The following is a 72,089-nucleotide window of genomic DNA, read 5'->3' as shown; positions in this document are numbered from 1 at the left end:
CAAGGGCCCCTCTGTCCAGCTGCTACCCCTACACAGCTTCAGGTCAACTGGTGACCCGTGCTCTGCTGAGACCCTCCCATTCCCCACAGGGGACAGCCACCCTTCCTGTGTCTGTCAGCAGGAAATGAGTTCCCACAAACTTGGGAAGTTCTAAACTTACTACAATTCCTATTTTCCTAGATTCTGTTTGCCCCAGCTTATTTTTCAAGATCCAAGTTTGTGTTGATTTTTATAATCAAAGAACACTTGGTGAAGACAAGACATGAAAAACCTTGATGAGTTGGATGTCAGGGGCAGATGGATGTTGTTCACCACAGAACCTTTGGGAGCCACAGCCCAGCCGAGATTACTGTGTTGTTAAAATGTAAGTGGCATTCTAACTTCCTACTCCATATTCGGTGGAAGTTCAAGTCCTTCTCACCACTTCTGGAAATTTCCAGAAACTTGTATTCTCGTAGTCACAATTGGTTTCTCTTGACCTGACTCGTTTCTTGCCCTCCGAGATGTTTTCTCTCTTCTGAGCCTCCTGTCCTCCCGGGCCCAGGGAGCTCCACCCCCTTTCCTTACTTTTCTCTTGAACTCCTCCAACAAGCCAGGTCTGGTATTTAGGCAGAGATGCCTACAGACTGCCTAAAGTGGAGGATTCAACATTCTGCAAAATCCTCTGGCTGCCCTGCCGCAGAGAACTTTTCAATGTCCACTTTTCTGGAAGGACTCCAGCCTCCTGGATGGGTCCAGGCTCAGGCGCTTCCCGCTCACCCCCTCACTTCCATTCTTCCTCCCCTCTCCCCTTTTCCACTTCAGATTCCTCTGCATTTCTGAAATAGACGAGTATAGTGTCCACATTTGCTGTATTCTTCCAACTCCTGCCCTCGAATCTCATTTAGAGATTGCTCCCTAAATAAAAAGTTTATTTCCTAGGAGGAACTCCGGAGCCAATAACAGATAGGTGGATAGAGTTTTGGGGAGGGGGAGAGGGTTGGCCCCAAAACCTAAGGAGACTAATTTCCAATTTCTGTGTGTGTGTGTGTGTGTGTATAGGGGACATGGGAACACTAACTTTAATTATGGCAACAGAAAGCCCTCCGGAGTGGAACTACAGAGAGCTCCTTGGCCGACATGGACATCTCCGGCATGCCCTCTCCATGGGTGGCCTCTGTGCCTCTGTGCCTCTAACCACTGCCCAAGGGTCTTCCTATCTGTGCACACAGTATGCACGTGGAACTAGCAACAGGAAGGGCGGCAACCTTCACTGGGAAGGCTTTTGCAGGTAGTGAGGGAACAGGTGAGAAGCAGGTGTCTCCTCTTAAAATCCCAAAAGGTCACACTTGTGTGCCTCACGTGGCAGGTGAAGCAGCTGCCACCAGAGCTTTCAAGTAGACAAGAGGACCTGAACAGTCTTCCTTAAGGTTCATTACCCAAGTGTGACCCCTCCCCACTGTGATTTGAACATTAGGCTTCTCATCTAATGCAGCATTTAAACCCCCCAAATTGTGAGTTGGTGGTAATAGAAGGGTAGAAGCTGAGCCAATCGTGGCGTCTAGCAGGTGGACTTAATGGGCGGTCCTTCGGTCCTTGGGGCGTGGCCTAAGGAGGTAGGGCTCCCAAAAGGGTTGCTTAGAAAAGCTGACTTGGGCCTCTGCTTTCTGGCTCACCCTGTGGACTTCTTTCCTCCACACATTATACGGCTGCACCGGGCGGGGGCCACCCAGCCTTGGACTAGGAACCTCCAAAACCGTGAGTCAATATAAATTTGCTTCTTTTGTAAGTGGCTTGCATTCGCTATCTTGTGATTGTGGCAAAAAGCTAACTAATACGCCGTGTCCTGGGGGGCAGCATAGAAAGAGCGAGCAAGAGGCGAGGCTGGCAGAGAAACTGGGAAGCACAGAGAATGAAGCCAAAACGGCTGGGCTGAAATCTGCACCCCCTCATCTGCGCCTTGGGTTTGTGCTTGTGCTCAGGTGTTTGTGTTTTTCCAGGGAAACAATAGGCTCATTAGAGCGCAGCTGAAGAAGTTACTTAATAGGTTCGTAAGTCACCCCGTTCCTACAAGCCAACAGCCATGCAGGGCTGCAGATGAGTGAGAATCACTGATGAAGCTTTAAATTGATACACTCGCTGAAGCGTGGGCCATCAATACTGACCTTGTTTACGGCTTCCCAAGCAGGCAAGTGGAGTCTCTGGAACCTTCGCGTAACAATCTGTGCATTTAAACTGATTTCAAAGAACTGCGTTTAATTTAACCACATAGCTCCATTAAATTGTTTCTGGGTTTCCACGGATTAAACTCTTATTAGAATAGAGGTTTAAAACTTTTCTCTTAGTCATCCACTTTGAGCAGAAGAGTCTAAGCCTCAGTTTTTCTAGAAAGAAAACATCCTTGAGGACTTGTGGAGATGGTGGCTGGGACAGACGCGAAGCCCTCTGATGATCGAAGCTGGCATTAATCCACCACGTGCTGGGTCCTAGGGCCTCTGATAATGCATTTTAAGAGGCATCATTTTATTTAATTCCCATCCTGACCTTGGGAGAACCAGGCAAGGAAATTAAAACTTAAAGAAGTAAAGTGAATTACCCAAGATCTCAGAGCTAATTAAGATTTAAGTCCAGGACCTGAGGCTTTTGCTACTTCCCTATATTGGCTCCAATGTAATTCCACAAATATGTAAGTCCAGAAATGTTTTTTAAATTAGGACTACATAAAAAGAAATAAAAGTTGACCCCAAGAATTCGTTCCCTTGTTGCCTATCACATCAACGGAATTCCACTTAGCTTTATCTACATAACCAAATCTCCCTCACCCACATCGCCTGGGCAGGGCTTTGGTGCTCCTGTCTCCCTCCAGTCCAGTTCCCAGCTGTGGCCAGAGATCTTATTCTAACACCCTAAGGATTCCACTTCTTCATCTTATTTATTTTTTATTTATACAAAGTGAACAAACTCCATGGATTTCATATACACAGATCTAAGAACGTAATGATACTTACCACCCTACCCCTTTTCCTTTCTTAATTTTTTCTTTTACTTTTCACAGTGACATCCTTTCAGCTTATTTTATAATCACAAGCTTAACCCTCCACTAAATAATGAATTCAACAAATAGTAAGTCCACTTTTCCTCGAGCAGCTTAGCACCATCCATGTAGCCTCTTTCTGTCGCCGTCACACACAGCCTGTCATGACCCAGCTCCTACCTCTGTTGTAGATTCATTTTTTTGACTCTCATCCCGCACATACACTTCAAGTGATGATTTGTTTCCGAGACTCATGTACAGACAGCTTGGGCAACTTCCCCACCAGCATTGTGTGGAAGCCCTGCTCACGTTGAACACAATCTTGTGAGTTTACTGGGAGACCCTCGAATCACAGGTTGGGGGCGGTGGAAGAGGCCTTAGTGTTGATCTATTAAATGTTTTCATCATCTTTCAATTAAATACGCAAGTCCAAAGTCACTAAGTCCCCTGCATAAAATCACATCACTGGGTAGCTGGTATCTTAATCTGTTCATACAAACCCTGTCCTTAGATCAAGAGTTTCTGTTCTAATGATTTCTAAATTTATTAAGTAGAGGTTTCATCTATCTGCCTTATATATTTTTGACAGGCAGAGTTAGACAGTGAGAGAGAGAGAAAGGTCTTCCTTCCGTTGGTTTACCCCCCAAATGGCCACTATAGCCGATCCGAAGCCAGGAGCCAGGTGCTTCCTCTGGTCTCCCAAGCAGGTGCAGGGCCCAAGGACTTGGGCCATCCTCCACTGCACTCCCGGGCCATAGCAGAGAGCTGGCCTGGAAGAGGGGCAACCGGGACAGAATCTGGCGCCCCGACCGGGACTAGAACCCGGTGTGCTGGTGCCACAGGCGGAGGATTAGCCAAGTGAGCTGCAGCACTGGCTCTGCCTTATATTTTGAACCTCAAAATTCTTAGTATAAATCACTGCAATTAAACTCGTACCTTTCAGGGCTAATGTACCTACTGTATTTAGAAGTTTTGGAGCAAGCACTGACTTAGCAGTTAAGATGCCACTTGGGATGCCTGCATCCCAGATCTGAATTCCTGGGTTCTAGTCCCAGCTCTGCTCATGAGTCCAGTTCCTTGCTAATGTGCACCCTAGGAGTCTGCAGGTGATAGCTCAAGTAATGGAGTCCCCACCACCCATGGGGGAGACTTGGATCACATTCCAGGTTCCTGTCTGTATCCTCCCCTAATCTCAGCCATCATGAACCATTGGGGAGTGAACCAGTGAATGGGAGATTCTTTCTCTCTCTCTCTCTCTCTCTCTCTCTCTCTCTCAGTCACACTGTAACTCTGTCTCTGCCTTTCAAATATTTTTAAATATTTTAAAAATTTTAAGAAGACTCACATTAAAAAAATTGAGACTTCTCAACTGTTTTCCTGGCCTCTTATTCATTCTGTAATTCAGCAAATAATGGCTGATACTGTATTACTGCTTGGCAGACACTGTGAAGATCAAGATGAGACTGTTTCTGCCCCCAGGAGGTTGCCATCTAGTAAGGAAATTGATGCATACTTTTATTTAATTCAGTATGAAAACTTTGAAGGAAGGAGGGACAAAGGCCTATGACAGCACAGAGAATTACACAGACTGGGGAAAGTTTGGCAGGAAAGCCACAGGGAGGCCTTTGCACTGGCCCAAGTAGGGGAGGGGGCAGGGGGGACACAAACTTCACACCTTGCCCAGCATTCCAAGAGGGGGCATCTTCCAAAGGCTCATAAGACTTTTAAAAACAGTAATGGCTAGGACAAGTGCAATACTGACAATGTGCGGGATCGCTTCCCAGTGATGTTCATGCCCAAACTCGGAGCAATCCCGTTTTGTAGGTGAGGAAACCGAGGCACAGAGGAAAACTGAGTAACTTGCTGAAAGCCACCCGGTGTGGGGCATGAGCGCGGCCAGGCCAGGCCAGGCCCGGCCCGGGGGCTCCGCATGCGCAGCTGCTCCAGGGTGCCCCCGCCCGAGCTGCGCGGAACGAAGCCGCGTGGAGCCAAGTAAGATGGCGCCCAGAGGAAGTAAGATGGGCGGAATCCAAAGTTGTTTACCACTAAAGCTAATTGGCTGCGCAACATCCGGGGAGGTAACAAAACTAGTAACAAGTGTATAGACATAGGGCTAGTCCTATAGAAATCCCCCCGTAAGGTGACTGTGTAAAGTGATTGGCTGGTCCTTAGCCCTGCCCCAATGACTCTGCAGTTTTGTGCTATAAAAGGTTCTGTTTCTCAGGAAGTAAATGAGTCCTTGCTAGACTTGGCTCCCCGCTGCGTCTGATTGTCTCCGGGACAGGGAGGCTGGGGAACGGGCGAGCGGTCGCACTTACCTTTCCTCGGACCCAGTCCATCCTTGTACGGGTGGACTAAGACCCAACAACCCGGCTGCCAAGTGGTAGAACGGGGATGGCATCCAGACATGGGTCTGTGAACTCGGCCACTCTTCCTCCCACGGATTGCAGCGCCTGAGGTTAAAATGAGCACACAGGTGACATAAGACACTCGTGTTCTCATCTCGGCCACCCCAAGCCTCAGTGTGCTCGCCTTCGGTTTGATCATTGAGCCCCTTAGCCACCTGAGTCATAAGCCAGGCACAATCCATCTGCCAGGGTCTTGGAAGCCTGCCAGTGTGTGTCTCAGCTACTCAGTTCTGTTGTTATAGCACGGAAGCATCAGGAAACTATGCAAACAGGTGTCACCGGGTTTAGTCTCATTTCAAGAGCCTAAAATTTGAATCTCATATAAATTTTACAGCTGGAAAAGTATTCTTTAGAGTTTTTTTTCCAACCATTTATCAAGATCAAATTAGTTCCTGCCACACAGGCCACCCCGAGGCAAGTGGCTACCTGAGCCGTGGTCCGTGCCAATCCTTGGTCCAAAGTGTTGGGCAAAGCTTCTTAAGAAAATGCTACAGGAACCTGCCCAGTGCTGGGCACCTAGGGGCTACTCAGGACATGAGGATGCTCCAGGGTGGCTCCTATGGATGTGGTAGAGGGACATCAGGATCTGGAAAGATCGTGCAGTGAGGGACTGGAAGACCAACCTGGAGCCCTACATCAGTATTTACTAGCGGTAACTCTGAGACAGTCATTAATCTCCCCCTGTGCTTTGGGTTCCCCTTTCATTTGTCATTGGCAGGGACAGGCCACACTAGCCGTTAAGAGTGCCATTCCCTTAAGTTGTGTTACAAGCCTGGAACCTTACATGTGTTAACTTAAGCCTCAGAACAGCCTTCCAAGATAGAAACTAATAAGATCCCCTTTTAAAGATGAAGAGCAGAAAATGAGCTATGCCCAAGATCACAGCAAATGACCAAGGCTGGAACTTGAACCCACGCTTGCTTCAAAAGCTGGGCCCTAACATGTGGGCTATAATGTCTTCTCTTAAACCAGTGAAAGAGGTCCCCTCTCTACACAAATAAGTGCACATACACAAGACCCTTCAAACTCCTGGCATGGGGAGTGCGAAGTCTCAGTGATGAATTCCTGAGAAACAGAAGCTGAAAAATAAACGTCATAAACCATCCTATTTTTCCAGGTTGGGTATTTCACTCTGTCTGATCTCACTTAATCCTTCAAAAATTTTATGAGTTAAGTTCTATGACGAACCCCTTTCACAGGTGGGAAAGTTGAGATGTAGAGAGATGAAAGTGTTTGCACAGGGTCCTGGAGCAGTAAGCCACAGGGCTGAGGTGTGAACACAAGCCACCTGGTCTCAGAGCCCAAACGTGGCCCGAGTGCAGCAGCAAGCACCCGCTCGGCCAAGCTTGCGTCTATTAGCAGTCTATTCCACTCCGTTACAGGTCAAGTACAGCTTTGGCAGCTTGGAACCTAAGCCCCACTTAAAACTCCACTCCATGGGAAAAGCCATGGTGAGATGGAACCAAGTGGATCACAAGCAGGTTTTGGAAAACAACCAGTTGGTATATTTGGTACTGGCTGTGTATATTGCCACAGTGGAATGAAGGTCATGCTGGTCAATGGTTGACATGCATCTGTGTTGATCTTATCCCGTGTATGAATGTTAGGTTCATCTGCCTTACAGAATGAACTTGGCCCCGCCCTGAAGTGCCTACTCCCAGCTGGTAATCTGCTGGGCTACTCCTGGCACTGGGCTGGGGGCTGTGTAATGACAGCTCTCCTCAAACACCCCAAGTGTGGCCTCCAGATGTGTTGGAGGATGCAGCATCATCTGTGATCATGGCTACAGGGACCCACTGCACCGCTGTTGAATGAAATCGAATTGAAAGGCTGCAGATCAAGGTCAATGTGAGGGCTGAAGTACAGCAAAAAGAGGCAGAGGAGTAGCTCTTGTAGTCTCAGGATGGGGCTCCTGACAAGGACCTCTGCATGAACTGTGCGGACGCTGGTGGATTGCCAGGCAGTAACAACAGTCCTTATTAAGCTTGTCGTGTTCATTTGCTTCTAAGACATGTGCTATATTTATTAGCAATGCTTATGAAGGAGTCTCCTTTAGGTTGGATTAGTTCCACCTTTCCCTGGAGTATTCTGTGTGCGGAGCTATAGAGAAGGGGTGAAGAGCAGTTCAAGGCAGGGATGCAGCATCGGCTTGCAGTGTGACCTTGCACAAGTCACTTTATCACCACACTCCTGTCTCCACCTCCGTAAAAGAACAGCGCTTGCTCTAACTCTCACAGATAAATCAATGTCTGAGATGTGCTTGGAGCCTTTGGATATGTAGGCGAGCATTCCGTACCACCATTAATTAACATTTATTAATAGAAAATGTAGTGCAGAAAACCCAAAGGTGATCCAAAATAGTGATGAACAAACCTGTCATATCATATTAGCAACTGTCAGGGAGCAGGCAGTGAAAGAACAGCCTCTCTCCCTAATTCCGCACAGTTTTTCATCCTTGCAGACTGACTCATGTGAAATCCAATCTTTTTTTTTTTTAAATAAATAAATAAATAAACTTGTGTGCCAAGTTCGATTCACTTGCAAATGTCTCAGCAAGTGAAATTTTCTTCTTTTGAAAAGGGGTGCAGAAGAGAAATCTCCCCCTGTTTCTTCCTAATTTAACACGACTGCTGAGTGTACGTGAAGCTATCATAGGTAGGGAAACACCATTGACTGCCATCATGGCCCAGGTTTAAGTATGAGGACTCATTAGTTTTGTTTTGTTTTCCTTTTAATGTGTTCGCTCTTCCCTCCTCCATCGGGCTGACACAATCTGACAGCAGCTTTCAGTCTTATCTGCAGGGTCTTGCTGGCACTCTCTGTGCACCTGTGTCTGTCCGTGCAGTCGACCCGACTGGAGGACTCTCGTCACAAATGAACTGTCAGATCATTGCTACGGCTGATGCAGTATAATCTGTCTTGAAATTAGAGTCGGTCTGGCCGGGCTGGGCGCGCTCGCTTGCCACAGAGGCTAATTCGCTGCTTGAATATGCATTCATGGAGATGTGCCTCGATTTGGCGTCCGGGGGGAGTACACGTTAAGAGCAGATTTTCTGAATTAGCATGGCGAGAGGAGAGGGTCCTTCATTTAGACGGCTGCAGATGCTGCTCCCTCTTGTTCATTACAATTGCATTTCATCAGCTTTATGATGTCCACATGTCAATTGAGTGTGAGGATTTTGCACACAAAAGAGCCTCAGGGAAAACGACTCCACGAGCTAATCAGCTGATTATCATACCTCAAATGGGCTGCAGTACTTTCTGCTCCCAACCTGTATGGGCGAGAGCAGAATTGAAGATTAAGACTGCAACGGAAGAGGACTCTTCAGTCCGTTTAGGGAGCTGGAAGAGGAATTTGTCAGCGAGGAGAAAGAGCGGAAGGGCGAGCCTTTGAAATAAAAGGACATTTGGAATAAAATGGCTAACGTTTGTCTTTAAAAGGGGGTTGGTGGGGAGAGGGTGAAAGGTTAATTAACTCTATCATCCTCCCGTTTATGCCCAGCTGTGGAAAGCTTGGTCTGCCTCCGCCTTGGATTTTAAAACCTAGGTTCAAGTACCCAGCCCCGCGTGCAGGAGAGCATCTTAGAGTAATTGAATTAGTTTCCAACAAGAAGAGGGTTCCGAACCGCCCCGGGGGCACCGCCTTACAGATTTCCTTGGATTATTTGGGAATTAATTGATGAATAACAAGGAATTAATGGCCATCGGAGAAGAAAAACACACACGATGACTCCATGCAGGGGGCTGGCTTGAGGAAGTATTTATGAAAAGTCATTAGCTGAGCTCTTATCAGAGGTGCGTGTTGATAGGCTTTGAGGAGAGGAAATTAATGGGTGATTTTTTTCCCCCCTTTTTTTGTCTGAAATTTACCAAAGTTTTCTCCCGGCTCCCTAGGGTCCTCCTGCAGTCGATCTAAAATGCAGTTCGAGCAGAGGCTGTCTTTTGCTTCACGGCGCGCCAGCCTTATGCTTTCATCAGAGGAGTCTAACTCACACAGATGCACTATTTAACAATGCCATCCCCTGCTTTCATCAGGAGGGGGAAGGTTGCAGAGCTGAGCCCTGCAGAATAAGGGGGGCAGGTCCCCTGTGATCGGCGAAAGCTGAACATCGGTGCCAGTTTCCATCTGTCATGATAGCCTATCTCCGAACCTTCAATCTGTCAAAAGCTCGCTGCCTGGCTGAAGGCTCCAGGAGATTTGGTGCACTAAACACATTTGACAACAGCATTATCACTGCAAGAAGCCAGCAAAACGCCATCAATGTGTTAATTGTAACTGGCTATGTAAAGTGTCACTTCCCATAGCATTTAACACCAGCTTCGCCTCTTTCGCAGTCCCTAATTTTCTACACTTTATAAACATATGGATTGCTCTTGGAACAACAAGAGAGCTTCTTAGCAGAGGTTTAATTTTGTTAGGATCCAGGGCACCCAGGCTTCTGCCAGGCAAAGGGCGACAGGAAGGGGCTCCAGGGAGGTGAAAGGGAAGGGAAAATAAAGGGAAGCTTGGGGAAGAGGAGCGTGGGGGGAGATGCCAGAGATGGCAGGAATCAAAGCGCTTCCCTGGGAGGCTGCTCGGCTAGTTTTTTAGGTGTCTGGAATACTGGGGCTTTTTCCGGGGTGTGTTCCTGCTCACGGGTAAATGGTTCTATTTCTCTTGTACAGGATAAAAAATGCATATCCAGAGTGCTGGCAGGCAGGGAGTTTTCTTCCCTCGCAACATGTACAGTTTCATAATGGTAAACATGAGAACAGCACATAAATAAATGAAAACTCCCCCTTGAAGGTCTGAATGGGTTTTTAGCACCCAAGTACCTAATATTCAATTTCTAGTACAACCAGGGCCAGGTGTTAAATTTCTCTAGTTACTGTCACTAATGCAAATTAGATTCTTTTTCTGCTCGTAAAAAATCAAATCCACATTAGAAATTAGCTATAAAATGTAATGACTTAAATGCTATAGTGTTTTACAAATCTCCCTGCATTTCAATGGTAGATAATGCTGTAAAACTGGGAGAAGATAATAAAATATGGTAGGAAGTTGAGTTATTTAAAGGTCTTTTGTGACTGCTTGCTTAGAAATGGGATGTATTCTTTTGCTCTTCTCCCTCCCTGTCCCCCTCTGCTGTGGGAAATGAACACATTTATGATTCTGTTTTTTACAAGCATAGAAGTAATCAAAATCCATTTGTAAATGCTGTCACTAAACGAGCTGGAAAGATTATTTGCATGATTGGAAAAAAAAAAAAAACCCACCCAGAAAACTTTACAACAGCATTGCAACTTTGATTCATTGATACCTAACCATCCCGAGGCAAGTTGGCAGTGATTAAATAAGGAGATTTGTTAGCGTTTTTCAACTCTTCATTCAGAGGATCACCAAAGTTGCCCATGGGATTGTTTGATAGTCTGTGCCCTTCCTCCTATCCCAATTTTCCTGCACAAGAATATCAGAGGGAGAGAGGAGAACGTCCCTTTAAAATGCAGGAAAATTTTTTTATCCTACAATAGACAACAGAGTAACACTGAAGTGGGAAGAACATAAAGCTATGTATTTATCACAATTCAGATCCTTAGCATTTCATTCCCTGGGCTGTAGAAGGCATGTCTCACTGCACTTCTGCCAAATACCCAATTTAAGTCCTTAAACTAAAATCCTAATGAAGCTTTAGGCCCCGGATGAATTGGGAATTTCTCACAAAGCGAACAAAGGCATGATTAAGATTAACATTTCTCAACTCAGAGAAACTTAGATCACAGAGCAGGTTTATCTGAGAAATAAACTTGATCAAAGGAAGACAAAGAGAACAATACTTCTTGAGCATATACTGTGTCCCAAGGCCACACAGCTCCTCCCACTCTGATCCTTACTCGCTGATGTCACCCACGGGTGCTCAGGAGACGCTGCGGGGAGTCTTGTGGATTTTTGTAGACTCGCCTTAACCTACCTTGAGTCCCTAACTTGACCATACTCATTCCCAGTGGCTTTCTTGCTTTTTTTTCTGGGACGTCTTCAGAAGTCCTGCCTCTGCACCACCCTTTGGCCAGTGATAGGTCTTAGTGCCTGGAATCAGATGCCTCTACCAACATCCAGTAGAAAGTTCCCTTCGCTCCGCTGCCTTGTGTGCCAAGCCGCTGTCTCCCGGTCTTCGCCTGGGTTGCCTGGACTTTCCGCTTCCACATTGTCCCCCTCTTCTCCTGGACTGACAGCGCCTCCCTACAGCTTCCCACTTGCTTGCTTTACCAGTGTGTGGGTTTTTTCCCACAGTCCCCTCCCAAAGTGGTTCTCAGAGAAGGTGAATTCATTCACAAGGAAAGATGATGGTTGATAAAGATCTACTCGGTTCTGCTCTTGTGTTTGAACTTGGAAATGAAGCCCATGCCAAAAAAATTCTGGGTTTTGTTTCGTTGGGGGATAAGGAAGTGCTTTCTAACCATAACCAGATGCGCTCTGCCTTCCCTCCTCTCATGTCTGACCTCATAAACAACATGTTTAAGATTCTTTAGGCATCTTACTGGGGTGAAGAGTGTCCCCCCAAAATTCATGCTCCCCTCAACCTGGGAATGTGACCTTATTTGGAACCAGAGTCTTTGCTGGTGCAATCAAGTTAGGATGAGGCCATACTGGATTAGAGCTTGGGCCTAAACCCCACAGGACTGATGTCTCTATAAACAGAGGGAAATTTGGATACAAGCACACCCAGAGAAGGGAAACAACTCTGTGAAGATGGAGGCAGAGATGGAAGCTTTGTAGCCAGCAGCCAAGGAACACCAAGGCTGGCGGGCAGCCTCCAGATGCTAGGAAGAGGCGAGGGGGACCCTCTTCCACAGCCTTCAGAAGGGGGCGTGGCCTCACTGCCTCCTAGACTGGACTTGCAGCCTCCAGAACTGGAAGAGATGAAATTTCCGTTGTTCTAAACCACCCCATTTCTCGTTGTTTTTTTTTTTTTTTTTTTTTTTTTTTTTTTTTTTTTTTTTTTTTTACAGCAATCCTAGGAAACTAACACAATATTTTTCTACCAAAACCCCAACAGGTTCCACCACATTTATGTCATCCATCCTTATACTGCTACTTGCAGAATAGAACTGAATGACCTTGATAACTCATTCATGTAGCACATATTAACTGAGCTCCTACTATGGGCCAGGAACCCTGTTCCATGAAAGTATCCCAAAGCCAGGAACAAGCCAGATGCAGTTAACCTCACAGAGCATAAATTCCGGTGGGTCGGTCTTCCTTTGAGAATTTCTAAATAAGCACTGTTCATTTTTCTTTTTAGAACCCCAACACACTAGCAGCTGTTATGGTAATGATTTCAAAATATAACAGCATTATTGTGGAAGAAAACTAGAAATAAGGATGTATGGTTTAGTTTTAAAAAAAAACTGTACTTGCACAGATCTAACTTCAATATCATTCTTTATTATTTAACTTTGGGCAAATTACTTAACCCTCTTCATGCCTCAGTTTTGTTATCTCAAGAATTGAGATAATAAATACACCTACCTCCCAGGTGTCTTGTGATGTTCAGGTTATAAGTAAAGTAATTAGGGCATAGTTAGCTGACAATTGTTGAGAGTATATAAGATATTATTTTTAAATGAAAAATACATTACATTAAAAGGGCTCAATAGAAATGACTGGTCCAAATGAAAAAATCCTGCATTTTTGTTGATGCAACACGACCAATACAATCAGATTCGAAGTCTGGGAGCACGCCTGTCACTTAGAATCTTGCCAGCTGCTGTGTGGCCCTGCCCATGTCACCTGACCTCTCAGAACCTGGATTACTTCCTTTCTTTAATAAAACAGCTACCTCCCACGGTGGTTGCGAATAGCACGTGGGAGAAGTTCCTGGAAAATAGCCAGCACAGGTGGTAGGCGCCCGCCCCCTCCTACCCCAAGTCTGCAACAGCGTCCTTCAGTTTGTGGAGTTCTTGCTTTTTAAAAATATCAGATTATGATCCAGCACAAAAAGTACTAAATGTTTCAAAGAAGCATTTGAGAAAGTAACAAATGTTTACTTTCAACGCATTTTCCTACAAATACTAAGAAAACCTTAAAGGCCTTAAACAATAACGTATGCATCTAATGTGGATATTTTCTCTACATGAAAATGATACACTTTGTATCTTATTTGCTTGGTTTGAACCTGCAGCTCACAGAGGCTAGAAACAGAGTGGACTTTTTTTTTTTAAATTAATTGTAATCAGGATATAGTGATACAATGTCAGTACAGCAGATCCTCTCCTTCACTCCATCTAAGCTTCTATGAACTCTCACTACCACCTTTTCTCCTCCTCTCTCTCAGATATGCTGCTCCTATTCTGATACTAATGGCATCTGGAGAGGGGCTCCTGGGAGAACACAGTGGAACTCTGTCCCTTCTGATGATATCACCTCTCTCTGATAGAATGCTTCTGCTTTATGGAAACTAGTAGCAATAGCGCATGGGTTGGGGGGAGGGAGAGCAGAGTTAATATTCAAATGTTCCATCTAGCCTTATTTTTGAAAAAGCAGTGCAACTCTGAAAATTTGTCTCTCAGCTAGTTTTTGCTGTGTAACAAGCTGTCCCGAAGCTTAGCTCACAACCCCTTGGGCCAGGCATCCAGCTGGACTTCCCTGGGCTTCCTTTACAGCTGCAGCCAGATGGCTGGCCCCTGAAGACCACGGAAGCCTACACTGACCTCACTTTGGTTTATCTAGAGGTGCTGGATGTTGGCTCTAGTAATTACGGTGACCGGGCCACTTGTCCTCAACAGGTTACTCAAGCTAATTCACATGATGGTGGTTATAGGGTTTCTTTCTTTTTTTTTTTTTTTTCTTTTAAGATTTTATTTATTTATTTGAGAGGTAGAGTTACAGACAGTGAGAGGCAGAGACACAAAGAAAGATCTTCCTTCCGCTGGTTCACTCCCCAAATGGCCGCAACAGCCGGAGCTGTGCCAATCTGAAGCCAGGAGCCAGGTGCCTCTTCCAGGTCTCCTACGTGGGTGCAGGGGCCCAAGAACTTGGACCATCTTCTACTGCTATCCCAGGCCATAGCGCAGAGCTGGACTGGAAGAGGAGCAGCCGGGACTAGAACCGGCGCCCATATGGGATGCCGGTGCTGCAGGCAGAGGATTAACCTGCGCCACAGTGCCAGCCCAGTTTCAGGGTTTCTAAGAGCAGCCAGGAAAAACACATCTTGGTAGCTAAGTCTCTACTTGCATCATATTTGCTATTGTACATGGGCAAGTCACATAGCCAAGCCACAGGCAAGGAGACTGTCCAAGTGCATGGATGAAAGGAAAGTAACTTGGGCCATTTTTACAATCTACCAAGTTAGTAGTTCCCATTTATTCTGTTGTCTGGAAGAAGCAGAGCCTGTGCTCTAAATGGGCACTTTAAGGAGATCACCATTATTTCCACATATCAGGAAAAAAAAAAGCAGGAACCCCAGAAAAATTAAATATTAAGAAGAATCCAACTTGGGAGGAGAGAGCATCCAAAGAACTCTCAGAAATGAATGACAAGGGACAGGCATTTGGTGCAGCCATCGCTCACTGATTGAGATGAACACATCCCATAGCTGAGTGCCTGGGTATGTGTCAGCTGCTCTCCTTCCCAGCCAGCTTCCTGCCAATGTGCACACACCCTGGAAGGCAGCAAATGATGGCCGGAGGACTTGGATCCTTACCACCCATGTGGGAGACCCACATTGATTTCTGGGCTTCTGGCTTCTCCTGGTCCAGCCCTGGCTGTTGCGGGCATTTGGGTAGTGAGCCAGCCACGACTCATCTGAGACAGACCAAGCAGAGAACTAAAGCTCTCAGAAATGCTTCCAGCAGTGGACTGATGTGAAAGGGGTTTTAAGACAATTCTGTGAGTCTGAATTTTTCAGTGACCAGGATTTTGTCATTCGATTGGCAAAGTCTTAGGTTTTGTGGTGACTTGGCTAAGGTTGATGCAGTCACAGGAGCAAAAGAGCATGGAGCACCACATCCCAGCCAAGCTACTTGCTCCAAAACTCGGGAGGGTCAGTGTGCACCCCAGAGCAAGTGAGACTGCAGATCACCACACCCAAACCTGCACCTGCTGCTGCCTCTGCCTTCCATGACCCCACCACTCCCAGCCCACGAGGCCCCCTGCCCTCGCTCCCTGCTCAGGAATGGTCTTGGAGCCACCCTTCCAGATCGCTCTCTGGCATTGCAGATACTGTGGCGGAGAGTCCAGGCTAACAGAATAGCTGTGTTAGTCTGGTAATTAAGACAGGAGTGACATTCAAACACAGCCTGGACAGGACGAGGCAAATTACTGTATTCTTTGTGTGAAAAGCTGTTCCCGATCTGCTTTGTCTGCCCTCCTGGGATCTCATCATCTCCACTAAAAGTCAAAATGGGATTTTGTACCCTCTATTCCCTTATCTTTCCCCCCCTAATATATATCTGCTTTGTGGGAGCTATGTTTGTCAAAATGTGCTAATTTATGGCATTATGGGGGAAAATGAAACCTCAATTTTCAATTCTTATTCCTTCAGGCGGCTTACAAAGGGTCTCCTTTCTCCCTCCCTCCCTCTCAGATTCTGGGGCTGTTAGTTGCTAAACAGAACAGGTTCTTTCCCGCCCCTCTGCAACCTATGAGGCAGGCAAATGGCTACTCGTCATCCCTTTTCCAAGCATGTTATACATGCAATTGTCTCACAGCTAATAGCTCCTTCTATTGTCCATAATTTATCACTGTCAAGGTTCTTTACATTTTATTCCCTCCTTATGTGTTTCATGAGAAATCTGTGCTCCTCCTATTGTAGCCCTGGCTTTCATTAGCATAAACTGCATGATGTCAAAGAAATATATGTTCTGTATCACACTAGTGTCCGTGTTCTTTGCAAAGAACAGGATGTTACCTTTATTGGTATGTTTTTGCTCATTTCCTTATGGTCTTTTTCTTTTTCCCCTAAACCATTATGGAGTGAGTACCAAAGGTATCCTGGGTAATTAGCCATTACAGTACTGTCACAGAGGGTTCCACAGTCAATACAAAGATAATTTGGGCAATGGTGAATGACAGTGCTGTCCAGACTTTTGGGATAATCAAGGACACATCCAGCTGTACCAGACATCTGTCAGACCCATGAATCATTTCAACTAGCTCGACAACCGCCAGGCAGCCCGGCGAAGGTAAACACTACCACAGGCAGCAACACTTGCTCTCGCACAAAGCCTGCGTCTGCTGCAAGAGCAGCGCCCTGGGCAGAACACGAACAGTCATGATGGTTTTGTATTGGTTGGGAAAATAAGAGGGAGAACATGTAAATCCAGTGGGTAGAAGCAATACTACTCAGGGTATGAGAACACTTGCTTTTTGCCTATCTAATCGTTTGGGATATATTTGGTCCTAATTATTGGTTGGGTGTAATTAACTCTGTTTCCGACCAGTCCAGACTTCTGTGCGCACTGCAGTTCTGCTCTGTTAAGGGTTTTTTTTTTTTTTTTTTTTAATTTTATAAGTTGACATTGCTTTTATGGCTTTCCCTTTCAAACTTCCTCAGCAGGAGTGGCTGGCTGCAGAGCAAGCTTGGCTCCCGGATCTCGGAATGGTATTGAAAACTGTCTGAAACAGGGCGGAGAGTGAGACAACAGGCCAAATTGAATTAGAGGCACTGTGATTGCTTCTGATTTTTTGTTAATGGCTTCCTCTGTGAGAATCTTTGATGCTCGCACATGGCAGATCGAACTCGGATTCCAAACTATAATCAGCACCTGATCAGGAGTTCTCTTCCAGGGGGTGTAAACATGATCTTGTCCTGGTTTGGTTTGACTTGGAGTTCTCTAGCTACTCTGAATTCTCAGCTGTGGCCAGATGCCAGAAACTAGTCAAAATGCTGCCCCCACACCCTTGTCTCACAAGAAGATATTCTTATACAAATCACTTTTATGAGTCACTTAACAGGCTGATCATTCCCAGTTCCTTATAAGTCCTTTAAATGTCAGGCCTGGGAATGCAAAGTGGGCTGAACTGGAGCAGCACCATGGCGGGTCCTGCAGTGGAGCAAGGAACCAAGGCCGCCTGGGAAGTTGGGAATCCCAGGTAACCCAGGTGTCCGACATGGAAATCACCATCAAAGGTACATCAGGTATCACTCTTTCATTAATTCCCCCAACTTTTCAAGCACTTTTGAAAATGAGCTTTATTGGGGCATAAGCGAGATTCTAGGAGCCGTGCAACTTTAAAAGCCCAATTTGAACAATTTTCCCTATGTGTACACCTACGACACCCTCATCACAACAAAGGCAGTGAACATATCCTGCACCTCTAAAAGTCACCTGTGCCCATCTGTAATCTTTTCCCCTGGCCCCTTTCCCTTCAAATATTTTCTGTCACTGTACGTTAATTTGCACGTTCTAGGATTTTATACATATTGTGCCTGGCTTCTTTCATTTAACATAATTTTGAGATTCACCCATGTGTTTTGTGTGTATCAGTAATTCAGGTCTATCAAGTAGCATCCCATTGTATCTGTGAGCTACAATTTACTTATCCAATTTCCTCACTGATGGCATTTGACTTGGCTCCTATAGATGAAACTGCAGTGAGCATTCAGGTACAAGTCTTGGAATGGACACATGTTGTCTTTCTACTGGACAAATACCTATGAGTACAATGGCCCAATTACATGGTTCTTTATATCATGACAACCAGTGGTGCGCAGGTGTTCCTGTTCTTCCACGTTCTGATCAACTCGTCATTGATCAGTTGCCTGCCTTTTGGCCGCTGTAATAGACATGTAGTGATACCTCACTAGGGTTTTAATTTTCACTTGATGACTAACAATGCTGAGCATCTTTTCATCTGCTTTTGTCACCTATATATATTTTGATGGAGTGTCTGCTCAAATATTTTGTCCACTCATCAAAAGTGAGTTTTCTGTAAATCAATATTTTGCTCATCAGAAAGTTTTTTGTAAACCACTAGGTCTTTTCTGGACTCTATATTGTAGAGTCAAAGTGTCAGATCCTAAAGTATATCAGATTTTTATTAAAGAGATTGATTTTTAATGTTAGGGAATATCATTTTTATTCCAATTCCTAAATGTCTGTAATGGGTATATAAAATGCAATTTACTTTTAGAAAATCACTTTGTATCCGGTAGTCTTGCTAAATTTATTTATTAGCTCTAAGAGATATTTTGTGGATTCCATTGGATTTTCCATTTAGACCATTACAGAAGAAGGCTTAGTGCAAGAGCAAGTGTTGCAGCCTGCTGAGTGTTTACCCCAGCTGGGGCTGCCTGGAGGTCGAGCTGGCTGAAATGATTCATTGTTCCATGGATCTGTTTGACTCTTTATGCCAATACCACACTTTTTCATTATTATTATTATAGCTTTGTGATATGTTTTAATAATAGTACTGTTCTTCCAGCTATATTTTCATGTACAAATTTATTTTGACTATCGTAGGTCACTTGTACTTCCATATAAAAGTTAGATTTATCCTGTCAGACAAAAGCTAGCTGGTATTTTGATTGGGATTGTGTAGCTTCAGAGATCAACTTGGAAAAGAGTAACCTGTTAATAATACTGAGTCATCAGCAAGGTGTATTTCTCCATTCACTTAGGTAGTCTTTAATTTCTCAGCAATAATTGTTCTGCTGGTGATGGACAGTTGCAGCTTTCCCGTGTCTGAAAACATCTGTTTCATCTTCATATCTGAAATTCTCCAGCTGGGTATAGTTTTAGCTGATATATTTTTTTCTCTCTCATTGCTTTAAAAATGTTGCCTCTCTGTCTTCTTGCTTGCATGGTTTCTGGGAACACACTGTATTCTTGTATGCTTCCTCTGTTCAGAAAGTATCTTTTCTTCTCTAGCTGTTTTAAAAGTTTCTCTTTATCATTGAATTTAAGTCACTTCATGATTTGCCTTGATGTTGTCTTCTTCATGTCACTTCTTCCTGTGCTTGTTGCTGAGTGAGCTTCTTACATCTATGAGTCTACCATTTTCATCAAATGTAGAAATTCCATCCTTTTTTTCCTTCAGAATTTTTTCTTTCTCCCTTCTGTTTCCTCTCTTTTGAATACTTCAGTTTTACATTTATTTTGCTGCTTGAGGAGAACCATAACTCTCTAATACTCTTTTTTTTTAAAGATATACTTATTTATTTGAAAGGTAGAGTTACAGAGAAGCAAAGATAGAGGGGGAGAGGGAAAAAGGAAGAGAGGAGAAGAGGGGGAGAAGGGGGAGAGAGAGAGAGAAAGAGAGAGAAAGTCTTCCATCTACTGGTTCACTCCCCAAATGGCCACAATGGCCAGAGCTATGCTGACCCAAAGCCAGGAAGCTAGAGCTTCTTCTGGGTCTCCCATGTGAGGACTTGGGCCATCTTCCACCACTCTCCCAAGTCATGGCAGAGAGCTGGACTGGAAGTGGAGCAGTCGAGACTCGAACTCGTGTCCATATGGGATGCTGGCACTGCAGGTGGCAGCCTTACCTGCTACTCCACAGTGCCAGCCCTGCTAATGCTCTTTTAATTTTTGTGGATTGTTTTGTTCTACCTGTTTCATTTTGAATAGTTTTTATTATCATTTCAAATCCACTCATATTTTCTTCAATAATGTCTAATCTACTGTTAATTACTTCCAATGTAGTTTTGTTGTTGTTGTTGTTGTTGTTATTTCAGCAATTATAGGTTTCACCTCTAAAAATTCTTTCAAAGCCTGGTAATACTTGATTGGAAACCAAACATGATGAAATTTGCTCTGAGCTTTATTTGGGGATACAGTTAGATTATTCATAAATGTGAGGTCCGTGCACACCTCGTTTTTGTAGCTTGTGAGTAGTTCCGTAGCAGTGCTCAAGATTTCTTCGTTATTCTACCCAATGCCCTGTGGATTGTCAGTTTTCCCTTTGTGGTTTGTAGTTTAGTCACTGTTCCAGGTCCTATATGAGGGCACGTGATGCTCCTTTTCATCTTTTCTGTGTATTCTCCCCCAGCCTTATGTGGTTTCTTTCATCACGTAGGTACACAGTCAGTTCTCTCTGAATTCTTGAGCGGTCCCCCCGCAGCTCCTCAGGCGTCTGTCTCTCTGCAGCTCTCTTCTCACTGGAACTCCTCCCGCTGAACTCACTGTGGTCTCCCTGGATGCTGCGCTCCATCCAGGCAACTCCGATATTTCCTGAACTCTGCTTGGGTTCCCCACGCCTGAACCAGAGTCTGGAACCTCTCTGAGGCAGGAGAGTAAGCTGGAGAGATCACAGGACTCATTCTACTGGTTTTCTTTCTCTCTCAGATTACTGTTCTTCATTACCCATTGGCCAATGTCTTGAAACTTTTTTCATATAGTTTGTATTTTTTTTTCAAGCAGGACAACAAATCTGGTTCCTATTGCTCCATATTTTATGCTTAATGTCTTCTAGGTTCTTATTCATCCGTTTATTTATTCAACAATTCATTATGCCCCATCGCTATGTTATAAAGACCTGAGAAGATTTAAATGAAAAAGATCTGCTCTCTTAGGGTGGAGACCTATCTGTTTCGTTCATTACTGTAGCCCTAGGGAATAAATAAAGTGTTCATTCATCAGAGTGCTCAGGAGTTGGGGGGCGGAGGGTGGGAGATAGATAATTCTAATTCAGTCTGCAGGTTGCATATTCACCCAGGGGAAAAAATACTTGAGTCTACATAGGAGAATCCAAAAGATCTTACAGGAGACAAAACCCTTGGGCCCAGTCACAATGAAAGTATCAGAGTCTTCCAGAGAGGCAAGAAGGGGAAGGCATTCAACGAAGGCGGACTCACATAAGCAAAGGCGTAGAGACACAAAGCGGCATGCTAGGTTCAGGGAGGTAAATTTCCTTGGAGTGTTAGGCTTGTGAGGGCAGAGTAAGAGCACCAGGAAAGAGGACAGCAGCAAAGGATGTAGCTGAAAAGACAGGAAGGAGCCAGATCACCTAAGACATCATGCTAAGGTTGTGAATATGTTGTGAAAAAGGACCATCATTTCAGAGAAAGGATTAAATCACAATAGGAAAGAAGTACAGAGAGCTCCAACTCCATGATGTGAGACAATGGAAAGCTAAGAGCCTGGAAGCCAGCAAGCAGGTCTGGGATGAAGAGGAGGAAGGTGAGGCACCATGAGCCACACGTAAGGAGATATTCACGGTCAAGGTCACAGACTTGCCCTCCCTGCACCAGCATGCCCACAGGAGGGAAGCTCCTTCCATCTCACACCCTTGGTGCCACAACTGTCCCCCTCTAGTCTCCTAGAGGAGATTTCTCATCTCCTATAGGCGAACGATAGATCAGTAGCATAGAGAACCAAATCAATGACATAGAGACCCGAACAGAATGGAGATGGAGACTGAGAAGGAATAGACAGCAGGCAGACATAAACAATACATAGAGAAAATATTTATCTGTTCAAGATTTTAGACTGGCCAGTGCCACGGCTCAATAGGCTAATCCTCCGCCTGTGGCGCTGGCACACCAGGTTCTAGTCCCGGTTGAGGCACTGGATTCTGTCCCAGTTGCTCCTCTTCCTGTCCAGCTCTCTGATGTGGCCCAGGAAGGCAGTGGAGGATGGCCCAAGTGCTTGGGCCCTGCACCCGCATGGGAGACCAGAAGAAGCACCTGGCTCCTGCCTTCGGATCAGCAAGATGCATCGGCTGCAGTGTGCCGGCCGCAGCAGCCATTGGGGGGTGAACCAATGGAAAAAGGAAGACCTTTCTCTCTGTCTCTCTCTCTCACTGTCCACTCTGCCTGTCAAAAAAAAAAAAAATATTTTCGACTAAATCTCACTCCATCATCTGGAGTTTCTCCCATCAGAAATCATTCACATATAACAGTTTTTTACCGAGAGCACTGGAAGCCTGCATTAAAGCTCTTTGGAAGTAAATCTCTCACTCACACCCATGATCTGGTAGTCACTTCACCTAGGCTGGCAAAGTTTGGAGAAAGAGCACCATAGTGGCCCCCAGGTGCCTCAAATCTCAACCTGGGCTCCAAGAGACAGCCCCTGGGTCAGAGGAGACTTGTGTGGGAAGAACTGTGCTCTAAAGTGTTGCCGTTTAACCTTGGTCCCCTAGCAGCACCTGGCAGCTTGTCAGAAGTGCAGAAACTCAGGCCTCGCAACAAACTGGCATTTTCTGAAGATGCCCAGTGATTGCTGTACATGCCAGAGCTTGAGACACACTGCTGGAGACGACTTCCTCTGGGCTGCTTCGAGGATCCTGCTGCACAGATAACATTAACGATGCATTTGGAACTTGCAGCTGGTGGACAGTGGCCCCAATCAATCCAGGTACATCAATACCCTAATACCCAGAACGTGCACACCCGGCTTTATTTGGGGAGAGGATCTCAAGATGACATCTGAATAATCCGGAGGGGGGGCCCTACATCCATGACAGGTACCCTAATAGAAGTGAGGTGGGTGAGATTTCACACCAAGGCAGGGACACCCAGGAATGCCAGGGGCCACCATCACTAAGGCAAGGAGCAGAATCTCCCCTAAATCCCCCAGAGGGAGTGTGGCCCTGCTGAAACCTCAGCTTCAAACTTCTGACCTCCCAAACCACGAGAGAATACTTTCCTGTTGTTTTAAGTCACAAAATTTGTGACAGTTTGTTATGGGAGCTCTAGGAAATGAACGTAGAACGGCCAAGTACACCAGGTGAGTCATTCAGAGATTTAACTGGTGAGCAACATTTATTGTTTATCTTCTATGGACCATTTCACAGATGTAGAAACTGAGACCCATAGAACTGAAACATGTTCATTGTCATACCCAGGGAGTAAGTCGCAGAACCAGAGTTCAAGGTCAGATGATCTTAATTTCAAATCCAGTTTGTCTTTCTACTGAACAACACTGTAGAAGCAAAAATTAGGGCCCTGGTCGCCAGTGAGTCACAAATATCATTCTCACCAAATCAAGGCCCTCCCAGTAGCATATCTGTAAAACACTGCCCACAATCTCTGCTTTCAGTCTATTAGTGAAGGTGAACGTTGTCGGCCTCATCTTGTACAAATCCCTATCAAGTCTTCTCCAAGTGCAGAATCCCGGTGCCTTCTGCTGTGTACACTCTCGCCTTGCATCAGAATAGGAAAAGCACTGGTGTTTTCACTGTCTAAAACCAGTTCACTCTTCCCATGTTTTTCCATTTGCCTTTAATGCCTTTCACAGCCAGGAACAGGACAAAAGCCTCATTTCCTTGGTGAAGCCAAGTGGCTCTGAAAATGCAGTGGAGACAATGACTTTAGGGGCCTGGAATGACGAGGCCAGCAGGTATCCTACCTTCCTCATGCGTTCTTCATTCCCTTGCTCCATGTGCATGTAGTAGGTCCTTGCTACCATCAGAAACGGGGTTGCACCTGGGGTTGGAGTTGGCAGGGCTTGGGAAGGGCAGGTGGGACAAGAGAGCCCCAGCCCCTGCCTTCAGGGGGTCAAGGAACTGATGTTGAAGAAGGGGCCTGTGAGTGGAATTGGCAGGGAGAAAGGATCTGGTGTACCCTTGGTGCTGTGGGAGCTGTTCAGGCTCATCACTGACACCAGGATCCAACAGGGCATGGTGAGGACCATGACAAACGGTGGGAATCCCGTCCTTAGCTCCAAACAACTCACTTTGACTTAGAGCACCTGATTTCAGCTGGTCACCTGGTAACCCTCAGTCCTGAATGCCTGGTGTGTCTAGCCTGGACAAAGAAAACCATGGAAGCTCTCCAAGGATAATCTAAGCCAGGTGCTCCTTGTGCTGTCCTGGGGAGGGAGAGCCAGGGGCACTGCCAGCATCTTCACTGCCTGGCACTCATCCTTCTCTGCTCCATTTGTTTTTCAAAACTGAGACCCAAAATGTTACAGACTAAGCTCACACATCTCGGGATGCTCATGAACTTCCTTTATGTCCAGCCTTCAAAGTTCACGTGGCAAAGCCCACTCTTCCCAGACTGCAGACCCCAGAATAAACATTCACTCTGGATGCACTCCTGGAGAGAAAAGGAAAGGAGCAGGGTTTCCTTTGGACAGGAGGTTCAGGTACGAGGCGACCTGGCCATGGTGGAGGAATATTAGCAAGGAGAAGGTGGAACAATAAGCCACCTGTGTCTTTTTAAAGAGATGAACTTGACTTGAACTTTTCAGCCTTGGTTTTATTCTGATTTTCATGTGTCCTTGGGAACCTGCCAAGAAATCTATAATTATTAGTAGATCAGTTCCACATTTTCATTTTGCCTTCATGCAATGCCAGCAGCAAGTCTTAAACCTAAAAGAAGCTCCATCGCAGACAGGAATTGGATTCAGGAAAAGGGTGCCCCTCAGAAAGGTGTGGCCACAGCAGCGCCAAAGAAGGCTTCCCTCCCTGGCTTCAGAGGATGGCACCCAAGGAGCAAGGGCAGAAGATACCATTTTGGTCTTCCTAAATCCATATGAGACAGGTTGTCTCAAGAGCCCCGGCTTTGCAAATCCTGTGAGTAGCCTCTACAACACACCACGTCTAGGGTAATGAACTTGAAGGATCTCAGTAATTAATCTGAGGTCGTCTTGGGTACTGCCAAGAGTTCGTCTTTGTTATGCGCAATGTCTACTATGAGTCATAGAGGCTGACATTGGACTACCTCGATGCCCGTACAAAAGTACGTGAGAGGGGTCCCTGGGAAGTGGGGGAATAGTTAGGGCTAACTGAATAAGGAAAAGAAACCATCTTGAAAGGATGGATTATTCACAATGGGAATTGGAAATCCAAAGTGCGTCAGACTAAGATGAGTTAGCACAGTAGTAAAGGAGACTACAAGAGAAGAAAAATTCAAGCTAGGTGACCTGACTGGGTTTTCAATCTTGAGTCAGTTCCTTCTCCAAGCCCCCACTTCCTCATCTGCCCAACAGGCATGACAGCAGCTCTTCCCACGGGACTCCTGCGGAGAAGGCTGAGGCAAAGGATCCCTCTGTGCTGTGCCCTGACACAGGAAGCACTCAGCTACTAGTACCCAGAAATACTGCACCAGCTGTCGGCGGGCACGGGAACTGGAAGAGATGGAGGCTGAGCTGACAGCAGGTCGGGGGAAGTGGGTGAGAAGGAGAAAGGCCCAGACACAGGCCAGGGCTGCGGACAGTGGCGTCTCCCCAATAGCACCCGAGTTTGAGGTCCTCAACTCTGCCTACACACTTGCATTCTTTTTTAATACTTATGCTTAGGCCTCGCCTTCCATATTTAAGTGGTCTGGGGCGGGGCCAGAGCATCCATAGTTTTAAATGTGGGTAGCTGTCTTTAATTTTCCAAGTATTTCTAATAATGTGCAGCCAGAACTGACAATGCACATGGAGATGACCTTGAACTCCAAGGTCAGAGAGGGCTTGGGTGAGAATGGCAGGAATCTAAAATGACTCCTGAGTTCCTTGAAAAACTAGAACAGGGCTGCCATTTCCTGATGTAGGTCAGACTGCACAAGGACACGGCAGTTGCCTTGAGCCCAGCAGTGAGTGTAGAGCACTCAGCTTTGGGGATGCAGAGCTGACTCTGGGGTCACACCTGCCCTAGTGGAGCTCACCAGCTGGGGGGTGGACAGTGTGTGTTTGCCCAGAGAGTGACATGGAAACGTGGTAAGGGCACTAGGAGCAATGTGCACAGAGTCACAGATGCACAGAGCCAGAAGGGTCCAGCTCTGCTTGGTGGGGAAGACCACAGGCCGGCAGTGCCGGGGATAAACTGGGGAAGACCAAGGCAGCCCAGAGTAAGGGAGGGGCTCTGGGGTTGGAGACTGAGAGTCAGGACAGCTGGGTGGCGCCAGGCAGAGGTGACAGGGAGACTTTGCCTGTGGCCAGCCCTGCGTGGGGACCTTGGATGAGTGGAGGCCTTCCCCATTCTGCCTCCCCAGCAGCACCTGGGCAGCTCCTAGGCACAGCGCCATTTGGAGATAATCTACCTCCCCAGGAGTGCACACTCATCTTGCCCTCCGGATCTTTGCAGCTCCCGGTCCTGGCTCAGTGACTTGGGACCTTCACCTCTCTCACTGGCTCCATCTCCTCCGCCTCTGAGCTTCTCTACAGGTGCTCTCTGCCCTTGGGCTTTCCGAACGCCACCAGCCTCGGTTGGCATTCTCTTCTCCCCCACCCTGCTGGCCTCCTCCTCTAGATCGGTCAGCTAGTATCAGTAGCAGGGGATGAGCACAACTCTGGGGGAGCCCTTATGTAGCACCAAGGTCTTAGTAGTGCATCTTTATTATGCTGCTCCGACCCTGTTACTGGGCCTCGGGCCAGAGAAGTGATTCGTGTTTGTTTTCTTTGTTGGTTTCCCTGAGTCTTTCCATGTGGGCAGCAATTTGCTTTGAGTTCTAGCTCCAGTGTTCTCCAAAGACCTAGCAATCATGCTCACATCATGGGTGGGCAGGGAAGGGCACGCCAACACCCTGGGAACCGTCCAGGGTCCATCTGTCATGCTGAGTTCTGGCATATCTCTTACCTATGCTATCACATAGTCTTCACATGCCATAAGTATACACGTACCTATAGACCTACCTATATGGGTGCACACAGGTATAATTTACACTTAGGAGAAAGCATTAGCTAAGCGTCCAAGCCTTAGCCGCCTACAGGCCTGAATTATTCTCTCCGGCCAGCTTTGAAGCCTCTCCATGGAGTGAATTTGCACGTGCAAGTATTTAACCCAGTTTAAATCAAGCCCAAAGATCTAGCTATCCAGTATTGCCTTTTCATAATCTGCTTTAATTGCTATTGATCGCTGTGTTTGGAACGTGCTTGGAGATGAGAAAGGCCTCCAGGCTGCGGCACTGCCGGCCACTCGCTGGTTGGCCTCTGCCAGTCCTTGTCTCTTCATTTGGTCCCTCTTTAGCACTGCCACGACCGCGCCATCTCTGGCCCCCGAGGAGGTCTCCAATCCTGTAACAAACTGAGTTATCAACCAGAAGCAAACTGGTAAATTAATGGCATTAAGTAAAATCAAATATTCAAAAGATTTTCTATGGAAAGGCAATTGGAGTTTTAGTCAGCAGTGAAGAAAGATGAAATATATCCTTTCTATTTTCATGTATTAGAATCTCATCAAGACACTCATGGAGAAATTTCTGCCCGGGTGTGACCAAAGTGCTGTGCAGTACCTCTGCTCCACCGCTCTCTGGCAAGTTCTGTTCCTCCAGGTTAGCTGAGCTTGGCCTCCAGTTTTTTCAGGGGCCTGAGAATTCGTAGTATTGTTTCTGTCTTTGGGTGACTGGCAGCAGATGAAGGAAAACCAATATAATCATACTGAGGGGAGAAGAGGGGTATTTTGATGATGGGTGAAATTAAAAATTCATGGCGCTCTTAAAATCTATCAGTTTATAATTAGCATCAGTTTTCCTCTCGGCATCATCACTTGTATGTGTCCATGTGGAGTAGAAGATGATGAAAACTCATTAGAATGACTTCTTAGGACTGAATAGAAGAGAGAGAATGCAGGCCATCCCCTCCAAAAGTAGGGGACAAGTCACTCATATGGTATGTGATATGTGAAGGAGAGGGGAAAAAATAAGAAATGACTTTGTAGATTACTATGGAGCTGTAAAAATAAAGAATATTGGGATATGGGAAGACAAGACAATAAATTCTCCCTTTTTTGGCAAATTGTGTAGGAAGCATTCCTGTTTCTGTGACCTAGAGCTGTCCTGGTTTGTTTGAATATGACTTAAATTCGGGTTCAAAAGAAGAAGTGAAATCTCTTTTTAGAAATAAAGCCACGGCCAACACTGTGGCTCAACAGGCTAATCCTTCGCCTTGTGGCGCCGGCACACTGGGTTCTAGTCCCGGTCGGGGTGCTGGATTCTATCCCAGTTGCCCCTCTTCCAGGCCAGCTCTCTGCTATGGCCCGGGAGTGCAGTGGAGGATGGTCCAAGTGCTTGGGCCCTGCACCCCATGGGAGACCGCGTGCCGGCCGCGGCGGCCATTGGAGGGTGAACCAATGGCAAAGGAAGACCTTTCTCTCTGTCTCTCTCTCTCACTATCCACTTTGCCTGTCAAAAAAAATAATAATAATAAAATAAAAAAATAAAGCCAGCAATATCCTAGCATGGTAAGACTCGAAGACTGGCACGTGAATGGAAAGGAACTTTCTACAGCTTCAGGTGTAAGCTCAGCAGGAGCCTAGTGGAGTGAGGACACAGGGCTGTGGGCCAGAGGAACCTGCATGGAAAGGGAGTTCTTGGGGCCAGTGGGCATGCGGGCACATCAAGAGTGAGAGGTTGTTTGGAGAAATGCGATTCGCCAATCTACAAGGAAAATTCAAATGGGGGGATGTAACATTTGGAGATGTGAGGCAATTAGGATTAAATTTAAAGTGCTCCAAAACAATGAACAGAACCAGCAGAACAAGTCAACAGGTGCACACTGCCTTCCTTGTGGGAGAGAGGGGCCGACGAAGCTCTGCAGGAGCCATGGCTGCAAGGCTGCCCTGAGTCTCAGAGGCACTCAGCTCACCGTTGGCCTTGCCCGATAATGTGTGGACCCCAGAGGAAGCTCCACTATGAATTCCCCATAAGAGAAAGAAAACTTGCATTGGTAAATATTGCCTTAGATCACAAGTTTATTTTAGGTTTTCACATATGAACTCCTTTCAATTTTTTGATACTTGAAACAGATGACTATTGGAATTTCTAGTTTTTTCCTGAAAAATTTACACAACAATTGTTTTTGCAGAAACCAAAGATTTAAGACAGGCAATTCAAGTTATTAAGACGTGCCACATTATTATCACTCCGCAAGAGCAAATGTTTTGAAGGCGCATCTTAAGCAACTTAATCTACTACTTGCTGCTTTTGGATCTAGAATTTGTTTTCTTTATGCTACTGGTTCCTAAAATGAAGAAGACAAACTTTGGTTGCAATGTAAGGACTCTAATTGACCTTTTCATATATTTCTTTCTTGTATCTCTAGCCTATTTAATGAATAAGTAAGCATGCTTAGAAAACACTTCACAAAGGAGAGAACTTCCACTTTGCTTATGGCCTTATCTAAATACTGACTTAGACTGTGGACTCAAAAGACTTCCATAGCAGCTCATGTCAAGAGCCTCAGGTAATCATTGACGTCATACATAGGAGTGTTAATTGTTAAATCAACAACAGGAGTCACTGTGCACTTACTTGCCATGCAGGATCTTTGTCCTCAATGAGTTGTATCATGAGTTAACTGTGATACTTGTTCTCAAACAGTTTTTTTTTGTTGGAGTGTGTGCAAATTGTTGAAATCTTTACTTAGTATAGAGTTGGTGTTTATGTACAGTTAATTGAAAATGAGTCTTAATGGAGAATGAGACGGGGAAGGGGAGAGGGAGGAGGAAGAGGGGTGGGAGTATAGGTGGGAGGGTGGATATGATGGCAAGAGTAACTATATTCCTAAAGTTGTACATATTAAATTTGCATTCTTTAAAAAATAATTAATTTTAGAAAAAAAAGAAAATACTTCACAGTAGTGCCACTGCCCCTATTCTTATGCCTCAGTAGACATCATTCATGAATCCTGCTTTCATTCCCCAGTGGGTTTGGTCAGAAGCACACAACTCTTCTCTAGACTTTTTTTTTTTTTAAGATTCATTTATGGCCGGTGCCATGGCTCAGGCTCAGTAGGCTAATCCTCCGCCTGCGGCACCAGCTGGGGTGCCCATTCTGTCCCGATAGCTCCTCTTCCAGTCCAGCTCTCTGCTGTGGCCTGGGAAGGCAGTGGAGGATGGCCCAGGTCCTTGGGCCCTGCACCCGCATGGGAGACCAGGAAAAAGCACCTGGCTCCTGGCTTCAGATCAGTGCAGCACACAGACGTAGTGGCCATTTTGGGGGTGAACCAAGGAAGGAAGGCCTTTCTCGCTCTCTCTCTCTCTCACTGTCTAACTCTGCCTGTCAAAAACATATATATATATATATATATATATATATATATATTTATCTATTTATTTGAGAGAGTTACAGGGAGAGGCAAGGGGAAGAGAGAAGTCTTCCACCCACTACTTCACTCCCCCAGATGGCCTCAACAGCCAGGACTGACTCAGGTCAAAGCCATGAGCCAGAGCTTCATCCAGGGCTCCCAATTAGTAGCAGGCCCAAACATTTTGGCCAACCTCAGCTAGTTTTCCCAGGCCATTAGCAGGAAGCTGGATCAGAAGTGGAGCAGCCTGGACAAGAACTGGCACCCATATGGTGTCACAGGCAATAGCTTTACCCACTACATAACAATATCAGGCCCTAGGCATTGTTTTAAGAAACCCTTACATATTAGCATATTAAGTGAATCCTATTTTTTGTCTTAGGTTCAGTATCTCAGTGGAAGTTTTTAAATGCATAAGATAGGAGAGAATCTTGACCAGGTGGTACCTTTTCATGACTTGCAGAGGCCAGAAAGTAGAAAGAAACAATAAAGGAAGTAGCAACATTCATAATCTAAGGCCTATTTTGTTGCTAGTCACTAAATGAATTTGTTCTTCTGTCTGTTGCTATTTAAGTGCAACATAATTACATATTATGGAGTATATATACTACTTTAATAGAGGTTATTATTGGGGCTTTGCCATAATTATTTTCACTTGTTTCATTAGAGGTATAAATAATTTGGGGAGGGAGGTGTTTTTAGGATGAAAAGATGGTTTTTAATTATTATGGCTTCCTTTGTTTGGAGCTTATTTTCATAATTAACACATATTAGAGTCAAATGCAACCATGTATTTTAAGCTCAGTGGAATACACAAAATTTCCCTTCTCTCCTGGGCTGTTTGCACCAGAGCATTTTCAGAGTGCCTCTGCAAACTCTGGGTGACGGTGATTTTATGTCAATATGCCAATCTATACCATGTGTACCACTGAAAGAATTAATCAACTTTTTGCAGAGTTTACACAATGTCACACTGTTTGATGAAAATGTCCAAAGTAAAATTTCATGTTAGTAATTTAGAGTCGTCAGGCCTCACTGATCAGCAAGTGCAAAGTGAAGAACTAGACTTAGAATGAAAGAGGCAGAGAACTTGGGTAGACTTTTTTTTAAGATCTATTTATTTGAAAGAGTTACACAGAGAGAGAAGGAGATGTGAAGCAGAGAGAGAGAAAGAAAGGTCTTCCATCCACTCGTTTACTCTCCAGATGGCCACAACAACCAGAGCTGGGATGATCCAAAGCCAGAAGCTTCTTCTGAGTCTCCCACATGGGTGCAGAGGCCCAAGGACTTGGACCATCTTCCACTGCTTTCCCAGGCCATAGCAGAGAGCTGGATCAGAAGAGGAGCCTCCAGGACTAGAACTGGTGCCCATATGAGATGCTGGTGATTCAGGCCAGAGCTTTAACCCGCTGCGCCACAGCGTCGGCCCAGGATGGCCTTTTAAAAAGCACTCTGCAAATGTCTGGGATCTGGGAAATCAATTCATGTGAGTGATACAACTCCTACTACTTGAGCCATCACTTGCTGCCTCTCAGGGTATACATTGGCAGGAAGCTGAAATTGGAAGCAGAGCTAGGATTTGAACCCCAGGCACTCCAATGCGGGAGGCAGGTGTCTTAATTAGGTTAATCTCAGTGCTAAACACCAGTCCCCACACACAGGTTTGAATGCTTGTTGTGTAATGAGTTTGAAAAAGCATTAGACAGTAATTCTGAGAATACAGACTTTACAATCAACTACAATAGGATGAATTCTTCTTTATAAGTCTTCCTGCAACAATTGCATCTAGAATATGAGCACCCCTGTCTGAAATGAGCATTTCCGGGTTGGGGATCTAAAGTGAGTTGGAACAGGTTTACTCTGTCGTTAGAAAGCACCTAGCAGGTGCTACAGGCTCCAGATAAAGTACTATTATTTCACTCAACCCCCTTGGCATTCCTAGGAACTAGTCACTGGGTCTTTATTTCACAGATATGAAAATGCAAACAGGGAATATTGGGCCACAATCTTGCAGACCACTGCCCTACTAAGAGGTGGGGCAGCTCCCCATGCCCAGACCGTGCTCTTCACTGGTCTGCTGCCCCAGGTGCCCCACCTAAAACTGACTCCAAGGACCTCATAATCTTGATGGCATGAGAAGTTGATAAAGGGGATGGGGGCAGGGCAGATGCCATCTCAAAAGATACCAGTAGTTTCTGTCTTGAAAGAGAATTTGAAAAGAAAAATAAGTCTTTTTAGGATATACTGCTGTTGTTGTTGTTTGCTTAAAAAAAAAAACCATAATGGATGATATGCATGAAGAAGAAATAGCATACTTGGAAGTGGAACTTGTTACAAAGCAGAGGCTTTGTGGTATGGTAGGTATATCCTACAGGATATTGTATACATTATTTTTAATGCAGACAGAAATCTCTGAAGACTACTCAGGGTTTAGAACAAAATATATGCTGGATAAATACTGGGTAGGTGGAAGAATATGGATTTAGGTTGCCCCAGGCCTTTGAATAGTGGTAGGTTCTTGGGGGCACATAGCATTCCCAGTTGGTTAGTTGTTCAAGGAACATCTGGACTTGACAACAAGAAGATTTTAAGGATTTTTTGGACCTGATCTCCACTTCTTACTGGAAAAGGAAACTGTAAAACAAGAATTGGATTGAGTGGACTCCAGTTTAGCTTGGTTGGGTTTGACACGGTATTATTTCTAAACACCGAGATTGTGAAAACAAAAGGAGCCTTCTTTTCTTTCTCTAATTTGGAAGAGTGAGAGGAAAGGCAGATATTGTCTGTGTGTCTTTCCTACAGATACAAGGGAAAGAATATCTCCACTATCAGTCATGCATGATAAAGGGAAATTCTTGGATAAAAATAAATAATAAGTAAAAGTAAGAAGGTCAGCCAAAACTGAGATAAGAGAGGACATTTCTTCCCGAACAGGGGGCAGAATGATGCAGCCCTACAGGAGTTGGAACGCACAAATAGAACTCCTGCGTATTGACAAGAGTGTGTCCTGCCGCAAGAGGCATCCAGGAATAGGCTGGGCCCAGGAACTCTGCCTTGGCTGGCCAGAAAGGTGTCTCTCTAAGTAGAAGGGAAGAATCCCTAGAGCTGGGTTCAGAGGCAGCTTCTATAGGAACTCTCTGGAGAACTGGAGCAGCCATCCTAGGAACAAGGACGTTATGTGAGAGGCTTAAGAATACGTCTTACTCCATGATTCAGCCCAATTTCAAGTGTGTGTGTGTGTGTGTGTATGTGTGTATTGCGGGAAGGAGGGTAAAGGAAAGGCTTTTCTGTCTGTCATGCAGGGGTGAGTGAGGGAGGAGAGGTGTTACCTTGCTGAGGGTGGGAACACAGCCCAAGGCGGGCTGAGGATTGGGAACCCAGAAACACGCTCTAACCCAAGATGGAGCAGTGAGCACAAGCAGCCTGGCTCCAGACGGTGCACTGGAGGGCCGGCTGAGCAAGAGTGTTTGGCAAGGTAAACTGGGGGAAGGGTGCCCTCATGCCTAGAGACTCATGAAAGACTGGATGGGTGTCAGAGGAGAGGCGCTGGTGCTCAAGCTGGAATAAAAGACGAAGGATTCCATGCTAGCTGCAGTTCAGCATAGGGGAGATCACACCATCAAGATTGGGGGTGGTTAGGTAACTTTGTCTATAAGGACACACCAGTTACTTTAATTTTGCACAACAGAGAGTAATTCTAATGTAATACATGATTTCAGCTGTGCTGAAGTACATATGACTCATTCAGTAACATTCGGAAGAAACTAGAGACATTGGTCTTTACATCCCTGTTGAAGCCTGTCATTCACAAAGATGCGATCACTTGTCCTGAACAGATGTATGGTTATGCTTGAGACCCAGCTTGCTTTGATTGTCTTTGACCAGGTAGCTCTGTTGGTGAATTCTGGAGCCTGTTAGGATGCTGCATGTGGTAGCTGTAGAGGTAGGTCTTGGATCTGGGGACGCTGGGATTACACACCCATTTGGGGAGCTGTGTAGTCACAAGAAAGACATGACAAAGGGAGGGAAAGAAGGCTCCTGACATTCAAATAGGTCCTCAAATCTACCATTGCTGTTCAATTAAACTCCGTGTAAATATGTAAGCTGCCTTTGTATCTATCAACAACACAACTGAGACGTGCCACTTAATTTGTTTCATCTTCCCACTTTTCTATCCATACCCTGCTTGGCTGCAATTTCTGCCTTAGTGCCACCCTTACCGCCACATTCAGACCTTCCCATGACAATTCCCAGGGTATTCTAGAGCTTTTAAGTCTCTTGTCTCCAATTTTTACTTCTGATAGCTTGGAATCTGGGGAGGGAATCTGCTTTCTGGGGATGGCCACTCTCAACATCTCATACCTTGAATGTCCTAGACCCCACCCCATGACTGGTCTCCCACAGGAAACACCTGGTGACTCTACTCAGCTCTCCTCTGAGTCCAACTGAATACAGCTGATTTTAATATTCACTTTTATTTAGAAAAATGCTAAGGGTTGAAGAGTGGCTCACACAGCACAGTGGCCAAAGGATCCTGGCAAAGAATACCCATGCCTTTGAGTTAATGGAAAGTGAACCATCAGTGGGCTGTTAGCTCTGTCCAGTGGCAAACATGTGTGTGACCAGTGGTTAGTGGGAAGGGAGACCAAGAATGGAGCCACCCCAATCCTATAAAGCAAGCTGAGATCCTCTTGTCAAATGAGAGTCTCATCTGTTGTCACTCATCACTGGGAGCTCTGACAATGTGGAGTTTGTGTCAGGAGAGTCTGACATCTTGAATGGCCAACAAATCGTGCCATGGTTTCTCCCTGGTGAGTTGATGACAGGGAGATTTCTCTAATCCTGTCATATAATCTGTATTAATTTATTTGTGTCATGTGAGCCTAGAGTCTTACATGTTTATGTCTTATATATACATAAGATTACTCTAAGGAGTTAATTTTGTAAACATGTTTTACTTATATGAGAGGCAGAGGGAAAGAAAGAGATCACTCTCATTTGCTGGTTCACTCCCCTCAAATGCCTACAATGGCCAGGACTGGGCCAGGTTAAAGTCAAGCAGGGACCACACATAACTACTAGGACCATCACCTGTCACAGGAAGCTGTAGCAAGAGGCTGAAAACAAGTGTGGAAGTCAGGCATTCCACCATGGGACATGGCCACCTTTATTGCTGGACCCAAGACTACTCTGTGTCAGTAGGCAGATCTTGGTGATCCTACCCACTCACTCAACTAGTCCAGTTTTTCCCAGGAGACCTGGCCTTGCTAGAAAATTCCTGACATGTGTGTTTCCTGTCACATTTATGGCATGCAGTTAGATACTGAGTTGCACCCTCAATGGAGAAAGAAGCAGAGAGAATGCCATTGGATGGCCTAGGGATTGCAACCCAGTCCAGCCTAGGTTTTTGAGCCCCTTGAAATGTTTTCTGAAGGCTAACCATGGTACTATTCCTATCAAAGGAGAAGAATACTTCATATATATGCCCAAAGCTGAGTTTTATTTGCTCTGTATTTTCCCTTTAGACACCATGTCAAGAACTTGCATGAAGGTTGGGTAGATTTCAGAAATACTTCTTCCGGAAAAGAATACAACCACTTCCTGTTTTAAATTTCCTCTTACTAAATGCAAGCTTTAAAGGCATTAAAGGAAAACATAGCGATTTTAATTTCTAATTTTTGTTTCTGTCAGTTTAAATTAAGCCCATGATATCTGAGCACAATTTCCTATATTTAATAATACATGAAGCAATATAATTAAAAGGTATGCACGCATGCTGGGATAGCAACAATATTGAGTAAAACACTGACTTGCATCCCTGCCTCTGCTGATGAAATGTAGTGAAACCAAGCAACTAAAAATCAAGGACAGTGGTAGGGACCATTCTTCACACTGGCTCTCCTGAGCCCCCAGTATCCACATCCAACTCTGTACCAGACGTGTACACTTGGAAGTCCTCCACTGTCAACTCCTCAACAAAGCCCCCAAACCTAGTGTGTCCCTCATGTTAGAAAGGAGAACACTGTTAGCCCAGCAAGTGGGAGCCACCTGTGATTCTTCCTCTCTTGCAACACAACCCCCCACCCAAACACACACAAACACCCCACAGATACATGTGCACCTGCCAACACATACATAACTAATGGAGCTCCATGGTCACTTGTTTCTCCTTTTTAAAAGTCTCCAAGCTCACTGCTCCCAGCACACCCAAGCCATCTAGACCACTGCGATAGCCTCCTAACTGCTCTCTGCCTCCAGTTTTGCCCCTTTCCAATTCAGTCCCCCAGGAAAATCCAGGGTGATCTTTTTAAAACTCATATGTTATCATACTATTCCTTGTTTTAAAATAGCTATAGCTTTTCTTAGGAAATAATGACAATATCTCGACAAGCCCTAGTTCTCCTGCATCAGGCTCCCTTACTCTCACTGCCTCGCCCTCTACAGATTAGTCACACTGAACTTCATTTGGCTCCCCCAAAACACTCTGCTGGAAGCCTCCTAAATACTCACTGCTCGTCTTCTGATTCGCAGGTAACTGGTCTTTCCAGGTCTGTGAGTCCTTCTTATGTGCTCCTTGGGCATGGTTGTGTCCCAGCAGAGGACACAACACCAGTGGTGACCGTCTCCTTAATCCATGTTTCCCATGAGATTGGAAATTCTGTGCAAGATCATATACACCATTTTCATGTTCAAAACCCCAGAAGTTGGCACCCAGAAAGCAATGAATAAATATGAGAGGGAAGAGGGAAGGAGGGAGAGCAAGGGAGGAAGGGAAAGAGATGCATCACCATGGTTATGTCTTAAACAAGAGACCGTGTGCTCCCTGTGTACTTAGGGATAGGGATTCCCTTGGTGCTGATGCAGCCACACTCAGAGGTAGGGCAAGTCCTCTTGAGTGTCCCACAGTTTACAAGATCAGGGAGGCATTTTCTCAGGTCCATTCAAAATCCCCTACCACATACTCCTGAGACCACAGGTTTACATCAATATGATTATCTCATACTAAACCACATGTTCTTCAAAGGAAAATTCATGTCTGATTCATCTTTGAATTCTCACAGTATCCAGTACCATGTCCTCCACAAGGGAGGTATTTAATACATTATTTCTTGAATGAATTAATGAATTCAAGTTCTGAGAAGCCAGACCTAGGAGACCTGGGAATGGATCCTCAAAGATTTGACTCTGAGGCAGATGTTGTGCAATTGCCACCTCTTGGGATGCCCACATCCCATATCAGAGCACAGGGGACCAAGTCCCATCTCCATTTCCAATGCAGCTTTCACTAATGAAACCCCTAGGAGGCAGAAATGATGGCTAAAGTCCTTGGGTCCCTGCCAGCCACGTCAGAGACCCACATGGTGTTCCTGACTCCTGGCTGCGGCTTGGTCCAGCCCTGTGAGTGAACCTGCAGATTAAAGATCTCTCTCTCTCCCTTTCTCGCACTCTTCCTTTCAAATACATACACAAATCTTTAAAAACAATAAAAAGTCTTGTGATTTGGGCTAATGGCATGGCTAGTGACGTTCACTGACCATGAAGCCAACACGTCTGCTGGTGGCCCGAGTCCTTACCATCTTGGCACTGGGGTGAGCTCAGTGACTGACAGCCACAGGGGAGGAAGGAAAATTTCCTGGCAGTGATGAAAGGCTGATCAGTAGGTACCGGAAGGCTGAACCTCTACATTCTCAAATGATTGCTATGCAGTACAGGCAAAATGCAAGGATACTTTTCCTCTGTTCAGCAGAGTTCCTGGGGTGACTGAGACTGAAGGGTGAAAACAGACTTGGGGCACCCCGTGGAAGGCAGCTAGAGTCTATATGTTTAACTTAGCACTGCAGAACGTTTCATTTTAAGCCAGTGTATAATTAGAGAGCCTGCCATGAAAATGAGCGCTTTTGTTTATTTATTATGTAAGTATGCCTTTTATTAAAACGACTTTGTGAAAACCTAATTGCCACTCCAGTAATATAGCATAGCAGTCCCTTACATAAATACATGATTATTATGTACAGTCACTTATCTGTGAGCGAGTTCTGCTACTACTTTCCTTAATTAAGGATACAAAAGGGCTCCTTCATCTTTGCATATTCCCTCGCTAGGACATTGATACTCATTATTTCCTAAGTCCAAACACTGAAACTGTGTCAAGAAGGCATCCATCACTGGCTGGGTACTTATAGTCAGCGGAATTTTCAACCCTGTCAGCAGTTTCAGCAATTTGCCATTTCTGTATGTCTGACATGTGTTTTTATTGGTGAAGATCACTTTCAAATACCAAGATCATGAGAATGATTCTTCGGGTGCTCTCTGCAGCAGGCTAATGTAATGACAGTAATTAACAGCCTGTGATTAGCAGCCACTCCAGAAAGTGTTTGAATGTTAATTTGCTTCAACTAATATGCAGCACTTCTGTGTAATGAGATCTAAGCTATAGGTTCATAGGGAAAGCAAATTATTTTCCAGCATTTAATCATACAAATGATTCTTAGTTAATCACTTGAACAGTAAACCTCAATGTTCTAATAAGTGACATTTGTTTTTCTGTCATTCCGTTTATCATGGTATGGGCCAGGCCGAAGAGCCTGTTTTTCATTATGGTCAAATTGCTACTTGCTGGCGTCATCCCTCCTCAGTGAGGGCTCACTCCCACGGCAGAGAAAGGAAAGCACATAGCGGCGACTGTAAAATTGAGAGAGAAACGACAAACACTCCAAATTGTACTGTCCTCACGGTAGAGTTGTCACCGGGTGCCACGTTACCTCAGTTTACACATCTGCAGAATGGAAAGAATGACCGTGAGCTCTTTAGCACTAGTGCCCTGATGCCAATGTCAATGGAGCGGTGGAGAATAAGGGCTGTTGGTTAACCGAGCATTAATTATTTGAATTGCTACCGTTAAAAGGCTGAGTGGAAAAGCAGAAGTCATAAGAACAAGCACATATTCACTAATGAACTGACTCCCCAGAAAATACATGCCCTCTCTACATTAGCCGGGAGCCGGTCAGATCTCGGAGCAGAGCCATTGGCAAATGAGGGTTTGGCCAAGCTGCACCAGCTGAGAATTGACAATATAACAACCCCTTCAGAAGACAATGATTTCGGTATCAAAGAACAAAGAGACACCTCTGGGAAAAATGGGCAAAATCTTAGAATATTTTTTGTGAACTCACCAACTCTCCACATTTATACTGAAAAGGTCAAGTGTGTCACAAAGAATGCTGACTCATGTTGTCACAGTGTCATCAGAAAAATCAGCTCTCGATGTGTTTAGATGTGGCACATGATTGCAATCATCTAGAGTGGTCAAACTGAAGATACATTTGTTTTTATAATTTTGTTTCTTTTTTAGCTAGCGTATCCCATGTTATGAAATTTGATTTCTCATTTTATGTAAATTGACTTCAAGTGAGCTTTTTCCATTAATGGTTATCCTTGGATAACAAAAGCTTCCTGTGCTCTTTCATTTTTTTTCTTTAAAGATTTATTTATTTATTTGAAAAACCAGAGTCCCAGAGAAGGGGGAAAGATGGAGAGAGAGGGTCTTTCATCCACTGATTTACTCCCCACGTGGTTGTAATGACCAGGGCTGAGCCAGGCTGAATCCAGGAGTCAGGAGCTTCATCCAGGTCTCCTGTGTGGGTGGCAGGAGCCCAAGCACTTGGACCATCTCCACTGCGTTTCCCAGGCACAGTAACAGGGAGCTGGATCGAAGGTGGAGCCACTGGGACATGAACTAGCAGACAGCGGCTCTACCCACTACACCACAGCACCAGCCCCTCCTGAGCTCTTCAAAGGTCAATGTCAGGAGTCATGATGCTCAGCAAGGGTTATTTATTTACTAAGTTCCTAATTTATTCCAAAGAACCAGAATTAACTGAGAATCCTTTCCTGTAGAAGCAGGATGTGGGTCCTAAACATCATATGGAAATAGTCCCCAAGGGCAAATCGTCAACAACTGCAGGTGATACACACAAAGCTGGCCTCCCTCCCGGCTGGAAAGAAAAGCTGCCTCCGTCCAGGCTGAATGCTTCCTGATGGGGAATGGTGTCAGGGCTTCGGGAAGGCTTTTGATGTTAACGTCTCCAGTGGATGTCCCAATCCCATACTTGCGCCAACCCTGAATCACAGGTTTGGGCTCTACAGTAATTGTAAATAATGCCAATCAATCATCAAGATCTCGACATACGTGGATTTATTGGGTAACTTAAGCACTGAATGCTTTAGGGGAAACAATGAGAACGTGTGATTCTGAAACAAGAAAGGAGAGCAGAAAAAGGAGCTTGAAAGCACGGGGAAGAAAACAATGTTAGCTTCTACTGACCATCTTACCTGGAACTACCCTGTGCAAGATGGTATTTGAGGCAGGTGTTTCCCAAACATCTCTCCCTTCACTGCCATTGTCTATAAGGCTGCCATTGAAGATTCAGCCTACCCTTTGACCTCATAATTGAAATTATTTTTAAAGACATAATCATGGGCATGCCAAAGATATAGCTAAATGTATATGTTACAACATTGTTGGCCGGCACTGTGGCTCACTTGGCTAATCCTCCACCTGTGGCGCCGGCACCCCAGGTTCTAGACCTGGTTGGGGTGCCAGATTCTGTCCCAGTTGCTCCTCTTCCAGTCCAGCTCTCTACTGTGGCCTGGGAGGGCAGTGGAGGATGGCCCAAGTGCTTGGGCCCTGCACCCGCATGGGAGATCAGGAGGAAGCACCTGGCTCCTGGCTTCAGATCGGCGGAGCACCGGCCGTAGCAGCCATTTGGGGGTGAACCAACGGAAGGAAGACCTTTCTCTCTGTCTCTCTCTCTCTCACTAACTCTGCCTGTCCAAAAAAAAAATTGTTTGTAATCACAAAGTACCAAAAACAACCCTTGAATTCCTGACAGTATGTTTTTCCATATGATAGAATATTCTCTAAAGCCATTAAAATATGACTATCGTTGCAAAAGAATATTTCATATGAGAAAATATGCTTCTGATATTTTGTTGAAAAATGTCCATACATTATAGTAACTACTTGTGGTTCCACTTTGTACAAAAGTAAAGATGCTGTAAATGAATAAAAATATTATCAAATGATTAGCATGATAAAAATAACTCACAACTCATTAAAGCCAAATGAGGTTGCTGGTAAACCAAGAGTGTGAGGAAGAAGCCCTGAGACCTGTCTTTAGAGCCACAGAACTGGACAAATCTCACTTGCTGTGATAAATCAATTTTTTAAAAAAGATTTATATATTTATTTGAAAGGCAGAGTTACACAGAGAGAAAGAGATAGAGATCTTCCCTCTGCTGGTTCACTCCCCAAATGACCTCAATGGCCTGGGTTGGGCCAGGCCAAAGCCAAGATCCAGGAGCTTCTTCTGGGTCTCCCACGTGGGTGCAGGGGCCCAAGCACCTGGGCCATCTTTTGCAGCTTTCCCAGGTACATTAACAGGGAGCTGGATCGGAAGTGAAGCAACTGAGACACCGACCGGTGCCCATGTGGGGTGTCTGTGGTGTCCTTACCCATCATGCCATAATGCCAGCTCCAGTAACTCAATTTTAAGATGAAGTATTTGCTTACAAAGCAATCATACATCTGTTTATCCAAAGGCACTTGGCCAACACAAACCGCCTCTATGTAAGAAGATAAATTCAGTTTTCCCAAAACCTTTGGCCACTTCAGTCATCCATTTGTTAGCCCATTGAAGTGGTTCTTACGCTCTGCTATGCACAAAGTACCTTCCCTATTTAGCCACATCTCCCAGGTCCACCAGTGCCGCCCTGAGCTGAGCCCCAGCCTCTTCTTGCTGCCCAGTCCTCTCGCCCACTCTTCTAGGCAGCCTCAGAAGCTCGTGGGTCATTGGTAGCGCCTTTAGTAGCACTCCCTTAATAGTCACTCAGTGGTAGTTGAGATTTTCTAAATATGGGTGTGACCCACAAATAATTTTCTGGCTGTTCCCTGAACAGCAAGTACTTTTCTCAACGCCTTACACCCATTTCACTTACTTAATCTACACAGTAGCCCTACAAAGTAGTTGCAATCATTATCCTCACTTCACAAATGGAAAAAACTGAGACACAGAGTTGACTAATTTGCCCAAGTTCTACAACGAGGAACTGGAGGAAGCAGGCTTCCACCCGGAGCCCAGGCTCTGAGCCAGAGGTTGTTGGCATCACTGCTGTGAGGTTCTTCCTGTCCCTGCTCGCTGTGGAAGCCCCCATGCCCATGCCAGGCTGCAGAAGTGTCAGGGAGCATGCGAGTCTCATGGGGAGCTTGTAAAACACAGATCTTAATCCATGGAGTTTGAGTTGGGGCCTGAGATTCTGGATCTCTCCCAAGCTCCCACGTGCCACAGATGCTTCCAGATGGGAGCTCACACCTTGAGTAACAAGGAGTCGCTGCGGCGTGGATGTCACTCAAGAAGTGGTTGTGGGGCCAGCATTGTGGTGCAGCAGGCTAAGCCACCATTTGTGATACCAACATCTCGGATGGGAATGCTGGTTTGAGTCCTGGCTGCTCTGCTTCCAAGTCAGCTTCCTACTAATGTGTCTCGGGAGGCAGCAGATGATGGTTCAAGTACTTGGGCCGCTGCCATCCCCTGCACTGAATTCCTGGCTCCTGGCTTTGGTCTGACCCAGACCTGGCTGTTATGGCCATTTGGAGAATAAATCAACCAGTGTAAGATCTCTCTCTCTCTCTCTCTCACCCCCCCCTTCTTTCCTCTCCTCCTTTCCTCTGTCTCCTACTCTCTCTCTCTCTCTGCCTTTCAAATAAATATTTTAAAAATGTGGTTGTTAAATGAATACCTGAATGACCAAAAATGACATACTTCACCCTGTTCTTTCTGAGAAGCATATGCTAAACTTTTTTTAAAGATTTATTTATTTGAAAGAGTTACACAGAGAGAAGAGAGGTAGAGAGAGAGCCTCCACCTGCTAGTTCACTCCCCAGTTAGCCACAGTGGCCATAGCTGAGCTGATCCGAAGCCAGGAGCCAGGAGCTTCCTTCGGGTCTCCCACACAGGGGTGCAAGGGTGCAGGGGTCCAAGGACTTGGGCCATCTTCTACTGCTTACCCACGCCATAGCGGAGAGCTGGATCAGAAGAGGAGCAGCCAGGACTAGCACTGGTGCCCATATGGGATGCTGGCACTGCAGGCAGCAGTCTTAGCTGCTAAGCCACAGCGCCAGCCCCAGCGTATGCTAAACTTTAAGTAGACAGGATCAAGGACCTCCTGAAGGCCACACTGCAGTTAGCTCATGATGGGAGAGAATCTTGGACAGGCAGCGTGGTGAGACCATAGCAAACTTGCAGAGGGAGAGGGCAATAATAGCCAAGGCCTGGCGTCAGGAGCAGGCACAAGGTTCCAGGAGGTGACAAGGACGCTGAGCCGGCTGGAGGTGAGCTCTCAGAGGAGGAGGAACAGGAAAGCTGGAACAAAACCGACTTTGTGATGACGAGGAGGCTGCGAGAGAGTAGCGCGGCTTCCTGAAGGTGAGCAATGAGCGCTCGAGGGAAGAGACAGGAGCGCTACAGTCCGACACCCAGCAGGCAGGAGGGAACGCTGGACAGGGATGCTCCTGGGGTTTGGTCACAGTGTCCCAGGAGACTTCTCTCCTGCTAGTGGAGGAGACTGAAGGGAATTGGGTGGGATATACGTTTAATTTGCATATTGTTTTTACTGTGCCTTTGATAGGATTCTGGTATTACTTTGTCTTCCTCTTCCTCTCTGGTACCTGCGTGTCCTTTGGGGCACAAGTGGAGGCAGACACACAACTTTGAGCGGATAACAACTCTGTGGATATTTGCTGCGTGAACCCTCCCCACAGACTCTGTTTTGCTGCCCCTGACCCGTTTGTCACTTCACGAACAGTTCCGAGTGTCTACTCTATGTGCCGAATCCTGGGCCCAGCTCTGAGGATGCCCGTGAGGAGCCAGCAGTACTGCTGGGTTTCCTTCTTCCCCTGGGTCTGCCCCAGCTGCATTTCTCGTGCTCGCTTCCAAAGTTGGCAGGTGAAGTGAACACCCAGCTTCCACTTGGAAGATGAAGGCTGCCTTGAATTTCTCCCTCCCTTCTTCCCTCTCCCCTGCCCTGTTCCTTCCTTCTTTCCTTGAATCATTGACCCCAAAGAGCCCATGACAAGAAGGTAGCAGTGTTTGGCCAGAGAAAATGAAATAGAATGAGTTCCAATGCAGTTATGAATGTGTTAGACGGCATTTTCTCGCTTAACATTGCCTGCCAGCAAACAAAACTTTGTTATCACTTCATAAACAAAGGACTTTACATTTACTGTGACATCAGCAGAGGAAGTACCCAAAATCTAGTGTGAGGAGTATAACTTCCATGTCCAGAACATCTAGAAAAGGCTGTAATAAAAGAAACCCATAGGATACATTTGGAGGAATTTCTAAGCCAATGGGGAGAAACTGCTTGTTTTTTTAAGGTATTTTGTTATCCGGCAGTATCTTCTTGCTGATCATCCCAATTTTGGTCTGATTTGAAGTTGGCCAGAATTTTCTAGCCAAATGGATAGCATTTCTTGTTGACATCTCTTTTAGTCATTATTTCCCACTACCCATTATATTTTGCTGGTTAATTTTATGTTCTAATCAAAGTTTAGCTCCATCATCTGTTTTCTAAATTGAACCTTATTTTTTAAAAAAAAAAAAAATCACCTTTTTTCAAGTACTGATGGAGTACCAAAGGATTCTCCAAGTTAAATGGCAAAGTACGTTCTTATATGTGCATTAACTCTAATTCCCTAATCCAGAAAAACTGCTGCCTCCAAGCAAATCTCACTACAGCCCTCTTTTAAAAGTTGTTTTTGAACTTGTAGACGGCTTTCTTGTTCCTTAATGCTCCTTTTTGAAACGTTTTACGGCCTGCGGTTCCCTCCACTTGTAGCAGCTCTGACACTATCGTGAGAATCACCGGTGGTATTCTGTAAATGCCAGCCAAAATCTATCTACAGGAACATCTGCTCAACAGTGCAAAACTGATGTAATTACCAACCATCATCTTTGCTCCTCCTGCTGGGGTAACTGCTCCAAAGCATGACTTCTTGCCCTGAGCTAACAAGATCCAGAAACTCCCTGTTATGAACAAAACCTGCTGCTGGAAACCCATGTAGCTTCAACACAAATTATAACCTAGTCTCTCAACTACAAGAGTAGACCAGTGCCCCTGTGCCACAGGGTCTTGGAGAAGCTTGCTCAAAACCTGTGAGTCCAAGACCTCATTCCACACTCCCTGTTTTTCTGTTGTATAAATGGTTTTCAAAAGGCTGTGATAGGAAAAGGGAGGATATATCTACCATTCCATTAACATTGTTTTGAAATAACAACTGCTAAGAAGAAGAATTAGATGCCAACCGTCTAAATTGGAGCTAAAGTAACAAAAGCAATGGAAAAATCTTTATTGAGCATCTGCTATTTGCCAAGAGCTGCCTTGGGTGTTTTGCCTATGTTGTCTCATTCAGTTATGGTTTTAACAATTCTGGTAATCAAGAGATTTTCAAGTTTTTAAAGAATTTGGAAAAAAAAAATAAGAGGCAGAGAGAGGTAGACAGACAGAGCTCCCATCTGCTGGTTCACTCCCCAAATGCCTGCAATAGCCAGAGATGGGCCAGGCAAAAACCAGGAGCCAGGACCTCAAAGTAGGTCTCCCACGTGGATGGTAGGGAGCCAATCACTGGAGCCGCCACCTGCTGCCTTCCAGGGCATACATTAACAGAAGCTGGAACTGGCTGCAGAGCTGGTGCCTGAGCCCAGGCCTTCCCAGGTTGGGAAGCAGGCAGCCCAGCTGACTTCCTGACCAACTCAATGACCATTGCAGTATTTCCTAGAGTTGAGCTAATCGGGACAGAGGAACGTGAACAGGAAAGGCCAAATTAAAGAAAGGAGCTGTCAGTAGGAATTGTAGACAGGTCGACTGAAATTAGAGGCTAAAGCAAACACAGTTAAAGATCATTCAAAGCTTGTTTCTCTTAGAGATTAGCTGCTCTGCTGATGCCAGTAGAGAATTTGGGAAGCAGAGCTTTCTATACACCTTGGAAGACACTTAGGCAACAATTCTTTCAAAATTTTTCACATCTGGTTTTTATTAAAGAGTTAAAAATTTAATACTTTTGCAAGGGCCTGGCCAATAATGAAGAATAAAAAAAGTTAACTAAGGAATGAATGAATCATAAATTAGTAAGAATGTTTTCATCCCTCTCCTGCTCCCTGCCCTCCTTAGGTTATACACATCCAAGGGGGAGGAGCTCCTGGCTTGGCTACACAGGTTCGCTCTGTAACTCATGCCACGCTATGGGGCAGCTGCCCCTTGCCTTCCTGCTTCGAAAGAAAAGCTGTCCAATAAAAAACCTAGCTGGGCTCTGTTGGGGAGATGATGCAGTGAGATATGCTTCTGGAAGGAAAATGTCAAACCCCATATTCATATACATATACATTGTCAAACCCCAGGGCTTCATATACAAACTAATAGGGCCTGTGTAAGCATTTGAGCTAGTTTAGCTTGTGTCCCGATTTCTGGAACAGAAATCAACTCCTCTGATGCTGCTGTGCTAAGCCAGCATCCTTTAGATATAGTATGCGGGCTAACATCTCTGCCGCGCTTGGAGGACCCACTGAGGGACGTTGGGGTGGACACACACAAAGGCAGACTCTCCAAGAGGAAAACTTTCTTCCTGGAACTCGTGGTGGTTTGGCCTAAAAGCTTTCAAAGAGACAGCATCTTTGCCTTATATTCCTCCTCATCTTGTCCCATTATTCCCATGTCAGAGAACCATTCTTGTAAGTCAGCATCTCTCAGTATGGTGAGCTGTCTGGAGGAGGCCAAATGTCCACCGCCATGTTTAGCATCCTGAATTACAGGGGCTGGGGTGGTGGAGAGAAAGAAAAGTGCAAGAAACATGTGGCTAAAAAACAATATATATATATATATATATATATATATATATATATAATTTGGAAGACACTTTTTCTACTGATACTCCGTAGAAACCTTCTGCGAATGAGTACGGACTCTCCTTATTCCATAATCTTGCTCCATCTCAATTTGTGCTTACTTTTGTTTTTGTTTTGTTTTTTGCAATTTGACCACGAGTATCTTCCTGACTAAAGGCATGATCACTTGGTGACACACAGGTCGGGGCTTCTCATGAACAATAAGAAGATCCTGATATCAATTCCAGATCACAACTGCCTGATCTGCTTACCAGTTGTCACATGACCCACATGTCTAGAGTGATTCAAGGACTAGGGTGGTGCCAACAAAACCACCTCCGAAAGTCAGAATAGTTCCTGTGTGTTCTCTGGGGCATTCTAGTTTTTCCTAGAACATTATATCCATTTCTCATGCAGTACTCCAAATTCTGTTTCTGTCTCACTACCTGACTATAAATCAGAGGGGTTTGGTTAAGAGTGAAAACAATGGAACGTCTGAGAGATAAAAAATTAGATGTACTATCCATGGCAGAGGAGCTTCAGACCAACGATTTTAAATGTTCAGAACTCTTGGGCAAGGCCATTTCCATTGCAAGCTTGTGTATTAAGTTAAATTAAACAGACAGAATTAAACATTTGTTTAGTTGAACTCCCTTTGCTTTGATTCAGCACTCACCAAGACTCTTTCTGATCATGACTGCACTACCTAGAGGAGAAAAACTGAGCATAACTTCTAGTATTATAATGGACTCCTTCCAGACAAGTAGATTTCCACTGTCAACAAAAGCAGTCTATTAGCAGTCACATGAGCTTGGTTACCATGAGTCCAGTCTGAGAGATGAAGTTGCCCGTAGTGTGCCCGTAAAAATTAGTCTTTGGTCTATGCAAATCCATTAAGGTCTCAATGCCATGTTGTGAGACCTCTTAGGAGCCAATCGGCCAACCATTCTCTAGGCAAAGACATACTCCCTCTCAATCATTTGCAGAATGACTGTTCCTGTGACCTTAAGAGTTGCTTTTCTGAAACTTGGCTCCCCAGGCAGGAACTTAGAAACTTCTGATTATTTATATCTTTGCTGAGTAAAATCCTTCCTGAACGTACGAATCCATTGCCAGGTGGACATGCTTCAGCTCTTATCCATGCACCGTGGCTATGCTAAGCACACGTCACAACTCCAAGCCAATGACAGCAGCTTTCCACTCCCTGTTGGCTCAGTGGCTCTGTAAATGAATGACTTCTGACACACCTCCCCGTCTTCCAGTAAGCCACTATTAAACCCCTGATGCCACTCCTTCACTCCATTGACTAGGGGAGGGTTGTCCATTTTTCAAAATAAATGATGCTATGTGTTTCTCAATACTGTGTGTGTTTTTTTTTGACATGATGGGGAAAAAAGCCTATAAAATTACACCTAAGTACTGCTACTGACACACGATCAACCATTTGACCAGTGACCCAACATATCACCTCTTGTGTGAAAACTACCTCTGGCTGGCTCGAGGTCATGCATGAAGCTGAAAGAATCCCTTCTACAAGAAAACATATTAGTCAAGACACTCTAAGCCGGTCGGAGTCAGCTCTGTCAGCTTCAGATAAGCATCATTTTCCTTCAAGGAATTCAAGACAAGAAACATTCAGTTTCCTCGACTTATCCACTTCTGGATTCCCAGACCCTAGTAGTGCATGGCATTTAACTCAATCAATATTTGCTGATTAAATTAATTGAATGATAAATTATTAGGAATTTTTGTTTTCTATTCCCAATGTTGTTTTTCTCTACTATATTCCTGCTTTTTCCTTTCCATCCTTAAAATGTTTTTGTGTCAATTCATGTTATAACTTTATGCTTCTTACCTTTTCTCAGGGATGTATGATCAAAGTAGTAATAATTAGAAATGTACAAACCATTAAGACAATAATTATTGAAAGTTTCCTTAGAGCAATGAAGGCTCAATCTAAGATAGATCCTAAATGGTATGTGAGTGGGACACACCTCAGACACAATACATCAGTAGTTTCTGTTTCTTATCCTAAAATATAATAGCAATCTAAATAATCACATGGTGGCAGAATGCTCTATGATTTATGAGCACCTTTATAAGTGTTTCCTGATCTGATGCTTTTAGGAACTCTATGGATTGAGCTCTACAACCTAAAAATGAATTTCTTTTTTTAAAAAAATTCTGATGTTCTCCAGCATCTTGGTTTATTCTTTAACCTGTTGTGTCTCCTGTCCCACTGTCTCTACTCTAAAAAGCAAATTATAGTTTCATCACAGCTTCTTCAGATGTTACTGCTTTTCACTTCTTGGCTTTGAGGTCTTCTTTCTACAAAGCCTCTGTATTTATGATCATGTCCTTGATTTACATTTCTAGAATAAAGAATAAATGGCTTAGCAAAGAGTAAAATTAGAACTCATCATGGTTTCGTGTTATGAATACATTTCAGAAGATACGTGTGTCGACGCTTCATTACACTTGTGTATTTGCTTAAATACCACACACATGTTTCCCAACACTATGCTTAGATACAGCTCTGCTGTTTCCAGAGGTTTTAAAACTCAGGGGAAACCTAAGTATACTATAAATGTATTTGTTCTTACTCCTACCCTGGGTGACCTTGTAAAATCACATTTACGAAAAGTGCCTTAATTTCAAATTTATTGTCCCGGGAGTCCAAAAAACACATTCCTTCCTGCTATTGCCACCTTGGAGCGGGTGGTGGCCCAAGTACTTGGTCCCTGCCACCCACGTGGGAGACTGAAGTCAAGTTCCTGACTCCTGGCTTCTGCCTGGCCCAGACCCAGTTGTTGTACGGGCATCTGGGGAGTGAACCAACAGATGGAAAATCTCTATCTGCCTGTGACATGACTCGTATTCTCTGCCTGTCACACACTCTCGAGTGCTCCAGTGTAACTGACCAAACCCCGTTCGTGCTTGCAAACCAGCTGCATTCATCTTTTTCCCTTTCCCATCTTGAGTTTTTATCTCTTGCTTGGCCAAAACTTCACTCACACTTGAGACTTGCCCAGATTTCCAACTTGATTACTCTTTATATGACATTTCTCTCCATGAGGCAGGCAACACATTTTCTTCCATGTGACTTTCTTTGTCTTGGAAGGTGGGACATTTTCAGATTGAAATGAGTTTGCAAGGCAAGTTCAAGAGAGGCCTTTGCTTCCTACCGTGTCCTGAGGCCACACTCAGCACACTGGACTAGGAGACTGGATTACAGCCATGCAGGTGCTACTGTTACACTTGTGACATGAGGAGCCCTTAGGATACATCGATGCTCCATGAGATCCTCATCTGGCCTTTTTCATAGTGAACATTATTTATTAAGGTCATTAATTTCACTTACATTTCTTATTTTTGCTCTCTGTATTAGAGTTGGAATAAGAGTTCAAGAAAGTTTGAGCTCCTAAATGCCTTATCATTTTCTTAAGTGCCACAACCCCACATCCATAAATTGATCTGATTTTCCGACACCTAAGGCCTACTTAACTAACTTTGAGTTCTCTGATCTGAGTTGCCTGTCCTACTTTCTGAAGCTTCCTTGACGAATTTAACAGAGGAATAGAAGAAAGCAGGCACTGTTTATCTGCAGGCTTGTCATAACCGCCTAACTGGTTCTTCAGCTGTACGGAGTCGCATATGTGGCCATGACCTTGATGAGACCTGTACCTGCCTTCCTGCAAGGAATTATATTCAGAGATAAAATTCTATTCTCTAGCCTTAGGATGTATGTAACCTAGAAAAAGGATATTGATGCCCATTACAATTTTAGATTTGTGTTTATTTGGCTTCACACCCAGAAGCTGAATTATTTGGTCTCTGGAGATCCTATTTGATGATGACTCAACAAAATGAATTAGGATGCCCCATCCAGTTGGTCACCAAATCATGAATTGCCCCTCCTACCTGCCTCTCATTTAGTGGAGGCTTGCGTGTGTCTTTTCTGAACCTTTATTGTAGCCATGGGCTCAGCCACACTTCCCTCACTGCAGTCTCCTACATACAACACAAGAACGTCTTCTCTAAGCTCAGATTGTGTCACTTCCTTACTTCAAAACCCCTCTTGGCATCTCAAACTAGTCAGTCTCAAATTAATACAAATGGCAAGCTAGTCTATTAACAAATGGGGCTGCACACCCAATACATTCTGATTTCCCGCCCACAGCCTGGACTCTCCACCTTGAACTTGTTCCAACATCCCTATCCTTGAGCCACTGCATGTACCATCTCTTCTGTCTAGAAGGTTCTCTCTCTTTCTCTACCTACTCATTCCCTTTGTTTTAAGATGCACATTTTAATGTTTCTGAGGTTAAAGGAACTTTATGGTTGATGTCAGAAGGAAACCACTGGCTTCTAGGCAAGTCGTTTCATTATGTGATTATCCATGAAATGGGGCTGCCTTAGGAAGTGCCAGGAAGGATCTGTTTATCAGATTCCCATCTCAATTAAATTATTTGCTTTGATAGCACCACAAGCAGGTGGAATGTATTTAAATGTGTTTCCTTAATTGTCCAGAAAATATTTTCACAAAGATTACATTATGATGCAGCAATGAAATAAAAACTTCCAGGGAGCACAGGAGAAAGCTTATCTTGTGCTTGGCAAGGGGACTAAAGACAAGAGAACTTGCCAAATCTAGCAGATTACATTTGAGAATCATCAAAACTGAGAGAGGCTGCTGGGAGTGATTTGTGCATCAAGAGGGATTGTCTCTCAAGCAGCAAATATCTGTTTTCTAGGAGTTTCCATTTGAATTGACAAGAAAAGTCTACTTAACATTCTTTAATTGGGAAAATCCCACCATTTAACAGAACAAGAAATCCAGATGAGAACTTGATTGTCTTCCATGACCCTCCAAATTACGTTTTCAGTCCTAACAAGATCAACAGCACAAATGTCAGCTATGGGAAGCCACAAGTCACCATCTACATACACAGGACTACTGGTTATCAATAATGAGCCAGAAGAATCTCTATCTTAATATGAAGAAAGCTAAATTGCAAACTTAAGAGTATGACAAAAAGTACATAAATATGTTATTAGCAGATTTTATTCAACATTTGTATTTAATGTTCCTTCTTTGTCCTTCAGAGTTTTTGTTTGGCCAAGGATATATTGTCCAACTGATGACATCTTTGACTCAGGAGATCAGATATTTAATTTATGTCCTAAGCATTCTCATGTGCAATTCCTTTCATCTTTATTGCAACACTCTGAAATATATTTCCCATTTCACATTTAGAAAATCGTGATTCAAGATGTTTAAGTCAGCTATACAAGGTACACAGTTTAATGAAAAAAAAGTTAAAGTATTTGACCTTAGGTCCAGACTAACCCCAGTGGCAAAGCTCTTGACCATGACATACAAGCCTCTACCCTTTTAGCTGAAAATGTTTGCTGTGTTTTCTGGGTGCCTAATACCATGGATTCTGTGACCCAAAGAACATTTAGACACAATTGGCTAAATAAGTTCTTTTTATCTATGTAGTTTTATTTATTTATATTTATTTTAAGAGGCAGAATGACAGAGAGATTTTCCACCTGCTAGTTCACTTTCCAAATGCCCACAACAGCTAGGGCCGGGCTTGATGGAAGCCAGGAACCCAAAACTCTGAGTCTCCTACATGGGTGGCAGAGTGCCAATATTTGACCCCTCACCTACTACTTCTTGGGGTGCACGTGAGCAGGAAGCTGGATGGGAGCAGAGCCAGAACTCAAACCCTGACAGTCTCATATAGGATGCAGGTGTCCCAAGTGGTGACTTAACCATTGAGCCACAATGCCCACCCCAACTGAGTGAGTTCTTAAGCCAATGTTGGTTTCAAAAAGGCTGTCTTTAGGTCTTATTTTTCCCTGTGGTATGATGTCCCTAGATAAAGACTCATTATAAATGGGAAAACATGGCTCATACCTCTTTCTGTGCATGGTTAGACACATAATTAGCAATCAATATAAACTTATTAATGAATTAATCTTCAGTTTCTAAAGAAACAAAAGTATAACTTGCTATTTGAAAACAACAATGAAATCTGGATTTATTCTCATACTCTACTATTGTTTACCTTATTTGGAGTTTGGATCCAACAATTTAGAATCCATCTTTGAGTCTGCATAAAACTACTTCCTCCAGGCTCTTCCCCCGTACCACCCTCCTCTCAACTTTAAAAGTCATCATGATTTAAGCTCAATAAATTACAATATCCCTATTTTACCCTTGGAGCATTTACGATGCCCACTGATCTTCTAGGTCTAGGAGCTCCAAAAACAGTCATACTTCCTGCCTGCCCGTCCACTGAGCATCTTCCCAGTGTGTGAGCTCTGCTATCTCAGGCATCTTCCAAGGAGGCCTGAGCGGCTGCTGGGTGCTCAAAGCCCATTCTTGAAAGGTAGGAAGGGCACAAACTATTTTAATGGACTGAACTTTGAGTGTTGAGCTATTCGGAACTGAATTCCAAATTCTAACACGTTTAACTTTGACTTATTTTGCATTCTAAACAACAGTTGACAACTTTGGTCTCTATCTCCATGCAAATACACCTTTGTAAATTAAGACTGGCAAAGATTATCTGAGATTACCTATTTGTGTGTTCAAAAGACTGACCACAGTACACAACCCATTCTACGGCCAAAGGACCCTCACTTTTATTGGCTTCTGAAGTTAAAAACTACTTAATATCCCCAAGTCTTTTTTTTTCTATTTCTACTTCAAAGTGGAAATTGGAAGAAAACATTCTTTCAGAGATCACTCAAATTATACTGCCCTAAAAATCCTAAGGACCTAAAACATTCTAAAATTATATTCCAAATTTGATTTATCTAAATTTTAAACACCTAACTTTAACCTCATTTCCCCTCATTTTCAGCCTTAACCACTATTTGGTATTTATGGAAAACTGCTCTGAGTTAATGAAAGAGAATATATACCATTAAAAATCTATATGCCGATTAGATTTATAGAGCATAATTCAATAATTTTTTATAAAGCAATAAAAACACTTGCCAACTCTCATGAAAAACAACCATATGTTTTGGTTTTAATAATGAAAATGTTTTATAAATAAACTCCAATTATGGTCTACATTATTTAAAAAGCATTGAATCTTTTCCCCTTCTAAGTATGTTTTTTCTGTATTTTTCAAGGCACCCCTAATAATTTACACATAAATTTATAGTATTTCCAGATTTTTGTTTAGCCACAAAAGAGACATTTATTTTTTTTCACTTTTGGCTCCCAGCATTCCCTAAAAGGACATTTATCAAGTTAGATGACTAATGTATCAACTATGAAAACATTTTATCCATATAAGAATTATTTTTATCCACATTTCAAATCAAATTATAAGCATGGATGCCTTTGTCAAATTCAGGAACAAATTTATTCCATGAATTAATATGCCCATGTAGATTATCTGAAAACAAAGCTTTTAATGTTTTTTATGTATCCTTTTATCACTTATGTATAAAAGTATTGCCAGCTTCTTTCTGTAAAGCAACTTGGTTACCCAGAGACTACAGTAATGATACCAAGGCTTACCAACATTTCTGTAGAAAAATGTTGATTATTCTGCTATTTATGATAGTGGCAAATTGGAAATACCACTAAAGTCCAACAAGACATTCAAAAACTTCAAGGAAAATTGAGTTTAAAGTTTATTTTGGTGTAAAACAATTTTGAAATTTAAGCATAGTTTTCTCACAATACTCATTTTACACAAACATCTTGAAGATCCTCACGTAAGCCTAGTTAAGTGACTTGTGGTTAATTCATTTAATGGAAACTACACACATAAAAATTTGTAAAGAATATTAAATGATACTGATAAATGCTTGTGATAAAAATGCCAACTTAAAAAAAAAGACCTAACTATATGTACTAGTCTTTGACAGTCTTGCACAACTAGAATTGTCATGTATATATTTTAACAGAATGGACACACAATAGAAACACACCAAAATATTAATCTTGCTTTCCTTTTTGAAATCTGAGTGATTTAAAAGTTTTTCATTATATTTTTTACATTTTATACAATGAACATGTATTTTTATAATCAGAAAAAAGATGCTACTTAAAAATAGCACTGCAAAAAACCTAACAAAAGGGGCTGGTGCTGTGGCATAGCCAGTATAGCTGCCATTTGCAGTGCCAGCATCCCATATGGGCGCTGGTTCTAGTCCTGGCTGTTCCACTTCCAATCCAGCTCTCTGCTATGGCCTCGGAAAGCAGTGGAAGATGGCCGAAGTCCTTGGGCCCCTGCACCTGCATGGGAGACCTGGAAAAAGCTCCTGGCTCCTGGCTTTGGATCAGCTCAGCTCCAGCCGTTGCGACCATCTAGGGAGTGAACCAGAGGATGAAAGTCCAACCACCCATCTGTTCCAATAGGGTGTATTCTTCCCTAGCCCATTTTTATATAAGTAGTTTCTATATTTAATCCTAAAAGTTTAATATTTTCCCCTTTTCATATATCTGAAATGTATTTTTGTATACAGTATAAGAAATAAACACACTTAGACCTGTATGGATATCCATTAGTCCAAGCCATATTTTTAAGAATATGAGGCCCCTAAAATGCCCCACTACTTCTCCAGAGTGCCAAAAGCCCGTGCGTCTAGTACTGGGCTTTCTGTTCTTCCATTAGTGTACAATTTTGAAATTTAAACACTATCTTCAAACACTATCTCAGGGGCTTAATTACTTTTATAAGAGGCTTCGGTATCTTCTAGAGTGATTTCTCTTCCTACCTCCTTCATACCTGCCTTTACTATTTTTGTTGCTTTATTTTTCATGCAAACTTGAGGATGAGTTTGCCAAGTCCTGTCCACCCTTTTGTGCAGAAGCCTTGCCTGCAGGTCACCCATGGGGCACAGGTGCAACAGGGTACCCTTGATTCAGTGCCTTTTTGTGCCCTCTCAGAACTTTTTTGCAAGCTGAACCAGCTAAGTCCTAAGGGGTTGACTTATCACTTATCATTTCTTTTACTCAAGGGTTTCTTCATTACAAGGCTATCTTTGCAATAAGGCCCTACAGACTGTGTAATAATTCTAAAGGCTTGCTTTGATTGTCTGTCTCCCCCACCACAGGGATATTCCAACACAGCCATTCTCAATCTGGAGGTGACCACCTACTGTTTGAAGAGCTCCTTGCACAGTGAGCCAAGTAAGCGAGACTGTATTTTCCAACCCCAAAAGCCAGATGTATGATTTAGCCAGACAATTGGCAGGATATTTGTAATCAAATAGACCTGGGGAAACCCAAGATCCATAGTTTGCCAGTGGTATTCATCTAAATCTTAATAAGACTAATCATTGGGTCATGTTAACAGTAGCTCTCTCATAAAAGGGGGCAGAGAAAGGGGGGCAAAGCAGCCAACCCATTTTTCTGCTAATCACATTTAAGAGTTTTCTCCGAAAAGTTTCTCCTATGAAATGTCCAATGTGTAAATGTACATAATAGCGCGTAATTTCATTTTAGTTAAGTATTTATAAGGCATCCATAATTTATTCTTAAAATTATACTGGAATTCATGTTATTTGAGGAAAAATACACTAATCATTTGACCCTACACTTTAGAAAAAACAAAACCAAAGCAAACTGTGTTTGCTTTTGCTGTTTTCATTATCTTAAGCAGATAAAAGACCACAGACATCGGTTGTCTTCTTACAACATATTCCCTGAAAATTGCTAAGCCATACTTTCTGGGACAGAGATGGCAAGTTCCAGGAGAAGGTCAACTGGCTGCCTTGATTCCATTAAAATATTCGCAAATAGTTTTCAGTGGGACCAATCCTAGGCCTGCATTCTCTGGGCAAAAGGTAGCAAGGTTGCAGGACAGGGTGATGTTTATGAGAATTTTAGTCTTTCTACTCTTCTGTTTTCCTTGGTTTTTACTTTGGGCATATGCACCTCTTGGATCATCACTGGTAGCTTCAGGAACCTCATTCAGAGAGTGGCCCCTACCGTCTCCAACATAGCAAGAACCCTGGGGAAACAAACACTCACGTGCCCACCTCAAGGCTGAAAGGGAAATAAGAGAGAAAAGCAAGACCATATGGAGGAGAGAGGAGGCTATTGCACAAGCTGGGGCACTCTACATGGGGCCGCTTCTTAGAATGAAGCTGGTATGTTTCTCTCTTCCTTAGGGAAAACCCAGCTCAATTCCAGGCCAGGGCATCACAGCTGAGCCATCTTTTAAGCCGGTTCTGCAGTGGCAGGAGAAGTAGGCTCAGATCTGCCCAGACCACCCCCCCCCCCAAAAAAACACACAGACACCCAGGAAGCAGGAGTGCTTGTATGTGATGGTTCCAGGCAACTAGGGGGCCTCACACAGCCAAGTCAGGCTAGAAGCAAGGTAGAGACCAAAGCTGAAGAAAAAAAAGCAAAGCCGGAAAGAGCCCTGTGTGGCGCTCTCTGTGCCCTGCCCTTCGCTCACTTCGCTTCCCTGGCTGATGTCTTGCTGCAACTTTAGCACTAAGCCCTCTGCCACAAATAGAAGCTGGTTTTCTGATAGCCAATCAGATGCTAAAATAAATGGCTGGAAATCCAGCTCTCCAGGCCTAGATGGAAGCTCATTGTTTACCAAGCCAGGCACACACACACTAGATTATCACAAAAATATACAAACAGCTCTGTTTCTTAGTCAAATAAGTAAGCACTGGCATTTACAATGGTAAAAGACTCTGCCACAGTCATAGGAAGCCCTGGCTGTACATGAGATGCCCAGTTAGGCTCAGGGGTTGGCCCATACTGTAACCTCACTGTAGCACAGGCCACATATTATGGAATTCAGCTCTCAGGATTTCAGACTAATTAAGAGAGGCACCCAGTAGCACTGTGCGGGTTCTGTCAGCATTTCCACTATAAAACCCCCTTTTCTGGGGTTTATAACTTGACCAATAAAAGGTAGCCCCAGGCTGGAATGCAAAACCCAGGAACAAGATTTTTTGTTTTAAACTAAATTTCATTAAAAATCAGTTCTTGTAAGAACAAAGCAATAAAAATATGCTGGTTTCATTATTTCTGATGTTTTCAGCTCCTTGCTTAGTTTTAAAAAGAAAAAGGGGGAAAAAATGCATTTTCCAGGCATCAGGTCTAAGTCTCTTTTGGTGAGTGTGTATTTTAATGAAAAATATTTGAGTTATTGGGGCTCAGAAGAAACTAGTGCCTGCCACACACTGGTTTGGTTTCACAATGTGGGTCTAGGATTTAGCTCAGCTCAAATCGATTCAGAAATAAAGACATTGAATCATAGGGGCATTAATGGGTTTTCATGATTAGCACATGTTAACCACCATCAGACTGCAGAGTAAAATCCTAAACACTAGCAGGGCTGGCTGAGAGCAAAGCTTTGCAATGATCCCAGTGTTTTATATTATCCATTAATGCTTACACATGACAATTTCATTCCCCACATCTTGACAAGAGGAAATGAGGAAAATACAAATTCCATATACTCACTGTTATACACCCTTCTGCACAAATAAAATTAAGCGTCTCTGTCACTTCGCTTTTATGCTTGCAGCTTATAATTTTATCATAACTGTAGCTACTTGATATTAAAATATTAAAGTAGAGGAGTACTTTTAGTTTAGCCAAAATCCCAAAAGAAGGGGAAAAGGGTGGGGAAAGCAAGGCCTTGGAGCAGCTTCCCTTGTGCCTGCCCTGCTGTAGGTGCTTTATATGTGTTTCTCAATAAAAATTCACAGCAACCCCAATGAAAACGAGGCTCCAGGAGGTGAAATAAGTTTACCCAGAGTCAGCAAGTTAATTGACAAAGCAGATATTCCAAGGCAGCATGGCCAGCTCCAAACTGAAAGGCAGCATGGCCAACCCCAAAGACGGTTCTCTTCCTGCTATCGTTACTGTAGAGCCGAAGTTCTTTCTTCTCAAGTCATTTTACTGAGAGACCATGGTCTCGGTTTCTACCCACGTTCATTCTCAAATAACCCTTGCTTATCATTGGCCTAACTTTCTAATCCTAAAAGATTTGGGGAGAGTGGAACTGACCTCCAGAAGCTTTTGGTTCCCAGAATGCCCCACTCCCAGGGCCATCTGGACAGGATGAAAAAGCAGAACGGTTCTTCCAGAGAAATGCAAAGGCCCCTTCCAAGGGAACTGGCAAGTCCAAGTCGTTCAACTGAGCAGTAAATGTAAGTTTTCGAGTCATCTTCAGAAAAGTTTCATTAAAGAGAAAAAGAAGCACATGACCTGTTTTACAAAGAAGCTGAACCAGGGTCTCCGTCTACCCGGGAAGATTACACCTGCATTGACTGTTCAACTCAGGACCTCTGCCCGAAGGAAGAGTCATCTCGGGCTTCTTTGCTGTCTTCCCCTGAGCTGTACCTATCTATACAGCGAGGTGCATTTGCTTCCTTAGAGGCCATTCGTGCTATTTACACCGTGAAGAATCACTGGGAGCCAACCGGGAAGCCCTGAGCCGGCCAGCCAGCTGGCTCTTGGCCCCATGAAGCCCTGCCCTGCTGTGAGAAGGGGCCGTGAGTGATAAAGCTCAAGATGTCCAGGAGACTCCTCTCTTCTTAGCAACCTCCTGCTCTGTTTCAACATCCTGCATTCTTCTGTCCGGCCAGAGCCCTCAGCAAAGGGATGACATCTGTGTCGTCCACACAGAAAGGAAAGAAGCAAGGGGCACCTCCCATTAAGAATGTCCTCGATTTTGTCTGCTTCAATTAGAGCCTTAAGGGGAAACCACATGCTTTTAATGGGCTATAATTGGTTAAAGAGAACAGTAAGTTCCCTCCCAGAAGCTTGAGAACAGAACTCCTTTCCTTCCGGATTTGTTTCTTGGTTAACCAGACTGGGGAACAAAAGAGTTGTAAAATATTTGTTTGGGCTGCTGAGCCGAACAAAGAAATGTTAAACAACACTGATGAGAATATTGATTTCCCTCTCTCCAGGCCTGCTTATCCCAGCTGTTAACCCAGGATGATTCTCCTAGGCTGGAGGCTGTTGGTGGCTTGGAGAATACGTAAGGTCTGGGCGCAAGTGGCCCTTACTCACCACTGGCTGCACCATCGGTTCTGCTTCAAAATTCCCTGGCAGGCTCAACCCATGTTTCCTGCCTCTCTGGCTACTCAGACTCACTAAGGGGATTATGCACAGGTATACAATGTCTGTCCATCCAGGGACACTCGGGAAACCCTAATTTACCAACATTCAGGCTTAGAAGAAAGCACATTTACAGTAATTTATCCACGTTCCAAAAACTTCTGCTTAATTCAAAGAATCACAGCAGAGTTCCTTTACTCCACACATTTCAAGTGATTGCACTTGGATCCAATAGTTCAGGAAAACATCTACAATATATAATGGAGAAACGAAGTCTAAATAGACACATCTCTGAGTCATTACAGTTTTTTTGTAATATATGTAATTCCATCTTACATTCTTGATAGAGAAAAATAAAATCATAAAGTTCGAGAGCTGAATATCTTTAATTGTCTTGACAATTGCCACGGAACCTGATGCATTGCTTTTCACAGAATGAGAACACAGACGCCATTACTGAATGACTTGGGGCCCGTGGCATGTGGCAAAATGCCCATGAGGGTCAAAAATTACTTGAGTCATGCTAGTTATTTTTTGCCTTCAGTGCTCATGATCAATATATTTGTGTTTGATTTTGTTTTTACTTTAAATGTGTTTCTGTGCATATATTAGGTTCCCCAGCAACGAGCATGGGAACCAGCTCTATGAGGGGGACATAGTAGGTCCTCAATAGATGCTTGTCAAATGAGCAACTGGATCATTGAAAGGGTCTGCCTACGTTAAGGCAGGGTTAATATATTTATGTGTGTTTGCTCATACTGCTTTGAAACTCTGTTCTCTGAAAAACCAGTGAGTTGCAGAGAAATTACAGGGAGCTCCTCTGCCATAAATAAGTTCACAGGGACATGATTAATTCCTGCCTGCTCCATAGCGCTCAGATTTTATCCAAGTATTTGCATTTCAGGGAGAAAGAAGACCCATGGAGCAGAGCTCTCCAGCTTCCAAGCCCTAAAAAGCACAGAAGCATTAGGTTAATAGGTGCTCTAGTTAGTAATAATTTGTTACCTATTTTAAGTGATAAAACTGTATCATAAAATATCAGTATCTTAAGTGCCAACAAAACAACAGTTCCGCACAGCCAGAGTTAACGGCAAGTCCAGTCCCAGCCTCCCCCTTTCTCATCAGCGTTTTGTTCACGTCACACGGTGACCCTTGGACCTCAGGCCCGGGTCCTCCCCTGCCACTCTCCCTTGCATCTCCTTTGCCCTCAACTCTCAACTTTGCAATCAGGAAGCCAGGCTAAATCACATGCAGTAAAACGGATCCCACGCAGCCCTGTGGAAGGTATACTCATCTAGAGAGGGAAGAAATAAACCAGGGGTACCAAACTCCCGTAGTCCGTGAGCCTGGATCCAACAGAGAATACTGACATTTTCAGATCACTCTCTCTCACTCACTCACCTGTCCACGAGCCACAGTCTATTCTAGCTACCTTCCTGAATGGCCATCAGTTCTTGTAAATTATTTTATTCTTGAATTTTTTTTTGGTGAATGTAACACTTGTACATTTTTATGGGGTGCAGTGGAAAACCTCAACACATACACACAGCATAAAAGAACCAATGCAGGCCAACAGCCTTTCTGTCTCCTATCCTTTACTTCCCTGGTTTATGAGAAAGAGTAAAAAAGAAAAGGAAAAATACCTGGAATTTTGTTTGGAGGCACAGATAACAAAGGGAACATTCAGTCGTCTGGGAAAGTGTTGTTGTTGTTGTTGTTGTTGTTGTTAACTCCCAGTTTTGTCTTTTTTCTTTACCTCTCTCTCCCCTACTCTCCCTGACCTGGGCATTATTTTGTGGTTCCCCATTGCTTGCTGGCTCCGCCCTGAACCCTCACTTCTCAGCATCCATCAGCGATGACCATAACCCCCATTCTCTACATTGCCAATAAGGCAGTGCTTTCCCGCTCCACCCGGCCCACCCAGGCAGGAAGCGAAAGTGGGAGAGTCTTGACAGCACAGAGGCACGCCCTTCTTCTGCGCACCTGTTTACCCCATTTTGTCATGAGGTCGCATGTGCTTCTACTGTGTGTTCATTCTCCCACCTTGGATAGAGAGGAGGCAATGGGGCTGGGACGGATGGACAGACCTATGGATGACAGATCTGTGGACGATGTTGTTAGCATGCCAGATCTTATTTCAGAACCGTGGGAGGTCATGTCCGCCACATCCCAACTCCATGGGGACCACCCCATTTAAAACAAGATGAAAACAATGTGATGTGGGGGGGCAAAGCCCCTCATGGGCAGCCTTCAAAGGCAGAGACAGGCTGTGACTGGATTAACATTTATTGACTGTTTAAGCCTGCTTTTTTTGCTTCAAGACAGAGATGCACGAGTTTAATTGTAGAGGCTGTTCTGCCAACTGATCACTAGAGTGGCAACCAAAGCTTAACTAATCGGTCCTTCATTAGTGAAAAGTCTCTATTACAAAACAAATTAAGCGTGCTCTGATCCTAACCTACAGGTCCAATGGCATTACGACAAAGTTTAAGCTGTTAGAGCAGTGAAAAACTTATTAAGGGTTAGCGCTGAGGTAGCACTTCGCTATTGATTTTACAATACACAGGTATTATGATTTATGGAGTGCTGGTGTCACTCTAACAAGCTGAAGGACACACAATATCATCTCCAGCATCATTAAAATTCAGAAGCCTCTAGAACTAACTCATCAACCCCTGTGCATTGTCACAGGCTATGAGACTTGGCTCCACTTTCAAAGCACCCTAAGCTTTGGGACAGTCATGTCTCTGCCTGTTTGGCCATCATAAATGTACTGCAGCCCATGGAGATGCACTCAATGCCTTCCCTTAATAATCAGAGCCTGGTTTCACTCTCAGTTGTCAAACCCATTTTGTTATGTAATTGTGCCCTTTAACATCCCAAAGTATGAAGTGCCTGTTAAAGAAAGACTATATACCAAGGCAGTTCATAATTCAAGCAAGCTTGGAACTAAGCCATGCCCCCCAAAAAATGACTGCCTTATTTGTTCCCTGCACGTAACAAGCTGGCAAGAGTAGCTGTGGTAATCAATCAATAGATATTCAATGAGTACCAATTATGCTCAAGTCATAGTAATAAGAGCTAATCGTTATTAAGCATTTATTATGTACCAGAACTGTTCTAAATCCTTTTATTTCATTAATACATTTAATCCTCACAAATCCTTTGACATGGAAAGTATTTTTGATCTCGGTCTTACTGATAAAAACGTAGAGGGTGAGAGAACCTAAGGAACTTTGCCCAGAGAAGTTAAGGACACAGCTTTCAAATAGAGCAGTCGGTAGTCAAAGTGAGGTAGTCAGACATCCATAGGTTATTCTGGGCCAGTTCCTATATTGAATAATGTATAGTAGCAAAAGCAGCATCCTTTCAACTAACTTCAGTAAGTCTGTAATTTGAGGATGTTTCCTGTTATGTCTAATCAAAATGAAGACCTAGAAAAATGTGATCACTAGTTTTCTCAAATCCTTTCCTATGGAGTATCATGGTTACTTTTCCCGAATTATATCAAGTCTAATCACAATAACTACGAAATTTTTTCAAAGGACCTATCTTCAATGCCTTTAATAATTTTGATGACTTCATTTAGTTATGCCTTTCTACTTTGCATAAAGTGCTAAATAAACCAAAAACATGGTTCTTTTTCTTTTTCACACTATTTCCCACTCCCAATCCCAAGCTTAACACTGTGTTGACGTTTTAGAAAGAAACTGAGGTGTTTTCAATCAATATTGGCCAAAATCAGTCCAACTACAAATTTATAATTTAGCTTAGCTTTATGTTTTTATTTCTCATGTCTACCAAAGAACAGAAATTAGCAAATGGTATGTCTATTTTTTATCTGCCACAAAAAAACTGGGGGATTGGTGAAGCAAAAGAGTTTTCTTTCAATGCTCTCTCACCTTTGGGTTCTCAGGACCCCAAACATGGCCCATGAAACAATGTCAAAACTCCATTGTTGATTTGTGTTCAACTTTATAAATCCAGGTCCTTTTCCATCTGATGCACATAGTGAATCATTTGCAGTTTATTTTCTCACATCATCACACACCTTTTATCCCTACCAAGGGTTGTCCCCATCCGTATTCACCATTTCACACCTTGAAATGTTCTTGGATTTCAAACTCTGCCTGTCTTTTCCTCTCTCACTCGTGGTGCCTTTCATCATCTAGATCTGCAAGAATTTCCAGGGTATTACAGCTTGGCAGCAGGCGCCTGTGGAAGACTATCTGCCTTGCCACATCTGAGTTAGAGAAGTCTGCCTGGCATTGAGTCGCCTATGTGGGTTATCTCTTCTTCCGAATGTCACTTGCCAGTACCAATGATGCTCCATGGTTCTGCCTTCTGGTTACGTGGGTCCTTTAACCCAGAGCATCCATCCCTCGACTTGCCACCTGTAGAAGTCACACGTCGTTATTAGTGATCAGGCTCAAGTGGTATCTCCTAGGAAGCCTGCTCTGCTTCCCCAAGTTAGAATTAATCATTGCATCCTCACTTATCTCCCTGTGTTAGCAACTGAATCTGGACTGAAGCAAAAGCCTCAACGAAAGGAAGCTGTATATGAAACCAGAGTTCTGCGCATGCCTAGTTTGGCTACATTTCTTCAATGAACCCCTGGAAGCTTAGATTCACAGTCCTCTCTTACCTTGTAGTCTCATTTTTCCCATCTTGCAAGTATCGTTTCTCTGAACTCTGGCCATTTTGGTCTTCATTTGGTCAAATTTGCTACTCAGTAGCTTTTTTCTTTCTCACATAAGCAATAAGATAGTTTCTTGTTTCTTTGGTGGGATTTCCAATATCTTCTTAAGATTTATTTATTTGGGAGGTAGAGTTACAGAGAAGAAGAGAGAGAGAGAGAAGTCTTCCATCTGCTGGTTCACTCCCCAAATAACCACAACGGCTGGAGATGGGCCAATTTGAAGCCAGGAGCCAGGAGCTTCTTCTGGGTCTCCCACATGGGTGCAGGGGCCCAGGCACCTAGTCCATCCTCTACTGCTTTACCAGACCATAGCAGAGAACTGGATCAGCAGAGAAGCAGCCTGGACATGAACCAGCGTCCATATGGGATGCCAGTGCCGCAGGTGAAAGCCCAGCCTACTACGCCACAGCACGGGCCCTGGAAGCATTTTCTTTAAAAGATGCAGCTCTTCTGAATTCCTTTGTTCCCTGGGATATTCAGCCTGACTTTCATCCCCAAGATCCTTGAGAGCTGGCAGAGACCTTGGCTACAAAGTAATACAAACTTTGACTTTATAGATAGGAAGTTAATCTAGGAAGGAGTGGAGAGACTAACACCAAGTCCAACAGCTGGATATGGTGACACAAATAGCTGAAAATCAGTGTTCTGGGCTGAGACGTGAAATGAGCAAACTGGCCACACCTAAGTGTGCAAAAGCACTGGTCACGTGGGTTTGACTGAATAAGCCTTTACATAACCACGGGCTTTGTTCCAATGCAGTCATCTTGACGATCCCCCTAAGCATGGTGGTTGTGACTTCTGGAAATTAACATTCTATTTTTACCACACACACAGAGACAGACACAACCTTGAACTTGAAATCCAATGCACCTTCAACGAGGCAGTCTTCCTTCTCTGGAGAGTCCTCCATCCTCCCTTCCCAGCAGAAACAACCCAACACATCTTATAAAATTTTGTACATGATATGTCATTCAAGAGCCCCCAAGTTGTCACACGTGGCAAGCTCTTCTCCCCACACACTGCCCATCACAATCCAAACCTTCACCCGCAGCTCAGCTCACAGGCCAACTCCTTTGCTAACAGCTCTCAACCCCGGACACAGAACTAATGGCTTAATCACCTTTCCTTCATGATACTTTATTTTTACCTCAGTGCTAGCTCCCACCTCTGTGTTCCCTAGACTGTACTCTTTGAAGAACACTCTTTGCTTTAAGGCACTGAGTGACTTCACAAAGCATAACCTAAATAAAGGTTTTTTAAAATAAATAATGAATGATGAGAAATGCATTTTGAATATCTGTCACCCTTTCTAGACGAATAGATCTATCCCCAATCTCCAGAAAGGTCTTAATTTGTTAGTCAAAGATATAAAAACAATTCTTCCTAGAATGGAAACATTGAGAGATCCCATGATTCGTAAAACAAAGTAAGCCTTGACATGCTTTATACATCATGGATCTGTACTGCTATTTCTAAATGTGACCTAAAATTCACATTATTATAAATTATAATTTTTTGGAGTTCCATACCCTCATATCTGTAACAGTGGGGCAAAAAGACATATTTCAATGCCTACGTTCTCACTTGGAAAAAATAACTTCATCAAAACTATTATGAACCAGTTTTGGCATTGATTTTTAGACCATTTCAACTCATTACCAAAAGATTCAAGTGAGATCAGAAAATTCAGGATGTTTCAGATAAACAAAGACATGTTTAAATATCTGGAAACACCAGTGTAGCTGCCTGGATATTCTCTCTCCTCTCTGGGGCATGGTCAGACTATATCGGCACCCTTAGGTTAAAGGTATCTTCACACCAAACCTAGACATGTTTTGCTGCTGCTCATCACTTATAACTTGTGACGTCACCCCTTCACTCCTTGAATAAAGCCAGTATTGGCCCCAGCCCATATAAATCTGTCCTGCCCCTCTGCTTCTGTCTTCCTGTACAGCATACTGTAAATAATCATAATGGCTGGTGGGAATAGTTATGTGGTACACTAGAGACCCCTATTGGCAAGACACAGAAGGTGAAGTCCTGCCCTGACATCCTAGCATCCTCCATAGCAGAATTCTATGGAATCAGCTTCTGCGTGGTGCCTTTGGGTTCCAGGAGAGCAGAAAGCGACAGCCTTGGCAAGGTTGGCACACTGACCAATCTGTTTATGAAAGCAAATGTGTCTGTGTCGACTGCATTTTGTGTTTGTATGAAGATATCACTAGGTAAGAAGGTAGCGTAAATGACAAGGGGAAAAGTGTGATCTATAATCTTAGCGCAATGCGTTTTCAGTAGACCGCGCACAATAGGACTAAATGCAGCATCGCCGTTACATGAGTGCATGTTGATCAAAATACAGCGAAGCATCTAATCTCTCTGAGAGTTTGGTGGTAGAATACATACTTCATTTATCCAGCCATAAAAGCAGTATTGTATTTTTGGTGATAGAGTTTAATAAATAACTAGATTTTCATGGAGCTATTAAAAGGTGCCCTACTTAAGTCAAAAATGACAGGTTTAGAACCTTGGAATGTTTAAAATAAAATTTTTATTTTAAATCATAAAGCAAAATTAATGTATAATAAAGAAATGATCCTCTAAAGCACCTAGGCATACTCTCCAATGAATATGTTGAAATTAGTTTAACAGCTTAAAAGATCAGACAGGGAGAGTTTGCATTACAATGTAAGAGGTATATATAATGCCAAATGTACCATAAATTATTCATTTGGTATGGGAAGATTGTCTGAAACTTATTTTGTAAATTTTGTCCAGCATTTTTCCTCTTTATTTTCCATGGTTCTGAAAAAGCCAACCTCACCTACCAGATGAAAAATGTCTTTGTGCCTGGCCTGGGAATGCCCCCTCCGCACCCCCTACCACCACCACCATGGGATCATTAGTAGAATGCCCCTTATTTAGCAAAAGCACCAATAATAGAACACAAGACTTCGAAAAGATTTCCGCACGCTGTTCTTGATCCCCGTTGTGGCTTTTGTTAATATTTTCATATTCATTTTCTTCTCCATGATTTTTCTTTTCAAACTAAATTTCTGTTTCTCCTGCCTTCCTCCTCCCCTTCCTCTTACACACACACACATGTGCGCGCACACACACCGCCTCTTCTTGGGGTCTAACTTTGCCTTGCCTTTAACTGCAGCTCTAAGCGCAGGAACACAAAAGCTGGATGCCTGGGAGCCGAATCTAAAAATAGAAATTCCTTTTCACACGCTAGCCAGTTGATGAGGCTTTCTTGTTGGTTTTCTTCTTTCTTTTCTGGTCATTTCTACCAACCTATCCTATGTGCACGTGTGATTCATTCCTGGTGAGTTTCTAATCTTCTTTGCGAGGGAAGAAAATATTTTTACGCTGCGACAGGCAACTGCCGCTACCTGTGAAGTCCCTGGGGCTGAAGCCTGAGAGAGGGGAGATGTTGGGGGCAAGGGGGGCCTGTGATCCCATGCAGTCTGAGCTCTCCCTTTAGGAAACACATTCACCTCCCACCCCCTGCAAGTCCCCACATAACTGTGGCCTAATAGAACGAGCCAGAAGCCCTGCATCCTTAGCATAGAGTTCCGAGTGTGCAACTAGGCTGGGGGTGGGAGTTTGGAATTTCAAAAAGGTCAGAAAGCTACAGGAGCCTCCTGGGGAGACATCAGAGGGGAGGAACCTCCTGAGTTCTAACGCCAGCACTGTCGTCTCCTTTCTTGAATTTTTTGAGTGATTTTCCTACTATGCGCGCACCATCGCGACTGCTGGAGTTACTAGCTCGTGACTTTTACTTACAGAGTGCACCTCCGTGGGTCCTCCAGCAGTGCCAACAAAGAGCCCTTCGGGTAGGTGCACGTGGAGCTGCCTGAGGACCCCATGAAGAGCAGAGGTGCCATCACACATTTCCCGCAGCGCTCTTAGCTCTGGACGACTGTTTCACCCAACTCTGAGGGATGCGCATGCACGCCCTGCACAAGCAGTGTTTCTACAAACTTTAATAGCAAAGGAAATAGTATTATAAAGAATGAAACGGCTTTGTGCAGAAGAAAGAGTAAAGTACATAAGGCAGAGAGTTCAAAGACCAAAATGATCCCAGCTTTTCCATGAGCTAATTCAATAGCCTATTTCCTTGTTTCTTTTCACCTCCACGATCGCACGGGCTTACGAACTTCCCCTGCCTGTGTCATCCACAGAATCAACGGGGATGATACATGGAAAAGAGCTTTGCAAAGCTATAGGCCCTGTCTCCACATGGAGTTATTATTATCCTTACTACCATCAAAAACTGCCAGTGCCGCTCATGGCTATTAGCAAAATCCAAATCCAAAATCCAAAAATCCTTTTGTTTGTGTTTTGCCTACAGAAAGCAATAAAGTGGAATAAATATTAGTCAATGGCCAACACGTATTGAAACAGCTGAAGCACCAAGGCCTTCTGGTACTGAAGTAGAATGCTAAACTAATCTCACTTCAGGAGTTGGGGCGGGGGGGGGGGGGAAGGAGCGAGAGAATGCTGCTGAGTGGAACTGGGTGAGGGCTGGGGGGGGGTGGGCATAAGGGGCCTCTGCCTCCTCCCAAGACACCGTCTCCCCTCTCTCCTAAATCGCACTCCACCTAATTACTCCTAAGAGAAACGTCAGAAAGAAGGGTCAGCTTGAAGAGCGGCCTGGCATTGGTCAGCATTAAGACGCTCCTGCTAGGAGACGCGCTGCACTACGTTGCCGTCGGCCACGCATTCCTGACGAATAGCGATTTGCCCAGCAGCTCACTACCTCAGCAGAAAGGCCCGGCTGCTCCTGCTGAGTCGCGCACAGCCGACTTGTCGCCAAGCGCACGGCGTCCGAGGCCCGCCACCTTCCGGCTCTGCGCCATGGCGCAGTGCGCACCGTCCTCAGGTCCTGCTGTGACTTGGCACGCCCCGCTGGACAGCTGGAGACTGCAGAAGAGAGGCTGCTGCCAAGAACACAGGACAAGGGAGTTCCAACCAACAGTCCTGAGCTTTAGTATTTCATGGGTGGCTATTGCTCGAGCTATACAGAGATCTATTATGGTGCTGTGAACTCTCTGTTTATACCTAGTATGATACACAATAAAACACTCCGACGCCTTCCCACTCCCATTTGTGAGCTCAAGCAAGGAAAAATAGGGAGACAATTTACCATCGCCTTATGTTATGCCTAATATAATTTTGGAAATCAGCTAGTGCCCCCAGCAGCATTTTATTACATGCATCAAAAAGATTTAACTTGCTAAGGGTCACATAAGTGTACTCAAAATGTGCCTCAAAAGCTGAGAGACACTAGAGATAGATGGTTTATTGTACGTCTCATTTCTCCTCCTGCCCCCAAGACCGCTCGCAACGAAGTGCTACCAGAGATCGTTAAAAAAAAGATGGCTCGTTTTATGTAGCTTGAATGTAGAAAACGGCAGTAATCTCAGTTCCAACGGCAAGACTGTTTGGAAGACAATGCCACGAGATAAACAAAAGTGAGTTAAATCAGGGAGCCGGGCTGTGTAGCAATTAGTCTAATGTAATGTCATTTTTAATGCAAAGAAGCTACATTTTCTAATTTTCACTAACGCCCTAGATGCTGAATGGGTTAGAATAAATGCACTCAATAAAAACCAGGTACACTCATCTTACGAAGCAGCCTATTAACCAGACTGCTAGTGCTGCAAAATCCAGTACACGGTAAACAATACTTTTCCTATTAGAACAATGACGCCTACTTTACTCTTTTCTACCATGCAGCACCTGGGGACCACATCCATTTACCAAAATCATGCCAAATTAGTACTGTAAATATTGAAATCAGACCTTTCAGGCTAACCGGTGGCCTAATTTTCTCTTCAATCTGCTCTTAATCTCAATTCATCAATAACACTACCTTATTATCGGACTTTGACAGCGAGCAAAGGCTTTTGATAAATTATACATCTCAAGCCGGATTTAAAATTTGAAGCTCAAGTGCTAATTATCTGTACAGGCCTAGTTAATAACGAGATTTCTTGTTAAGTATCTGATCACAGCATGGGTATCATTTGTCAAGATCCTCAAGTCTACCTTGGAGACCGCCTCTTGGAATCCTCCCTTGCCTACCATATGTAAAATTGGGATCTTTGTTTCTATAATAACCTTTTATTAGGAAGCTGACATAATGATTAAGTTCGCTGTAGACACACACAATGAATTAGACAATTACCCTTGCTGCTTTAAAGCGCTCAGACTCCTAGCAAGACAAAATAATTAATATTGAATTTTAATTTGATGTGTTCCACATTTAAACCCCAATTTGCAAAGTACACCTGGAAAGCTGCCGCTGTTCCCTTGCAGTTTGTGTGCATGAAATAAAGGCCCCTGCCGTCTGAATGGGAAAGCACAGAAGGCGCGATGCACCACATCACTTCTCAGTGGAGCACAGAATTTTCTAGCATTAATGGGAAAGGTAATTACCTAGGTCTAACTTTATAGCCTTTCCTCTAATGAAACTATAATCTCCCAGGCCTCCACACTTTAAGCATTTGCATGATTTTAATGATTTCAGGGCCATAACTGTTGGTATACCCCGTCATTTTGAAATGGAACGTCTTAAACACAAAGACGTTAATCATATTTCCTGGCTCTTCTTATAGGCACAAAGTACACCTGAGTCAGAAGCGCCATTGTGCAAACAACCAAGCGAAAGATTGCCCACGTGGACACTGCCGCCTCCAAAAGACAAGTCCGAAGCAGCAACATGATTTCCCTTTCTTCCTCCTCCCAGCAAACTCAACCTGTGCTACAGGGTGAGAGGCACAAAGTCCTTTTGGCTTTGTACCCATACAGAATGGGTACAGCGCCGTAGCACCCTGAAATATTTTTTCTGCTCTAACCACATTGCATTTCAGAAAATGATTAACTCTGCCGGCGAGGGGTGGTTTCCTCTGGTGGCAGGGGCTGGGAGGCAGAGCCATTTTTCTTTCCTGGGAAGGCTGGGCTTTAGGAGAGAAAAGGTGACTCTCTTCTCTGCTGCCTTACGCAGCCCAGACCTAGATGCCAGACTAAACTGAATTATCTGTTTGAAGACCTGTGAAGGCAACTCGCGCCATCAAGGAAA

Source organism: Lepus europaeus, chromosome 1 (assembly GCF_033115175.1).
Source record: "Lepus europaeus isolate LE1 chromosome 1, mLepTim1.pri, whole genome shotgun sequence".
In the NCBI taxonomy this organism is placed as follows: Eukaryota; Metazoa; Chordata; class Mammalia; order Lagomorpha; family Leporidae; genus Lepus; species Lepus europaeus.
The sequence above is the reverse complement of the archived record's forward strand: the minus strand, read 5'-3'. Positions refer to the sequence as shown.